The sequence below is a fragment of the Orycteropus afer genome, unplaced genomic scaffold, assembly GCF_000298275.1.
Source record: "Orycteropus afer afer isolate SDZICR_OR568_19922 unplaced genomic scaffold, OryAfe1.0 scaffold00225, whole genome shotgun sequence".
NCBI lineage: Eukaryota > Metazoa > Chordata > Mammalia > Tubulidentata > Orycteropodidae > Orycteropus > Orycteropus afer.
Genome location: NW_006921812.1, coordinates 3,196,968 through 3,269,056, shown reverse-complemented (window position 1 = coordinate 3,269,056; position 72,089 = coordinate 3,196,968).

Here is a 72,089-nt window from a genome sequence, read left to right as displayed (position 1 = left end):
GCTTGCTGAAAGATTAGATGACTTGAAGCACTTACTGATGAAGATTAAAGATTACAGTCTGCAGTATGGATTACTCCTCAACATAAAAAAAATGAAAATCCTCATAACTGGACCAATAAGCAGCATCATGCTAAATGGAGAAAAGATTGAAGTTGTCAAAGATTTCATATTGCTTGGTTCCACTATCAACACCTATGGAAGCAGCAGTCAAGAAATCAGATGACATTTTGCACTGGGCCAATCTGCTGCAAAAGACTTCTTTCAAGGGCTAAAGAGCAAAGATGTCTCTTTGAAGTCTAAGGTGCACCTAACCCAAGCCATAGTATTATCAGTAGCCTCATACACATGTGAAAACTGGACAATAAATAAGGAAGACCAAACAAGAGTTAATGATTTTGAGTTGTGATTTTGGCAAAGATTACGAAAAATACCATGGACTGCCAAAAGAATGAATAAATCTGTCCTGGAAGAAGTGTAAGTGTAGCTGGAGTCCTCCTTGGAAGTGAGAATGGCAAGACTTCATTGTTAGAAGGGACCATTACCTGGAGAAGGATCCTTGGTAAAGTAGAGGGTCACTGAAAAAGGGCAAGACCATCAACGAGATGGATTGACACAATGGCTGCAACAATGGGCTTGAGTATAGCAAAGATTGTCAGGATGGTGCATTATAGGGCAGTGTTTTGTTCTTTTGTGCAAAGGGTCACTATGAATCAGAACAGATTCAATGGCACCTAACGACATCAACATATAAATCCATGAGTCTACTTAGTCTACCTCTGACAACTAATTTACTTCTTGAAAGTTCTCTTGAGGGTAACAAAAGCTATGATAATTTGTGCAAGAGAAACATAGCATCTATTTTGCCATTTATACTTAAAATGTTACATGTAAGTAATGACAATATAACTTAAATTATAGTTTTAAATGAAACCATTTTACTAATTTTGACCCAAATCAGTTTGAAATATACTTCCCATCTCAATGACTACCTAAAATTAATATAATTTTACTTTTCCTTATAACGCTATCATTATACTAATGTGTAAGTGCCCTCTTTGCAAGTGTAGTGATTCCCTAAGTAGTATTGAAGTGTCTTCATGTCCTTTACATATATTACATAGATGTTGAATACTTACATTTGTTCTTTTCAATTTCTCCTTGTCCATCCTTAACAGATTTTCAATTAAGCCTTTAAAACTGTAGTAAATGAACTATCTATATCAATATACTTCTGTTTCTAGATATTGTTTCTAACTCATGGACAAAGAGCATACCACATGTATGAATTTCATGGAAGTTAAAAAAAAAAAAAACGAGTCATGTATAATTATGGATTCCTGTAAACCATATTAGATTTAGCACATGAATGATATTCTGATAACTATTCTGACTTTTGGAAGATTTTATGCTTTGTTTTTGTTTTGTGGGTCTATTATTGCATTTGTATTATATAATTACCACTGTAAATAAATGAGTTACTCTTTCAATGAATTGTATTAAACATGAATGCAAAGTCAGTGCAAGAAGTACAATTTTTCCCATGATCTATCTTCTCTAATATTTCTGATTATACAACTTCTAGCACCATACTGGAGCTCTGATAGCATAGTACCTAAGGCACTTGACTGCTAACCAGAAGGCTGGCAGTTCAATCCCACCAGCTACTCCTTGGAAGGAAGGTTTGGCAATCTACTTCTGTAATGATACTGCCTCGGAAACCCAAGGAGTGGTCGCTATAAATCGGGTCCGACTTGATGGCACATAACAACAAACAACAGCACCATATTTTTAGGCTAGACTCTTCATTATTATTATTAATAAATGAATAAATTAAGAGTAGTAGATATTTAGGAAAATAACTGAGTTACTTAGATAATAGTTTTTGGTTATATTGTTCCCACATGTTCTCAGAAATTGATACAAAGTGTTAGAAAAAAATTATATATAATACAAAGCTGAAAACATATAGCTAAAAGTTGACTCACATTTATTTTGAATATATTGTGTCATATATTAGTCATCATAGAAGGGGCCCTGATAGCCAGTAGATAAGCACTTGGCTACTAACTGAAAAGGTGGAGGTCTGTACTCACCAGTGGCCCTGTGAGAGAAAGGAACTGGTGATGTGTGCTATACAGGTTATAGCCTAAGACACCCTGTGAGACAGGTCTACTCTGTTGTATAAGGTTTCTAAGGGTCAGAATTGATTTTATGACACAAATCAACAATAACAGTTATCTTACTATGTATTTTCAGATTATATTTCTAATTTAATAGGATCTTAGTATGACCAACTGAACAAGTTCAGCCTTATCTGTTTGAAAAGATTGCACTAGTACTATAGTCACAATTATAGTCCACAGATATTTACTGAGCACTCACTATATGTATATATATATACTACTTCCGTAGTGATACTGCCTCGGAAACCCAAGGAGGGGTCGCTATGAGTCGGGGCTGACTTGACGGCACATAACAACAACAACAACAACACTATATGTATAACAAGGTGCTCGGCCTTGTGTATATAAATGAAACAGTGAATAGAATACTAACCCAGAAGTGCAGGCACATACATAATAAATGGTTTATTGATATTAAATCCTAATGCATGATAAAATGTTATCTCATATAACTTTCTATCTAGTGAGTAAATAATCTCTAAATATAATTAGTGAAGTATATAGAAGGCCATATATTGTTAAATGGCTCATTGAGAAGGTAACTTTTGATACCTAAAGGAAGTGTAAAACTGGAGAAGATATTTTCAGACTAAAAGTAATGGGAGGCCCATTCTGCTTTCTCACTTTTTCCTTCTAAACATGTGGATAAAATTTTTCCCTTAACTTAAAGATTTAGTTTCTGCTATTTTTATTTAAAATTATAAAGTTCTACAGGATTTCCAAGGTATTATTAGAAAATAGCCCTTATAAGGCAGCATATGAAAGGAAACTGGATTGGAATAAAAACAATGAGAGAAAGAGAGAGATCATAATGAACGTTTCCAAGGGTCAAAGAAACTGAGTTGGGAATCTTAGGAATCTTGCAGAACGCTACTATTGGGCAATTGCAGAATTTTAGAAATAGATCAGTATAGACTGCTGTGCTTTAGAGTAAGAAAATGGGATACAGTTTAAACTTGTCATAAATAAAGCTATTTTTTTTAAGATGAAAATCAACTTTTTAATTATCCAGTATTCCATGAAGTGTGGTCTAAAGAAGAATTGGGATGTTAGAGTGAAAAATCCTTAGGAAATTTGTGATAATATCACTTCCAGTGTGTAAGTGATTAAAAGAAAATGTAATGGATAAATTTCCTGAAACTATGTGGAGGAAGAGCAAGAAGTGTGTTTTTTTATATCTGGAAAAGCTATACATAAGTTAATGTGTAATAAATGGCCTAAGAAATACCAAATATTCATTTTAATAGTTAAATTAATTCATCAATTTGAATTAGAAAATTTGATAATATAAGGAACATTTGATGATTACTTTATGAGGGCAAAGTGGAAGAGCATACAAATGAGCATAAAATCTACAACTAAAAATTCTATAATGAGTTGATTTTTATAGATAGAAACAGGACTGGAAAATATTTTTAAATTTTTTTTTTTTCAAGAAACCTATTTCATAGTTCTTTAATTTGTTCATTCATCAATAAAAATGTACTGAAAGACTACTAAGTAGTAGATGCTGTTTCCATATTAGGGAATGAGATGTGTTTTGGTTACTTTGTACCACTCTAACAGAAGATACCACAAATGAGTGGCTTTAACAAACAGGAATTTATTCTTTTACAGTTGAGGAGGCTAGAAGTCTTAATTTAAAGTGCCAGGCTCTAGGGGCTGGCTAAAAGGCCCTTGACCTTGGGCTTCAGCTCTGCCTCTTGCTCCTGGCCCACTGAAGCTGGAGGCATCTCTTAACTCTGTTGGTTGGTTGCTGAGGCTAACATGCCTGTGGTCAACAAATATAATGTCACAGTCCTAGTATAACCAAACACAGCAGGCCACTAGTTCAAGTCCAGAGACGGTCCCCAGAGTGGCAGGAAACATGGCAGGCTGCTAAATGAAGACTTGGCTACATGCAGGGTCCAAGTGTGCCAAAAAGCTGCAGATCATTCCAAAAGCTTCTCCCTATACACTAGAAGCAGACCACATCTGTAAAGTGGCTACTCATCTACTTGTGGCATATTCTACCATGGAGTTGATTGCCAGTCTCATCATGGAGAATACAGCCAGCTGCCCAAACACTCAAAATCAGGCCCAGCCAAATTGACACATAACCTTAACTACCACAAGGTGAACAAGATAGATATGACTCATAGTCTCATGAAGCTTACATTCCACTGGGGAGAGAAGAAAAAAAAATCAATAAATAAGGTAACATTTTCTAAAAAATGAAAGAATAATGTGAGAGAAAGTGACATTTGAAGGTTGTTGCTATATGCTATTGACTTGATTCCAACTCATGGTGGAATTGCCCCATAAGGTTTTCTAGGCTATAATCTTTACAGGAACAGGTTTCCTGTTGGGATCTAACCGCAAATCTTTTGATTAGCAGCCTGTTGTTATGTGCCGTCGAGTAGGACCTGACTCATAGCAACCCCTCCTTGGGTTTCTGAGGCCATATCACTACGGAAGTAGATCACCCAATTGTTTCACCAGAGCTCCTTGACTTCAGGAGGGGAGTGACATTCTAACTTGGGTAGTTAATGAAGCTCTTTTTGAGGAGCCAGCATGTCAAGTTACCACTCCTTTGACTATACTGGCGAAAATTTCCAAGAAGAAAGGACAATGTCATATAAATTTAATGCATGTTATATGAGATCACCCATAGCGCAAGTTTGCATTTAATCTATTCACTATTTTCTGTAACTTTGATAGAGTTTAATATCATCAAGAATTCTGTCAACAGCATAACTTTCCAATAGTTTCTTCAACAATATAAACCTTTATCATTCCCCTTAAAAAAAAAATACACTCAGTATTCACTATGTAAGAATTTCTGTAAGAACATACAGTTACTTCTTTTATCTATCAATGTAGAGAGAAATTTCTGGAAGATGAAAGTACATTAAAATGGAAAACTGAATGCTAAAATTAGTGGTCAAATCTATAAGGAGAAATGAAACATTCCCTAGGCTGAAAATATCTCTTCCAAACCTTTAATTACTGTGGTGATTTAACCATATGTTCACAAATTATTTGATACTCCTTTCTCTAGGAAGTGGAGTGATTCCTCTCTCCTTTTGAGTGATAAGCTGAACTTTGTGACTCACTTATAATGATTTCTGGGATGGGAAAATTAGTAACTTTATAGTGGAAAAATCTGGCAGACACAAACTCAACCAAGTAATTCCAGTTAAAATCTCAAGGAATGTCATGTTAGTGTCTTGCACTCTCACATAGTAAGAAAGGAACTTCATCTCTATGATAATCTTTTCTAAAATCCATTAAGTCAGTCTAATCATGAGAAAAAAAATCAACAACAAAAAACAATTGAATGTATCCTGAATGATGGCAATCCCATGACAAACATCAGATAATTACCAAATAAGAGATATACTACAAAACATGTGACCAGTACTCTTCAAAAGCATCAAGAACAAGGAATCAGATAGAAAGAGACTAAGTAGCTATGACAATTAAATGCAGCATGGTATCTTAGATTGGATCCAAAACCCAACCAAACCAAACCCACTGCCATCTAGTCCATTCCAACTCATAGCTACTCTATGGGACACAGTAGAACTGCCCTATAGGGTTTACAAGGCTGTAAATCTTGATGGAAGCAGATGGCCTCATCTTTCTCCTGAAGATTGGCTGGTAGATTCAAACCAATGAACATTTGGTTGGCAGCTGAGTGCTTTAACCACTGCACCACCAAAACTCCTAAGATTGAATCCAAGAACACAAAAAGAGACATTGGTGGAAACATTGGTAAATTATGAATTAACTATATATTTATGTAATAATATTGTGTCTGTGTGAATTTTTTAGTTTTGATCAACATAGCATCTTTAGGGGAAGCAGGGTGAAGGTTATATGTACTATCTTTGCATTGCTCCTATAAATCTAAAATTATTTTAGACTAAAACATTTTTTAAATTAGAGATTAAAATTACCAATCTTTTTATTATTGAGTGCTTTAATAATTCTATGACTATAATTCTTGACAAAAACAAAAATATTTTCTCTGAGAAAACTCTCATTTTTAATCTCCAATGGAGAATTCTCTTTACCTTTGCAAGTGCTATGTTGCTATTTAGAGATGAAGTTGTTTTCTTTTTATTTTGGCATTTCATCTTTAGACTGTATCATTCATTCCCATGTAAAAAAAAAAAGAAAGAAAAAAGAAGTGAATACAATTCAATTGTGTAAAGTGTTACATAAAGAAAACTCTAAAATGTATTCTATGCATAATTGCAAATTACAGAAGATGCACCCTGGATCCTTCTTTCTAGATGATGTAAACAAAAATGGTACCTTCAAATTAATAGTTAGCTTTTCAGAGATTCCATCAATCATTCTGGGGAATGATTAAGGCACTAGAGATTAAAACTGGTCAAGTATGTTTATGCATATAAAATTTATTTATTGAACCATAAAATATATGTTATTATTTTGCATAAAATGTTCACTTCTAAAAAATAAATACTGTATGTGATCATTGAAACTAAGATAAAAATGGAATATGTTTGTGTAATACATTCTGTTGTTCTTGTAATTGCAGTCCTGAAATATTATACTATGGGGAAACATGATAGAATATGTTTTCCAAATTTATTTAAAGATTTTACTAAGGAAGAAAAAGGGACAACAAATATGTTCCTTTTCAACGTATTGTGTAACTGGGTCCTGGGAGAAGTCAGATGCATAGTACTTTCCATGCCTGAGAGTTTCTAACCTGCTGATGATTAGCCCAAAACCACCAGTGCCTTTCAGAAAGCTCTTTCTGCTGAGACAGCTGTTTGAACTAAAGGCTATTTTGTGTATGTTTAAATTTATAGCTAATAAACCAATCATTTAATAAATCTTACTTGTCTGTACAGTACATTATGAGAAGAACACTATTTACCTATTAGTATTAATACTATCATAAACATTGAAAAGTACAAAATGTGAGGACCAGTTTACAGATCATAGTTCCAAATCAGGAATGGGATATTTTTCTTATTAGTGTGAGAGTGTTGGTACAGTAAGAAAATAATGCAGCATGATTTAGTAATATTGACTAAGGAGGACCATACTTTTAGAAAAAAGGTAAAGGCATAATCAATTAAAACATTATTTTAGGGGGAAAAAAATAAAAATGCAAAGGCAAAAAGAAAAAAAAATAAAAGCAGAGATATATTTAGGTGTATGATGTGCTTGCTGGGGATAAAGTTAGTTCAGGGATGTAGCTCTAAGTGAACAGATAGCATTTACTTGGTGTTTTCAAAGATTTACTATTTATCTAGTAATTGGAACAGAGAGAAAAGGGTAAAATTCCATTTCGGACCAGTTGACCTTGAACGTTCCATCTCGGATCAGTTGCCCTTGAACAGTACTTCATCCCAGGTGAATTGACACAGAGATCTCGTCCATGCTACCAGAGCTCCTTTCCATGACCATAGAGACCATCAATCCATCATAGAAGAAGAAAACAAAGGGACATACGGCCCTGAAGCTTATATAGGCCAGTTGTTGTTGTTATGTGCCCTCCAGTCAGACTCGACTCATAGCGACCCCTCTTTGGGTTTCCGAGGCAGTGTCACTACGGAAGTAGATTGCCCAACCTTCCTTGCAAGGAGTGGCTGGTGGGTTTGAACCCCCAGCCTTCTGATTAGCAGTCAAGTGCCTTAGGCACTATGCTACCAGCGCTCCTACTATAATCCGGACACAGTGGAAATCGGAGGGAGTTTTGAGTTGAGGAAAAGGAGAAGATGAGAAAGAAAGAGGCTCATTAACTTGACAGAGTCTGCCTTCAAGGTGCTTGAAGGTGTCAAGGAATCAAAGGAAGAGTATTACTTCCCATTCTGAGATCTAACATGAGATATTGCTAGCAGGCAATTAAATAGTTAATCATATGCCTTACCGCTAAGGTTCTAGGAGAACTTGCAGGGGTCTGTTTTTCCTAGGGTGCATTCTTTCAGTACCATTTCAAAGTTAAGTGTCCTGCAGGCAATGGAGGGAGAAACTAACTGCTTTCTGACACCTCCTTGTGCAGTGTTCAAATAACAGGACACAGACAAAACAAATAAGTGATTAGAGTTAAGGAGTGAATTGAAAAAAGCATGTCACAAAAGCCAAGACACTAGAGTTGTTGAAGATATATGTGAGAGAGTCAAACATGGTTGAGAGTTGGACAAAAACAAGAAATGAGAAAGGTTAGACGGATATTTTAGTTGAGAAATTTTAAATAGTCTTTGATGTAGAAGTTTCAATAAATTTGTGAATATGCTTCCTAATGGTTTAAAAGTGGGTGGTTTACAAAGAAACGCAGGTATAGACATCTGTCTTAGTAAGTGGGACAATGCAGAAAAGGGCTGGTGTCCTAACACCAGCATTCCTGTACCTACTGATTACCTTTCATGGATGTGAATTTATCTAGTATTTTATTTTATTCTATTTGTTTTTGCAGTGAAAATATAACAGCTAATTTCTATTTTATTTCATTAATTATTTCTAAGCATTTGTTTAAGACAATTTGTTTGCAATTATGAAAATAATGTATTTTAAAAAGAGATACATGATACAAAAGTATAGTAGAACTTGCTTTAAAACATAAAATAGATAAAATTGCTTACAGGGACCCAAGGGGTTGTCATATCTAGAATATTGCTGGAATCAAATAGGGAGAACTTTTAATGCCATGCTATAGAAACTGAATTTTATTCTGTAGCAATGAAATAAACCTTATTTTTATGTTTGTAATGATTCCAGAGGATAGACTTGGTCAAAATGTATATCCTATACCTTAGTCCTGAATTACTACGAGTAGTGACTGTGCTCAGAACTTTGCTTTGCCTTAAATGTTAATTTGGGTTTAGTTTAGATTAAAGGAAAGCCATTGTTTTCCTGGGATGCCCAGTAATACTTTCTGACAGACTCGGTACTTTGACTTTGAAATAACCTTATAAAGTGCTTATGCAGTAAGCTTCCTATAAGATATGATAACCCTAGCTCCAAGTCAGATGACAGGGTATTATTTTCTACATTCCTGTGAGAATGTACTGGAGCAATCTTCTGTGTCCCAAGGTGAGAGCAATAGAACCCATAAGCGTTCTGAAGAAGATGCCCTATTTTTTATTTAGCTAGTATAATTTTCGAACTTATTCCCAGAAGTACTGTGATTAATGTTCTTGAAAGAAATCATCTATTGATACAAATAAAGAATATTTATTTTAAGATTAGCATCTAGCTGCTCCTCAGGAGAAAAAATAAAAATGTGGTGGTCTATTCAAAATATCTAGCATGTCTTTGTACTATCTAAAACTTAACTAAGAGCAACTTAAATTTACAGACAAAATACACTCTCTTGTCATGTAATATAAATTTATATTTATATTATAAATATAAATGAATTTATATTATAAACATAAATGAATATAAATACATTTAGTATCATGAAAGATAAATATGTATTCTCTTTTATTATATCTTAATAGGTGCATATATTTAAATTTAGTTGTTTGAGCTCTGGTGGCATAGTGCTTAAGGCATTTGACTGCTAACCAGAAGGTTGGTGGTTCAAATCCACCAGCCACTCCTCAGAAGGAAGGTTGGGCAATCTAGTTCCATAGTGATATCACCTAGGAAACCCAAAGAGGGGTTGCTATGAGTCAGATCTGACTCAACAGCTGTGAGAGTGGGATATTAGTAATATATAATAAAAATATTTACATACACCATGTCTACTCTGAACATCCTTCCCTAGTTATAATGCTGACATTTCCTTGAAAAAATGAAAAGAAAACACATTACCCTTCTTTCTGCATTATGGAACAAAAATATCCTCTACAATACAGCCTCTGAGGATTTGGTAAGAGGAGTTGAAGAGCTGTGAACTGCACTTAAGCATCTTTAAAATAAGTCGTTAATAAATGAGAGTCATTTTGCTTCTTCAGCTGCTCTTAAGGATAGCAGCCCACAAAAGGCAAACAATACAAGAATGAGTGAATGCTTAATAAATATTTGTTGAGTTGAATTGAATTGAGTAAGTAATTGATTATTCATCAACCACAAAAGATATTCTACAGCTTTTAGAGAAAAGGTACCATGGCAATTCCGCTTGATCTACACAATGCTCATCAGAGTGGCTGGCAGATGGAAGGTCCTCCTATGGTAAGGCAGCCTGTCTTGGCAGGGAATTTGAAAAACACTGGCATTTTACTAATATTCAGGGGTTATAGTTGCTGGAAACCCTGAAAGTAAATTACATACACACACACACATAGAGTTTCAAACTAGAACAAAATAAGACAATTCTTGATATATAATAGATCCTTAATGAATGTTGTTCTATTTTCTTCCCTTTCAGAGTGGGAAATGAGTCCGATTCCTCTGAAATTATAAAGTCTTGGGCATCTACAAAAGAGGTTATAATTACTATCCAGCACAATAGTAAAATGCTGCTCCTGATCACAGATTTGATTTTGAAACTAAAAACTAGAATGTCTCATAATCTAAAACCCAGGGACTAGTCAGCTGATAACATGGCACATGCAAATCATTTCACTGAAAATCTTTTCAAAAAAGAAAACTATTATTTTTTCCTCTATTAGAACAAAAAAACTATAGACACATTTTACCTTCTGCAAAATGTTTCATTTAAGTACTGTAATTCATTTCTGTATGTGGTAGAATGGCTTCCTACAAAGACACATAAGGCAGGGCTTCTCAACCACAGCACTGTGGAGAACTTGGGTTGGATAAGTCCTTATTTCAAGGGCTCTCCTGTGCATCCTAGCATTTTTTAGAAAAATCTTTGGCCTATACATACTAGATGCCAATATAAGCTCATCCGCAATTATGCCAATAAAATATGTTCCAGACATTGACAAATTCCCATTGGGGGAAAAATTGCTCAGGGTTGAGGAACACTAATTAGCTTAAGTGATAAATTACATGTGTCATAGGGCAGATCTGACTCAAGTGATCTTATATATTATTGAATGAAGTGTTGCCAAATCCTGAAATCCTGAATCACTTTCCTGATTGCTGCTATGTTTGTGTCCAATGTTTTGGCAACTGTGTCAATCTTTCTCACCAGTGGTCTCCTTTGTCTTTGCCAACTCTCTACTTTACCAATCCGGATGTATTCTGCCATGTCATTAAGACTGGCTCAACTTTGAGAAGGCAGCTCTTCCCAAGTCATATTTTGAGTGACTTCCAATCTTCTAGCATTATGTTACACAATATTCTTTTGTTATCTATAATGTTTTCTGTGGCTAATTTTCAGAAGTAAATAATCAGGCCTTTCTCATTAGTCTGTCTTAGTCTGGAAGTGCTGCTGAAATCTCTCCATCGCGAGTGTTTATGCTGGTATATGAAATACCAGTGGTTTAGCTTCCATCATCATAGCAACATGCAAGTGACCTCAGTACAGGAAACTCACAGACAGTAGACATGTATAATTCTACTTAATCATCTGTTTATATTATAGACCTAAAAGTGATAAAGTGATAGATGATTTCTCAGAGTATACTTAACGAATGTGAGCTTTGTTTGCTTTAATATACTTTAAGAATGTGTCCATTAGTTTTCTGTGAAAATAAATAAATAAATATATATATATATAAATATATATATATATATATATATATATATATATATATATATTTGTTGCTGTTGTTTGTAGGAGCAGATTGCCAGGCCTTTTCTCCCATGGAATGGCTAGTGGTTTGAACCACTGTCCTTTTGGTCAGCAGCTGAGCACTTAAAAATTGGACAAAAGTTCTCCAAAGCTACATAGCTAGAATCCAAAACTCAGTTCTTATGAAATGGGTAACACTTCTTTTTCAGTGCACTCCAATTGCATGGTTCAGGAAACTGGAGCAAATATTCTATTGCATCTATATTTTGCAGGTACCTAACCTAATTTTTAAACTGCTATTAAAGATGTTCCAACTGTTTGAAACTTTCTATTCATTGAGATTTTAAAACATTGCAATATTATCAAAATTAATATTATTATTTTTCAAAATATTTCTTATATTTTTCTTGGGAGTCTTTTAAATAATATTTTCTCAGATACAAAACTGAATGTCCTTTCACACATTTTCAGAAACCTCTGTACTAAAATTGTATTAACTCTGTGTGTTATTTGAAATATTGAATTATATTATTCATTGATGATTTTGTTTCTTTCTCATTTAATAACTGTTCAACTTGCTGATTTATAAACTTTCTTTTGCCTGGAAGAATCAAGGTAAATTACAATTGGCAGTAATATAAAGGAGTGTAAATTATTTTCTTTCATTAATAATATGACAAATTGAAGTATAATTGATGTTCATTGAAAACAAATGTGGATTTTTATAAGCACATAAATAGAAACTCAAGTCTAAAAAAAGTAGTTGTAAATATTTTAATGGAGTTTTTCCTTTCAAAAATTATACTCTTTCATCAAATTTCAGCAGACCTTAAGACTGTTTTAGAATATTTTATATAGTTAGATAAGGTAATGATCAGATTTCATTGAAATGATATGCACATTTTTTTTTCTTTTAACATTTTAACATATCTGAATTTGCAGAGCTTCTCAAATTCTCTGGTGAATCAGAGTTTAATTACTAGTATTTTTTTTTCCTTTCTTATTAAGTAAATACAATGATGCAACTTGTAATTGATGCTATCTTAGATTCAACAACTAACACAATTTGTAGAGACATATAAAAAAAAAAAAATCAATGCTTAAAGTTTTGGCCCTGGGAATATCAACTTAAGTATTGAATAATTCAGATAATAAAATTAATTGCTAATTATAATTTCCAGTGGATATGATTCATTTTCTGTGGCAGAAGCCTGTGAAAGACATGTATTTCTAAAATATTTGCAGCATAACTTTTCTAGGCTGTCATATTTTGACAAGTTATTTTTTCTTTGTTTCTGTTTTAGTGCTATGGGTACAAGTAAACCATTTTGAAAGATATCAGATGAACCGTTTCAAAAAATGCATATATAAATGACCATAAAAATTCTGTATTTCTGTCAGTTAAGTTTATCATTTTTAATAGTTCGTTCTCAGCAGAGGATATAGGCTTAAAAGTATTTATAAAACAGTTAGAACTTTAATTAAACATAGTTGTAATTTTTCTGTGTTTCTTCAGGATATTTTCCACCTCGTAATTGTTTTTTATCACATAGGCAAAGGTATTTATTATATTGATGAGTAGTTTGTATCGTCACATGTGTTACATTCCAGAATAGACAGAATCTGATAGGTGCAGGTATTTCTTTTTTTAACGTATTTGTATGCCCATAAAAAATCCTGCACATGTCAATCAGTATAACCTAGTTTGAACAGGAATATTATCTCAGGATTACAGTTGGTTATCTATGTTTTTCTAAGCATGAGAAACCCTTGATATTACATCTTTTAAGTAAGCATTTTAAAAATGAAGAGTAAATAGATAAGGTTTCTGAAGTCTGTATCTGTTGATGCAGAAAGCAAGCTATTAATATTACATATATTCAAACTAATCACAAGTTATGGAATTAATTGTAAGTCAAACCATGTAGAATGACATTTCATGCTTTTGATTTCTTGTGATTTGAGTGGGAGATGTTTTTCTCTGACAGATTACAAAGGGTTTGGAACAACTTTGTATTCCTCAAGTTTAAGTTACATTTTTTTTTTAAGGAACAAATGAAAGGAGACTGACTCATGAATAAATAATTTTTCCATACACAATAATTCCAGCTAATATGAAGCAGTAATTTGAAGAAATTATTTTGGTTATTGAGGCCCATATCAGTAACTCTTTTTGACATAAATTCCTATAATTATGCATTTCTATATAGGAGCTCAGGTAGCAGAGTGCCTAAGGTTCTTGACTGCTAACCAGGAGGCTGGCAGTTCCAACCCACCAGCCACTCCTCAGAAGGAAGTTTGGGCAATCTACTTCCGTAGTGATACCTCCTCAGAAACCCAAGGTGAGGTTGCTGCTATGAGTCAGGTCTGACTCGATGGCACATAATAACACATAATATGGAACATATTAAAAAACTTATATATTCTGAAACAAATACTGTACAAAACTTGTTAGGCATTAAGTTTACCTGTCTTCCAGATGCTTAGTATTTTAATAAAAGGTCTCTGATATGCATAGGAATAGAGAACTCATGATAAATGGCATAAATAACCATTCACATACATTGTGCAAAAGAAAAGAAAAAATTAAATAAGAATTTAAATTAAAAGCTTGTGCATATGGGAAGCATGAGTCTAATATTCATATCATCATTAGAAATGTATTTTGATGGTAAATGAAACATATTAAATCTCAATAATAATTAGTAATAATAATGACCAATAGTTATTGAGTACTAATGTGCCAAGCAAAGAGCTCTGGTGACATAGTGCCTTAGGCATTTGACTGCTAAACAGAAGGTTGGTGCTTCAAACTCACCAGGAGCTCCACAGAAGGAAAATGGGACAATCTACTTCTGTAAAGATTTACCACCTTGGAAACCCAATTAGGGTCATATGAGTCAAAATCGACTCGATGGCAGTGAGTTTGGTTTTTGGGTTTTTAATGTGACAAGCACCCATAGGTGCTACATATATGTTAATCTTTTTAAGATGAACTAAGTTGATGCTATATTTTGTTTTCTTTTATAAAGAGAAGATTGAGTTTTAATTTATTTGAGTAAAGTGCCCCATGACTCAAAACCCTCTAAGAATTACTTGAGAACAAACTTTTGTCTGCTATCAAAATATCTAGGGTGCATATGAGTTATTTTAGTGGCTATTGCTTGTTGCTATGTGCCACCGAATCGGACCCGACTCATAGTAACCCCTCCTTGAGTTTCCAAGGCAGTATCACTACGGAAATAGATTGCCCAACCTCCCTTCTGAGGAGTGGCTGGTGGGTTTGAACCACCAGCCTTCTGGCTAGCAGTCAAGTGCCTTAGGCATTACTCTACCGGAGAGAGCTCCCTGTTATTTTAGTAGTCCTCTTCAATTTATCTACTTTTTTTAAAAAAATATATTGCAGTACTCTTTTAAATTATATGTGCTTATAGGCACACTGTGTTTAATGAATTCCCATTTTAAAGGATATTCAGTGTACTTTAGTAAAGGCTCTCTTTCTCCTTAAGGAATGGACTAAAATATCTAATTTCATTGAATTCTTAGAGCGACACTGGGTAATATCTTTATTCTCCGTATTGCAATGTGGACACAACTATTAACCCCTGCTGTCCAATGACTAATTTTAATCAAATAGATAAATTTTGAATAATTTTCAAGACATTAAAACAGTAATGGAATTGTTCTAATGGCTAACATTCCTGTTTAGAGTTAAAATTTACATTTTGCTGATAATCCAGGTCAGTGGTTGGCAGACTTCAGCCACCAGGCCAAATGTGGCCCACTGACTATTTTTTTTACAGCTCACAAACAAAGAACATTTTTTATGTTTTTAACTGGCTAAAATAAATTTGAAAAAAAGAATAATATTATGTGATGTATAAAAATTATACACATTTTCAACATATAGAGTCCATTAATAAAGTTTTACTGGGTTACAGCCAAGCCTGTTTTGTATTGTCTGTGACTGCTTTCATTCTACAAGGTCAGAATTGAGTAATTGCCACAGAGAATATATGTATTTATTCTCAACAATAAGCTCATGGTATGTATGTGTATATATATATATATATATATATAAACCATAAGCTTATTGACAGATGCATAGACACCATGCTCAAATGGTTCCATAGTGCACTGACATATTTAGTGTTACCATTTCAAGGAAAGCCTCTATATTACTTATCTGTTGCTTTATAACAAGTTATCCAAATCTTTCCTACTTGAAACAATAGACATTTATTGTCTCATAATTTCTAAGGGCCAAGAAACTAGCCATACCTTGGTAGGTTCCTCAGGCTCAGAGTACAACACAAAGTTACAATCAAGTGTAGTCTGGGGCTGCAGTCATCTCCAGGTTCAACTGTAAGAAAATCCGTTTCCTGTCTCAATCACATGACTGTTGAGAAGTCTGGTTCTCATCGGCTGTTTTCTAGAGACAGCCATATGAGTTTCCATTGGGCAGACCACAACATACTAGTTTATCTCTCAGAAGAAATGAGAGACACAATGAAAAAGAATCAAGGAGGCTAAGGAAGACAGAAACCAAAGTCTTTTGTAATCTAATCTTGGAAATGACATCTCATTACCAGTTGCTGTGGAGTCAATTCTGACTCCTTACAACCTCATGAGCATCAAAGTAGACCTGTGCTCCATAGAGTTTTCAGTGGTTGATTTTTTGGAAGTAGATCACTAGGCCTTTCATGTGAACCATCAACCTTTCACTTAGTAGCTGAGCCCATTAACTGTTTGTATTTCCTAGGGACTCCTGACATCCAGTTGCTTTTGCCATTTTCTATCCTTTAGAAATGATTCCTTATGTCTTGGGAGGGGATAACTAAAGGCAACAATACGAGGAGGCAAAGATTATGGGGGTCATTTTTGGATCTGCCTACCTACCACAGCACTTCTTGTTCTCAACAGAATATGTCTGTTCTCTTCTAAGCCTAAAAAAAAAAAAATCCTTCTTTTCATTTTGTGGTTGTGTCATTTTCTCTGTGTTTAACAATCCTATGTTTTACTTAACATTTTACAAAATTTTATAACCAAATTATCTCGTTCATCTGAATGTGAGGTTTAGTAGGCACATTTGTTGAAATTGATGCTCTTTACCTCCTTAAAGTCTACTATTTTGAACACCATGTCTATAATGTTATAATTATTCCCCAAGCTCAAAATAAACTCCTACAGAGATTTAAAAGGAAGTTGATAAATTTGAGCAGGGCATTTTTACAGATGGTGGGGAACAAGAAGAGATAAGAAAATATTGAGCAAATTAAAGTCAACTCTGAACCACTGAATGTAACAAGGGAACGTGTCCTCCTAAGTGCTGCTGTCCTCAAGTTGTAGTATGTAGTGATTATAATTTCTTACCAACTTCCAAAAGTTTTAATTTCCCTTGATGAAGTAGGATTTATTGTTCTCATAAAGTTTTCTTAATAAATGCAATGAGATTGGTACCTGGACCAATTAATTAGTCAAGTACATATAAAATCCCTAGTGTTCATTTAAGCTGCTCTTTAAAAAAGAGTAAAAATACAGATGTGTAAAGATGTCATAATTTTGAATAACTATTTTTATTTCTAAAAAGGAAAATTTAGAGATGATCATTCTTTATAATCAGTATAGATGAATGATATTATATTGGAACACCATATATAAACCATTTGTCCTTAAAGAAAATGCAGGGCTAGGAAACATAATTATCTCTCTAAAATGCATAGCTATTTCACATCCTTCTATAGTTGCCTATGTAGTCTAATTCAAACTTTTGTTCCTTGTCACATTTCTCTTACCTATATTTATTAAGTAGATCATACCTTATTTTTATTGTCATCCACAATAAGCAACTCATTTTTATAATAACTATACTTTGCTTCATGAGCTCTGGTGGCATAGTGCCTAATGCATTTGACTGCTAACCAGAAGGCTGGCAGTTCAAACCCACAAGCCACTCCTGGGAAGGAAGACTGGGCAATCTACTTCAGTAGAGATACTGCCTTGGAAACCCAAGGAAGGGTCACTATGTGTCAAATCAACTCAACAGCCGTGAGATTTTTTTATACATTGGTTCTGGTAGCACACCAGTTAAGGCATTTGGTTGCTAACCAAAATGTTAGTGGTTCAAACACCAACACAGAAACAAACACCAAAATGCTATTGTGAAGATTTACAGCCTTGGAAACCCTGTGGGACAGTTCTACTCTGTCCTATAGGGTTGCTATGAGTCAGTTTTTGTACAGCCAAATAGTGGTGGAATGAATGAAAAGGTGAATAAATGAATATATATGAATATATGCTATGTGACCAATTGAAGTACAAGATATGACTGAGTTCAGAAAGCCTCAACTTAACAATAATCCAATTTCACCAACTACCAGTCATGAGTGACACTGTTTTATAAATTTCTGGAGGTGTTTATTTTGAAATACTTCAAAGCCTATGGTTTTTGGAGGCTGTCAAATGCAAGGTTACCAAATTCATCTTGGATAGGTGCTTCTTAATGGAGAGTAAGATGAAGCAGCTATTTTTCATTAACCACACATAGCTCAATCTAACTTTGTTGTCATAATGCTTCATAAATTCATTTGTCTAGATGAAATTTTACTTATAAAAATATATATTTATTGATAATTGATAATAAGCCATTAACAGTAAGAAAAAAAAATAGGTCATATTGCAGAGAAAGAAGGGCAGGGAATTAGATTACTGTTAGTGGAATCTGACTCATAGTAACCCCTCCTTGGGTTTCTGAGGCAGTATTACTATGGAAGTAGATTGCCCAACCTTCCTTCTGAGGATTGGCTGGTGGGTGTGAACCATGAGCCTTCTGGTTAGCAGTCAAATGCCTTAGACACTAAACCACCAGAGCTCACAAATCAACTTTTGTGTATACTAAATGGTAAAATTATGATGCACAAATTAAATTTTCAAGATCCCAAATAATTCTTTGCTGGACAAATTCTCACTCTTCTTCCTCAACATGTAAACAAAAGTCTTTTAGAATTCAATTGTTTGCAAAAAACAACATTCATGTTCAATCTTTGTTCAAGAGTAGATTCCAATGGGTCATGATGACATTAGAATAATAATAATAATAATTAAAAAAATATATCCTCAGAATTTTCCTCATTCTCTCTTTGGATTTCAAAAGAGTTTTTCTTAATCATCACAGAGTACATATTGAGCACATGGCATGTTCTAAAGACTTATCTATATGATTTGTGGATTACTAGAAAGTGGAGAAGTAGAATGGCATGCTAAAGTGGTTTTAGCATGACAATATATACCAAGAGTTTCAAAATAATGTTTTAGAAAGTGAAGAAGTAGAGATGAATATGGAATGGTAGAAGTTGGAAAGAATTTTAGAAGACATACAGACTATGGATTTTATCATACACTTAAATGACCAGACTGACAAGTAGAAAAAGGAAAGGAGGACAAAAAGTGTCCCAGGAGTAACTATAAGATTTAACTACAGTACATAGTTCATGTTGGAGAGTAGAGAGATTACACACAGTAATTTTTGAGGGCTTTAGAAACGCCTAATCTGACCTTGATGTCAAGGCAATAGAGAACCATTATCGGTCTTTCAAAGATGAAAACAGCATTTAAGTTTTTTGCTGGCAATATAATTAATAATGGATTAGAGGGAGCAGACTTAAGAGTTGGAAAAGCTAGCTAGAAGGGAGATGCTTCAGCAATTCATGGCTGAAGAAATAAGGACTTGAGGTTCTAGAAATAATGATAGTGTAAATAAAGAAATATGGTATAAGATATTTCCTAGAAACTTTTGATATGACAAAACAATTATCAAGATATAAGGTATAAATGGCAGAGATGAGACATATTTTCTATAGGATTCACAGGGTTTGCTAAATTGCTTTGTAGATTCCTTTTTTTTTTTTTTTTTAACTGAGTATCAAGAGAAAGGGTGCTATCAAAGATGGGACAGTTCATTTTCCTGATTTCAATGTGAGTTTGATGCTAATGATGCTACATTTTGAGCATCAGACCTGTCCAAAAAAATTATAAAAACTCCTCATGAGTAACTCATTGTTGTCACCTATAGATTTATAATTATTCTCCAAAATCTGCTTCTCTTTACATGATAGATTTCCCTATCCCAATCTCTCTGTTCCCACTTATACAATAATTTATAAATGGTTCCTATTGTTTCCATATATCTCTCTAATACTCCTAGGCTGGATCTCCATTCTTTATAACATAACCTTATACAATATCTCTCTGTCCTTATTCTCCAATTCCCCTCTCTTCCTACACTAATACAATCTTCCATTGCTATGACATATCCTTCTAAATCATAGATCTAATCATGTTGTAACTTTACAAAATATGATACTCCATTGTCTACAGACTAATTCCCAATTTTCTTGGGTGATACACACACTCTTCGATATTTCATTCAACAAAAGTATATACTGAAAACGTAAAATTTGCCAAGAACTTGCTAGATGATGAAGCCACAAAGAAAGCAAAGGTTGTCATGGTGTTTCCCTGTGGGACTTACAGAAATTGTATAATAGGGATTTGACTGAGCCTGAGAGCTCAGACAGGATCTCCTGAAAAAGTAGCCTGTGAAACCAAATTGGAAAATTCTATAAGTGAAAGGAGGTAAGAGTGGATTTTGACAAAGCAGTGTTTTAGGGAAAAGGAAGTGCATGTACACAGTACTGTTTTGAGAAAACATATGGTGGATAACATTTTTAATCAGCCTAGACCAGAGAGGGTACATGTAGAATGACAGAGCCTCAAGAGAAGGAATAGATCCCAGGATTTGGTAGACTTGTTCAGTAATTTTTAATTTATGCTAAAAGTGTTGGGAAACTAATGAGATGGCTTATGTAGGAGGGTGGCATGATTAGAGATACATTTAGAAAAGAACAAGGATGGTGGGCTGACAGGGAGCGATTAATGTGGGCAGAATAAATAGGCCAATGAAAGCTTGCTTGTACAGACAAGGTGGTGGTGGTGGTCTTGAATATTTAAGAAGAGGAGTTACTGTCAAATGACTAAAACTAAGTAAATGCCTGTATTTGATGATAGTGTGGGAAGAACATGGAATAAGAATAAAAAGTAAAATTAAAGATATGAAATAGGAGACTATAAGAATGAGTGGGAAGCTAAAAGGGCAGAGAGTCTGTGGCAAGAAGGAGTCTATTCTTGTTACAGGAACTTTAGAATTCTCACCCGTTATGTCTATCATGACAGTTACCTAGGAGACACATTTCTCAGAAGCTTTGTTATACAGTTCAAGAACTATGCAAACCTATTATTCCAGGAGACAGAATACTACATTTTCTCAAAGTTTATTCAGAGAGTTACCTGCATTGGAGTCACCAAACATAGATATAAATCTCTTGAGGACAGCACAGCCTCAGATTATGCAATTTTAACACATCCCACCCTTGGTGGAATCTAAAATTTGAGAAACAGTGCAAAAGACAGTAAAGCATGGATGTAGTACCAAAGGTATTCTAAAGGTTGCACATACATTAAAAAGCATTCTCAAAACATATTGGAATACAACATGTTGTATTAGAAAAGCTTTTCTTTTTCAGACAAATTTATTATTCAAATTCTACTTATATCACTAGGTTAGGTGATATTGTTTAAATATTTAATGCTTGTGGATTCCAGTTCATGATATTTATGTATTGCATCCTTCAATTCTCCCATTAGTCAAAATCATGTCCCCTAACCTTCTGGATGTTTCAATATTTACACTATCATTATTTCTAGAACCTATGAACAGCTTCATAAGGAGCCAGAGTCTCCATGAGTCCCAACACATCAAACCTTAGCACTTTGAATCCTTTGTGGCTCCCACCTAAGCTCTACCCTCACATGTAGCAGGCTAGTACAACCAGTGGAGTTAGCTGAAGCAACATATGTGCTAGCATTCTGTGCTGGGCTCAGAATCTAGCAAGTGTTTAAACATCAAGAGGAAAGGAATACCTTTCCCCTATTCTATTGTAATCATTTTAAGTTTTGCTAATGGTTAATTAACATCCAGAAATTATTTGACATTTCATAGTAGAAAAAGATCATCAATTTTTGATAAACCATAGAAACAACCACACACACACACACACACACACACACACATTTTCTAAATAATTTCAAAAAACTCAGTAGAAATTTCTATAAGGGTATTTCTGGAGCCCTGGTTGCACAGTGGTTAAGCACTTGGCTGCTAACCAAAAGGTTGTCTGTTTGAACCCACCTAGCAGCTCCTCAGGAGACAAGACCTGGTGATCTCCTCCTGTAAAGATTATAGCCTAGAAAACCCTGTGGTGCTGTTCAACTCTGTCACATGGGGTCACTTGATGGCACCTATCAACAACAACAAAAACATATCTATGAAAACATTGGTTCTTTGGTGGTAGAATCCTCATCTTCCATTCAGGAGACCCAGGTTCAAATCCAGCAAATGCAACTCTTGCAAAGCCACCACCCATGTGTCAGTGGAGGCTTATGTATTGCTATGATGCTGAAAAGGTTTCAGCAAACCTTTCAGACAAACACAGACTAAGAAGGAAGTTCTGGCTATTAGTTGTAACTACCACACATTTGTCACTTTGCTGCACTGTGGAAGCTTGTATGTTTCTATGAGGCTGGAAGCTATGTCACTGATATTTCAAACACCAGCAAGGTCACCCATGCTGGACAGGTTTCAGTAGAACTCCCAGATTAAGACTGGCGGGGCAGAAGGACAAGGCAATTCCAATTCTGAAAAAAATTAAAAAAAAAAAAAAAAGGCCACTGATAAGTTTATGAATAGAGTTAAAATACTGGCTGATTAATTACTGGAAAACTTTATGAATAGCAGTGAAACACTGTCTGATATATTACCCAAAGATGAGCCATTCAGGTTGGAGGGCACTCAAATATGACTGGGGAAGAGTTGCCTCCTCAAAGTAAAGTCAATTGTATTGTTGTGGGGAGGTGTTTGAAACTTTCATTTGCTGATGGGGCACAACTCAAACTGGAGACAACAACTGTAAACATTCATTAATATTAGAACATGGATTGTACAAAGTATGAATCTAGAAAAATTGGAGTTGTCAAAAATGAAATGAAACATATAAACTAGGCATTCATGAGCTGAAATGGACTGGTATCAGCCTTTTGGAATCAAGCAGTCTTATGATGAACAATACTGGGACTGACAAATTGAAGAGGAATGGTGTTCAATGCATTGCTGAAAATAACATTCCAAAGTCTATCCTGAATGGTACTGCCAATGATGGGATTATATCCATATGCCTACAAGGAAGACCAGTTCATCATAATTTCATTCAAATTTACTCACCAACCACTAAGTCCAAAGGTGAAGAAATTGAAGATTTTGAACAACTTCTGCAGTCTGAAATTGACCAAACCTACAATCAAAATGTAATGATAATTACTGGTAATTAGAATGTGAAAGGCAGAAACAAAGAAAAATCATCTGTAGTTGGAAAATGTGGCCCTGGTAATAGAAATGACACTGGAGATCACATGATAGAATTTTGTACGAACAATAAGTTACTCATTGCAAATACCCTTTCTCAACAACATTAATGGTGACTCCACACATGGCTAGGAGCTCTGGTGGTGTAGTGCCTAAGGCATATGACTGCTAACCAGAAGGCTGGTGGTTCATACACACGAGTCACTCTGTGGAAGGAAGACTGAGCAATCTACTTCTGTAAAGATTTACCACCTCAGAAACCCAATGGAGGTCGGTATGAGTTGGAATTGACTCGATGACAGTGAGTTTTTTTGTTTTGTTTTGTTTTGTTTTATACACATCAGTCTCACCAGGAATCAAATTGACTCCATCTGTAGAAAAAGATGAACAACAAGAAAAAGAGCTGATTGTAGAACAAACCATCAATTGCTCATATGCAAGTCCAAGTTGAAGCTAAAGACAAAAAAAGTCCATGAGAGCCAAAATATGACCTTGATTATGTCCCATTTGAATTTCAAGACCATTTGAAGACTAGATTTGATACATTGAACACCAGTGACTGAAGACCAGATGACTTGTAGGATGACATCCAAAACAATACACAAAGAAAGTAAAAGGTCATTAAAAAGACAGAAAATGAAACAAAGACAAAAATGGATGTCAGCAGAGACTCAAATTACACTTGAATGGAGAGTAGCTAAAGAGAACTTTTTTAAAAAATGATGAAATAAAAGAGCTGAAGAGAAGATTTCCAGAAGACAGAGTATTTTTATGAAAGCTACAAAGACCTGGAATTAGAAAAACAAAATGGAAGAATACACTCACCATTTCTCAAGCTGAAATAACTGAAGAAAATAGTGAAACCTTGAATCACAATATTGACAGATTCTATGGGCAAAGTATTGAATGATGCAGGAAGCATCAAAAGAAGATGGAAGGAATACCAAAAATAATTTGTTGATGTTCAGTCATTTCAGGAGGTAGCATATGATTAAGAACCAATGGTACTGAAAGAAGAAGTCCAAATTGCACTGTAGGAATTGGCAAAAAACAAAGCTTTAGGAATTGACAGAATACTCATTGAGATGTTTCAGCAAATAGATGCAGTGCTGGAGGGGCTTACTTGTTTATGCCAAGACATTTGGAAGACAGATACCTGGCTATCTGACAGCCAGAGATTGATATTTGTGCCCATTCCAAAAAAGAGTTAACAAACAAAATGTGTAAATTATTGAACACTGTTGTTAATATCACATGCAAGTAACATTTTGCTGAAGATAATTCAAAAATGGTTGAAACTCACTGGCATCGAGTCAGATCTGACTCATAGCGACCCCTCCTTGGGTTTCCCATGTGATATCTCTATGGAAGTAGATTGGCCAATCTTCCTTCTGAGGAGTGGCTGGTGGGTTTGAACTGCCATCCTTCTGATTAGCAGTCAAATGCCTTAGCCACTATGATACCAGTGCTCCTAAAAATGGTTGAAGCAGTATCTTAATAGGAACTTCTAGAAATTCAGGCTGGATTCCGAAGAGGACTTGGAATAAAGTATATCATTGCTGATGTCAGATAGCTCTTGACTCAGTGCAAAGGCATTCAGCTTTGTGGATCATAACAAATCATGGATAACATTAGAAAGAATGAGAATTCCAGAATACTTGATTGTACTTATGAAGAACCTGCAGTATAGACCAAAAAGCAGTCATTGGAACAGAACAAGGGATACTGAATGGTTAAAAATCAGGAAAGTTGTGTCAGCGTTGTATCTTTTCACCATACTTATTCAATAAATATGCTAAGCAAATAATCTGAAAGGCTCAACTATATGAAGATGAATGCGGCATTAGGATTAGAAGAAGACTCGGTAACAACCTGTGCTATGCAAATGACACAACCTTCCTTGCTGAAAGTGATGCCTTAAAGCACTTACTGAGGCAGATCAAAGATCACAGCCTTCAGTACAATTTACACTTCAACATAAAGAACACAAATATCCTCAAAACTGGACCAATAAGCAACATCACAATAAATGGAGCAAAGTTTGAGGTTGTCAGATTTCATTTTACTTGGATCCACAATCAACACCCATGGAAACAGCAGTGAAGAAATGTGATGTCATATTGCACTGGGTGTATCTGTTGCAAAGGGCCTCTTTAAAGTGTTAAAGAACAAAGATGTCACTGTGAAGACTGAGGTGCACCTACCCCAAGCCATGGTATTTTCAATCGCCTCATATGCATGTGAAAGCTAGCCAATGAATAAGGAAGACTGAAAAAGAATTGAATTTATGCCTTTGAATTGTGTTGGTGAAGAACATGGAAAACACCACGGACTGGCAGAATGAATGAATCTTTCTTGGGAGAAGTACAGACAGAATTCTCTTAGAAATAAGAATGACCAGACTTTATCTCACCTACTTATGTCATGTTGGCAGAAGGAACCAGTCTCTGGAGAAGGATATAATGCTTGGTAAAGTAGATGATCAATAAAAAAGGGGAAGACCCTGAACAAGATGTATGGACACAGTGGCTGCAATTATGGGCTCAAGCATAGCAAGGATTGTAAGGGTGGCACAGGACCTTGAAGGGTTTCTTTCTGTTGTTCATAGGGTCACGATGAGTCACAGCTGACTTGATGGCCCCTAACAATAACAGCAACAATAATATCTAGTTTCAAAAAATGAGCCTTTGAAAACCCTATAGGACATAGTTGTATTCTCTATGGTGTTGTCATGAGTTGAAGTTGACTCAATGGCAACTGTTTTTTAGTTATTATAAGAATTCAACTTGGGTGTATAGTAAAATAGGTGATAAGTTTGCATATATTTCTAAGAAATCTTTGTGGCAAGTGTATATTTACCTAAAACTCTGAGGTTTATAACCAGTCTGTTGGTTTGTGTGCTGGCAATCACAAATTTAGATTTTTAAAAAATATTAAATGAAAATTTAACTATTGTTTTCACTACCTATAATACTGAGCTATTTAATAATTGACAAAAATATAATTTACAGATATTGAAAGCAGTAGCTATTTTAAACAAGGGTGTTGTCCTATTTGGAGTATGCTGCAGAGCCAAACTATCTTTTATTTTCAAAATTAATAAAATGGTTTCACATATCTTGAATACTATTCTTCTTTAGATAAAACTTCAACTAAAACTGACAATTATGCATAGGGCAAATCTTTATGCAGGGTTAGAGTATCCCCAAAAGCCAGTTTAGTTATGATTAGTGATTTACAATTCTTGAAAATTCAAATTGGTAAATGTGCTACAGGTTCTTAATTGCCAAACTATTATACCCTCAGTGTGCTTTATGACAGCTTGCCTTCATTTTAAACATGTTGTTATTGAACATGATTTAAAATGAGTGCCAAATGTGTGAGGTGTTTTCATGCATTGACAGTTATGGGCAATCACTCAGTAAAAAATTTTCTTCTTCTTTAAGAAAAATGAAAATAAACTATAGTTTTTTGGTAGCTCACTCAACATATTTAGATTTTAAGAAGTCAGTGACTACTAGTTTCTTGGATATCTTTCATAATTGTATGCCATGAATTACAACTCAAATTGTAATGAAATAAATATATTGTAAAATTCATGAGATGGTTACATGTTTTAAATTATAATTTATCAGAAGAGTAGTTCAGTTTTAAAAATATTTGGAAAAATGGAGAGGATGCAGATAAGTTGTAAAGAGCTTACAGTTTTAAATTAATTAATCTATATATCCTGAAAAAGATAAGCTAAAGTAGTTATTGATTTCTGGTTTGAAGTACATGAAAGCTTGTTTCCAAAATTGCTGATGATGGACAAGAGAAAATAGGAAAAGATAATGTGTGGAAATAACACTATTTTTAGAAGACCTTGACACCTATTAATTATCAACTGGGAAAAGTCATTTAAACATCTCTAAGTTTTTGTTCTTTAATCTGTATGTTGCAGTTAAAAATATCTGTCCTAATTACATCACAAAGTGTTATGAGAATCAAATGGCTCTATATTTTCTGGTTAATTGTGGAGATCATATGGGTAAGGACCATCTTACTTTTATCACCTGAAAGTATGTAGTTCAGTTTTTGTTAATAAATGAATGACTCAAAATATAAATATGACAGTAAAGTATAAACAATAAAGCATTCTTTTGTAAGTTTTAGTAAAGAATGGAATTTTATTTGAATTAGGGAAAATCATATTTATGTTTTAGGATCATCATTGCCAATTGTCACTAACAGAAACTCTACTAATCATATGGAAACAATTTTTTTCTGTTTCTTCTTTTTTTTTTAATCTGAAAGAAGGAAGAATCCAAGGTATTGAGTGACTATCTTATAAATCCAGCATATAGGTATTGAGTTATTAAACAAAATAGACATAGATATATATATCTAGTTAGACATGAAGAAACAAAAAATACTACATAAATAGTTTCAAAGTCATAGTTGTGATCAATGTGGTATGTTATGGAAGCTTTAAAGCGTAATGAAACCTCACAACCTAGAAAGTGGAAGTTACCATTTATTGCATACATGCGCCACTCTGTTTGACAGGGTTGCAATAATAAGCAAGATAAAAGACTCTCTGAGATAAATTATATGTGTATATTGTGTGTTGTAAAGACGAGAAAATAGACAGTTAGGTATCTTGTCTAAAACCATGCAGATATTGAAATTCAATATGTCTCTAATAAGTTTTTATCAAACTACAGAATCTCAGGGCACCATTCTTCAGAAGATAGTTCTCACTTCAAAAAGCAGCTACAGTTCAACCATCTTCAGGTTTGAAAATTTGCTAGGACTACACACATAACTCAGGAAAGCACTATACTTGTAATTACAGTTTTATTAATCTGAAAGAATACAAATTAGAACAAACCAAAAGGAAAACACTCATAGGACAAAATCTGGAGGCTTCTAAAGGTGAAGATTCTATCATCCTTAGGAATGAACTACCTTCCTGCCATGGATGTGTAAGAATACTCAAAAAAGAAGTGCCAACCAGAGAAGTTCACCCCAGCTTTAGTGTATAGTTTATTTATTGGAGTTTCATTATATAGACATGGTTGATTGAATTTTTACCCATGTGGTGCACTTAATCTCTAGATTCCCCCCCTCCCCAGAAGATAAGCTAATATCCTATAACTCAAAGTCCCAACCCTTTAATCATATAAAAACCAAAAAACTAAGCCAACTGCCATCGAGTCAGATTCGACCCACCATGGGTTTCTGAGGTGGTATCACTACAGAAGTAGATTGCCAAACCTTCCTTCTGAGGAGTGGCTGGTGGGTTTGAACTGCCAGCCTTCTGGTTAGCAGTCAAATGCCTTGGCACTATACCACCAAGGTCTTTTTCGGTATGGCCAGGCTCAATCTTGAATCATCTCATTAGCATAAAGTTTCTGGCGTCACCAGGAATAACAAAGACACCTGGTAAATCCCTCGGGTTTAGACTTCCAATACCTGGGCAAAGGTCAGGCCTCTCTTTTCCTAAGGCTAAATTCCTTATCAATTACTGTCCAATGTAAGTCAAACACGTCATTACAAGAGAATGATCTACTTATGGTGATATTTGGGTCAAATATCATAATGTCTATTTGTTATCATGGTGCTACCTTATTTTCTTTTGTATTTCTTCATTATATTGCCTCCTAGGAGTACATGTAATGTGCTACAAGTGATTACAAGTGTAATCTCCTCAAGTAATTGTAGACACAGTCTAAAGGGCCTGTTGCTGCTCATCATCTTTGTGAAGTCTTTTTGTCTTCAGGGTAGGTAGGATTGCTGAGCACAATTGTTTTACTGTAAATTCTTAGCACTTCTTACATCTGTAAGAATATAAACATGTTTTGGCTTATCCCATTTAAAGTTAACCTCACACAGCTAATAATGTGATTTTTTAAATTCTAGTGCTATTTTATGTTTGTCCTCCCTATTACTTAATACAATGCCTTGGAGATTGTATATTGAATTATCATATATTAAAATAAACCACAGCATTTTGTCTGTCACTGAAATTATAATTCTATAATTATCATTCTCTGCCAGTTTTTTGAGATGCAGTGGCACTTCTACTTACACACTTGTTTACTTTCATTTTTTTATTACTTACTTTTTTTTACTTGCATACTTTTTTAAAAAAAAATTATTTATTCACAGTTGTAAGCTAATTGGTGGTACAAGTATTTTAGCAATATGAGAATGTCCTTGGGTATATATAGGCTCTTGGGTGAATATACCATGTCTTCTAGTTATGCGTAGTTATTGCTAATGGTTATATACCTTCTTTCTTTTCCAATTCACAACTTAATTTGCTTTTCTTATGTGCCTACAATAATTTTAGTAGCATGCTTTTTTTCGGCATTGCAACAATATCCCTCAAAAAATATCATACCTTATTTATCCATAAATCACACTAGCATTATCTCTTGGCAAACTTTATATGAGAAGCCACAAGAAAATCATTTTTCACAGGTGATTTAAAAAAAATAATTTATTGAGTTATTATTTATTCTTAATAATTTAACTGGTTATTTTGTCAAATGTATATGTATATACATTTTTTTTTAACTTCCTGGCTATGTATTTTTTTCTCAGCAATTAGTGTTACAGATTATGCATTTCTATGTTAAATAACTTAGAATACCAAATTAAGGTAGAACACCTTACTTTAAATGTATTGATTCACTTATTTCTCTTCACTGCAGTGAGATAAACTTTCTTATTTCTTCACGTGTGAATTAAGTGTTGTCTTCATTATTCTTTAATTGCTATGTGGTTAATTTTCCTTCATGGCAGGAAGCCCAACTACTTATAGATTTAATTTCTATTATATTTTCCATCATTTGATCTTATTGATCCATCACAGTACATTGTCCTTTTATACCTCATGTGGCTTGTATTTACTTCTGCAAAACTACATTTGTTTCTCATCATGACACTTTAGAGTACATGAAATTAATATAATTTACAAGAAGCAATTGGCAAGAATAACTACTTGTATTTGTGTTATATCTGAGCTATTATTTCTGTGAATTTCTCATAATGTAGGAGGGAGAGGGGGCCAAAAATATCTTCTGAATTAATTATGTGTGCCTGTGTGTGTGTAAGAGAGACAGAAAGAAAGAGAAAGATAAGCAGGGATGCTGAAAGAAGGGCAATAGAGACTGATAGAGAAACTTATTTCATTAGATATTTGAAGAGTTTGATGTATATCAGACCTAAAAAGTGCACAAACTTTTAGAAATAAATATTATTTTTTCATCCTTGTATATCCCTCAAAATCTGTTGTTGTCATTGTTCTTATGTGCTGTTGAGTCAGACCCGACTCACAGTGACCCCTCCTTGGGTTTCCGAGGCAGTATCACTACAGAAGTAGATTACCCCATCTTCCTTCTGAGGAGTGGCTGGTGGGTTTGAACTGTCAGCCTTTTAGTTAGCAGTCAAATGGCTTAGGCACTATGCTACCAGAGCTCCCCCCCTCACAGTCCAGCATTGTTCTTTCTCATCCCAAATATTTCTGGAATACAGATGAATTAAATTTGCAAAATTTTAGTATGTGACCAATGGATTGTAAGAGATACATATTTCTGCCCATTCCAAGGAAATGTGATCCCAAAGAATGTGGAAATTATCAAACAATATCATAGATATCACATGCAAGTAAAATTTTGCTGAAGATATTTCAAAAACTGTTGCAGCAGTACATCGACTGGGAACTGCCAAAAATTGAAGCCAGATTCACAAAAGATCATGGAACAAGAGATATCATAAATGATGTCAGATGGATCTTGGCTGAGATCAAAGAGTGCCAGAAAGATGTTTACCTGTGTTTTATTGACTATGCAAAGACATTTGACCCTGTGGGTCATAACAGATTATGGATATCATTGCAAAGAATGAGAATACTGGAATACTTAATGATGCTCATAGGAAACTTGTACATAGACCAGAAGGCAATTATTGGAACAAAAAATGTGGAAACTACAAGTTTAAAATCAGGAAATGTGTCAGTCATGGTTGTAGCTTTTCAGTTACTTTTTCAATATGCATGCTGAGCAAATAATCTGAGAAAACTGACTATGTGAAGAAGAATGTGGCATCAGGATTGGAGGAAGACTCTTAAACAACCTGTGATATGCAGATGACATAACCTTGCTTACTGAGAGTAAAGATGACTGGAAGCACTGGCTGATGAACATCAAAGGCTACAGCCTTCAGAATGGATTGTACCTCAACATAAAGAAAACAAAAGTCCCTGTAACTAGATGGAAAGAAAAATAAAAAAGATAGAAGTTGTCAAAGATTTCATTTTACTTTGATCCACAATCAATGGCCATGAATGCAGCAATGACATACTGAAATCAGATGACATACTGCATTGGCCAAATCTGCAAAAGAAATTCTTAAAGTGTTATAAAACAAAAATGTCAATTGAAGACTAAGGTGAGCTGGATTTAAGCAAGGGTGTTTTAAATCATCTCATATGCATGTGAAAGCTGGACAGTGAATAAAGGAGACCGATGAAGAATTGATACTATTGATTATGGTGTTTTTGGAAAATATTGAATATACCATAGAGTGCCAGAATGAACAAATCTGTCTTTGAAGAAATACGGGCAAATGCTTCTTAGAAGTGAGGATGACCATATTTCATCTCACATACATTGGGCATGTTATCAAGAGGAATCAGTTCTTGGAGAAGAGCACCATGTTTGGTAAAGTAGAGGGTCAGCAAAAAAAATAATCCCCCCAATTAGATGAATTGACACAGTAGTTGCAACAATGGGCTCAAATATATCAATGATTAATGGGACGGCGCAGGATGGAAGTGTTTTTATTTATTTATTTATTTTTCTGTTGTACATAATGTCACAATGAGTTGGCACTGACTCAGTGACATCTATCAACAACAACAACATTATATGTGATGAAGGAATTGAGCAATAATTTGTTTTCTGATTAACAGAATGACCAGAAATTTAATGGTTTGAGCTGGCAAAATAAGAAGGTGCATAGGCTTTCTAACAACAAGTTTATCAAGAGGGGAAACATATGGAAAGCCAAATAATTGTAATTACTCTTGAAGATTTCAAGACAGAGATATATAAATTTTATAAAAAAGAAAAAGATATCCAACTCTGGATGAATCAGTGTAATTTCACATAATTGACCCTTGTGGCTATTTTTGAAAATGAGTGTTTTTATAACCTTTGATCTATCAAACTCATAGCTATTTTATGCAGATAAAATTGAAAAGATATGTGTCAGTGCTTAGTAAACTCTAAAGAAACTCATGCAAGTAACTGATGTAATTAGAAATATTCATTTTTTAATGTGTTTGAATGTTCTTTTTAGGATTAATTGAGATTAGTGTAAAGAGCAATATGGAGTTTTCTCTGCTTTGAAGATGAATTAAGTTATATGGCCTTGGACAGATGTATTAGTTATTTTGTTCTGCTATAACAAAAATACCACAAGCAGATGGCTTTAATGAATATAAATTTATTGTCTCACAGTTTAGGAGGCTACAATTCTCAATTCAGGGCACCAACGGTAGGGGTAAGGCTTTTTCTCTATATTGACTCTCGGGTGCTTGTTTCTTTACCTTCTGTTTCCTGGTCCTTGGAGATCTGTATGCCTGGCATCTATCTTTCCCTCTCTTGGTTTGGTCAATCTGCTCCTTTTATAATTTGTACGAGATTGACTCAATATGCACCATACACTAATCCTGGCTCATTAACATAACACAGACATCCCTTTCTCTACTGAAATTATAAATTCAGGCATAGAGGTTAGGATTTACAACACATATTCTGAGGGTACATAATAACATAACATAACAGCAACTCTCTATCTTCTTCCAAACTGAGAATTCTCATCTGTAAAATAAAAGTTAATAACACCTACCTTGCAGATCTGTTGAGAAAAGTGTATAGACTATGGATGTGAAAGAGACTACACTGTTATTTGCTGCAATAACTGCAACAAATAACGGGAGCTCTGGTAGCATAGTGGCTAAGGCACTTGACTGCTAACCAGAAGGCTGGCAGTACAAATCCACCAGTCACTCCTCAGAAGGAAGATGGGGCAATCTACTTCCGTAGTGATACTGCCTCGGAAGCCCAAGGAGGGGTCGCTGTGAGTTGGGGCTGACTCCACGGCACACAACAACAACAACAACTTAAACAGTTAATTTCCTTTGACTCCTCCTTAGTCATTAAGTAACTTTGCTTGTAAAAACATTTTCAATTATTCAGTGAAAATTTTTGAGCTACCATTATTTACCAGATATTGGTAACTTGGAACAGAGAGGTAAAGGGTAGTTGGAGCGCCCTGTCTTGTGGGGAGATGACAAATGTGAATGCAGTGAACAAATTGCTAAGAATAAGGATAGGATGGACACTTCACATATACTGTGTGTAGGGCTAGAGTGATCATGAAAGGATTTCTAGAAGGTATCAGTCAAGAGATAATCACCTATCACTATGCTACGCAATGGAGGCCTGATCGCACAGTGATTAAGTGCTCAGCTGCAGAGGTTTGAATCCACCAGCTGCTCCTTCGGTGAAAGATGTGGAAGTCTGCTTTTGTAAGGATTTATAGCCTTGGAAACCCTATGGGACAGTTCTATCCTGTCCTATACAGTCAAAACTAGTTAGAATTGGCTTTTTACATAGGGTTTATGCTTCATAATGAGAAAGTAGTGACACTGAGCAGAGCCAAAGTAAAAATCCAAATGAGGGGATGGTGAAAGGTGAAATCTAGAGAACTGACAAGGCCAAATAGTGTTCTGAATAAAACAGCAAACTGCAAACTCCCAAGTTAGATTTTACAAAGTCATGTTTCACAGGAAATGTAGACTCTGTAAAGAATCCAGAACATTTAATACACAAATTCTATGTGACATTTCTACTAGCTGCAATTCCTATCGCAACTCTATTATAGACGAATATCTTCTCTCATTGTATTTACACATATTTTAAATCTAAATATATTGAAGATATTTTATATTATTAGCAATTTTTTTATTAGTTTAGTAAAAAATGTTGTAATATTGCCTACATTAAAAAAATAGGACTTTCTTATCAATATCCTGTGACAAGGACATACTTTTATTTAGATTAAACATTATAATGGTCTCATTCTTTTAATATTATTGAGGATTTTAAATTAATTTTGAGTGAGTGCATCTATACATTACTTAAAAAAACTTACATATTTTTCTCTTATACTTCCTTCATACTACAAACTTTAAACTATTGGCATTAATTATTTTATTAGCTGCACCCAAGTACAGTTGGTTGGCTATTAAAACTTAGACAGCAGCTCTGTGGGAGAAAGACCTGGTGATTTGCTTTTGTAAATCTTATAGCCAGGAAAACCCTATGGGACAGTTCTACCCCATCACAGTGGGTCACTATGAGTTGAAATCAGTTGGACACCATTTAACAACCATATCATTTTGGCCATATTTATTAATCCAAATACTTTGGTTTTTTAAAGAAATACCATTCTTCTTACTTAATATCAAGTTGTCAATAAAACTCTCTTTTACAAGTAATTAAAAACACGTATCTTATTTTTATTTGATAGCTGGTGTGATGGATGATGAGTGAAAAGACAACTCTTATAAAACTAGAAATACCTGTAGGAAGTTTCACTGTTTTTATTGATATTTGGTAATGAAATTCTTAATTACTTTGGTTTCTTTCCCATGAAAGGTGATGGTTTCACTATAGCTGAAATCAATAAAAACTGTTTCTTGTATGACTATGTTCAGTTTTCACTTAAAAAAAATAAAACTATGCTTTATAAAATTGAGACCTATTAAGTAAGTCTTTTGACATTCAGTGTAAAAAGAATATCTAAGTATTTTAAGGAAATTAGTTTTAATTAATTAATTATACTTTATTTTATAAACAATTTTTATTTGATACAATTGTTAAATTGTGTGGAAATAAATTAAATCCATTTTCCATTATTTAGCAATTAATATTATGTGCCTTCCCACTCTACCTTTCATAGTGTATACTCCAGTAATATGAAGCTGCTGTGGTCAATTTGCTTTCCATAATTTTTCAGTGGCCTATTTAGTCTTTAAGGATGGAGCTTTGGTAGCACAATGCCTATGGTATCTGACTGCTAACCAAAAGGTTGGTGGCTCAAACCCACCAGCCACTCCACAGAAGCAAGATGAGGCAATGCACACCCGTAAAGATATACCTCCTCGGAAACCCGGTGGGGGTACTATGAATTGGAATAGATGGCAATGCGTTTGGTTTGGTTTTATTTAGTCTTTAAAACTTAGCTTCACCTTTACCTCTTCTCTGTACAACCACAGAGGAGTAATCTCTTCTACTCTCTTATTGTTCACGCTATGTTACTTCAAAAATGTCATGCATTATGCTCTAGTGTAATATTTCTTTTCACTCACTGCCATTGAGTCAGATCTGACTCATAGCAATCCCTCCTTGGGTTTTCCAGGTGGTAGCTCTACAGTAGTTTGCCCGATCTTTCTTTCGAGAGGAGTGGCTGGTGGGTTTGAACTGCCAGCCTTCTGGTTAGCAGTCAAATACCTTAGGCACTATGCTACCAGAGCTCCTAGCTCCCTGCTAAACTAAAATATCTTTCTAAATTTTTTTATTCCTCACACCATTTAGCATAATACTCAAAAAAAATATTCCTGGCACAAAATAGAACTGATACAGATAATTTAATACAGTGTTTAAGCAACAATGCTCCACATTGTGCTGGAAGTTTTGATCGAACTTAAGTTTATGAAATTTCATTCTTGATATTTTGAGAAGATCAACAATATACATGAGGAATTATGGAACAATTTCAATTAAAACTTTTCCTTTGGCAAAAGACAGTTTTAAGAACTATTAAATTCAGAAATAGAATAAGATTAAAGCAAGCAGAAAATGACTTGTGAAAATGAAATGAAAAGAAAAGTTTTAAAAGGCTGTTATGCAATCAGTAATTATTTTTATTACTGAGTAAATGAGTAGTGTTTCCAGAAAATATAAACATATCCAGAATATATACATATTTTATTTTAACTGTACTTCATGAAATTGTTTAAAATATACCTTTACCTTTTGAAGGACGATTTCTATCTAGTTTCATAAATAAACATTACTACAGATATGTAAAAGAGCTCTGGTAGCATCGTGCCTAAGGCACTTGACTGCTAACCAGAAGGCTGGCGGTTCAAACCCACCAGCCACTCCTCAGAAGGAAGGTTGGGCAATCTACTTCCATGGTGATACCACCTTGGAAACCCAAGGAGGGGTCACTATGGGTAGGTACGACTGAAGGGCACATAACAACAACAACAAATATGTGATGTAATGCTATTTGTGTTAGTTTTTTTTCCCAAGAAGTTATATCTATATCTGTGTCGAAATTTACATTAAAATCGTCCATATATATGTGTGTGTATATATATATATATATGTATATATATATATTTGTATATATATATATATAGGAGCTCTGGTAGCATAGTGGCTAAGGCACTTGACTGCTCACCAGAAGGCTGGCGGTTCAAACCCACCAGCCACTCCTCGGAAGGAAGGTTGGGCAATCCTACTTCCGTAGTGATACTGCCTCGGAAACCCAAGGAGGGGTCGCTATGAGTCGGGGCCGACTCGACGGCAAACAACAACAACAACAACAACAATATATATATATGTGTATATATATATATATACAAACTCACGGCCATCAAGTCGATTCTGACTCATAGCGACTCCCTTTGGTTTTTCGAGGTAGTAAATGTTTACGGAAGTAGGTTGCCCAGTCGGCCTTCCCTGGAGTGGCTGGTGGGTTTGAAATTCCAACCTTCTGGTTAGCAGTCAAATGCCTTAGGCACTAAGCTACCAGAGATCCTTTTTAGATATGAAGGTATTAATTTATGTAAAAGAAAGTAGATGTTAAAATCACAATATATCATCATTTTAGAAGTAGAAACCAAATTATAATTTGGAAAGAAAATTAAAAAAATAAAAAAGAAGTATCTTTTGGATATTAAAAAAATAAATAAAAACTCACTGCCATCAAGCTGGATCGGACTCATAGCGACTCCTTCTTGGGTTTCTGAGGTGGTATGACTGTGGAAGTAGATTGTCCAATCTTCCCAGGAGTGGCTGGTTAGTTTGGACTGCCAGCCTTCTGATTAGCAGTCAAATGCCTTAGGGACTACACCACCAGAGCTCCTTGGATATAATAATAAACAGAATAAATATGGGTTACATATATTTAAAAAACGCAAGGAGGGGTCGCTATGAGTCGTGGCCGACTTGATGGCACATAACAAGAACACAATATAAATGTAATCCCAGAAAATAATATAAAAAGATTTTTCTATTTTCCTGTTCCAATATATTTGTAATGTCCTTGAAATTGAAAAGAAAAAGAAGCAAGGATGGATAACACACTATGTAAGTATTAGATTTTTAGCTCACATTGTCATCACCTTCTTATTCTTGAGCCTGAGATGTGTTCTTTACATCTCTAGACAAGTCTTTATTTTTTTTTTTTTTTTTTTTTTTTAATCTAAAAAGGATATTTGAATCTAGAGGGGAGATATTTTAGTTTAGCAGGGAGCTAGAGAATGAAAAGAAGAAATCTCCATGAGCTCTAACAAAATAAAGCAGCATCAACAACAACCAACAAAACAAAACAAAACGAAAACAACACTTCATGAAGATCAGAAAACAGGCAAATAAAAATATCCCTGGATTGTCTACATTTGTAACAGTGAAGGAACTTCTGGGCTTCCAGTCAGGTAATCTGAATTCCAATTCTAGCACTGGATTTGTTTTGTCAGTGATTCATATTTGTTTTGCTGTTATTGATGATATTGAAATTTTCTTGGCCTCAATTTGTCAAATGTCAAAACAGGTACTGTTTTTGATTAATTAAGTCAAAGGTTTTGTTATAAGTGAAAGAATAACTTGTCAAATCCTACTATTAAGTCACAGTAGAAGAATTTTAATTATTTTATAAACTGATTTATGTGACTTTTGTCAGCTGTCATGGTAAATTAGTGAAGATTTTTCTCAAAACGTTAAGCTTTCTTTATTGTCCTTTGTCTAGTTATACTCAATTTCATTGAATTTCATCTTATAAGTTAGCTTTTTTAATATGTAAAAATACATTTTTAAATTGTGTACAGTTGTGAAGATGGACACTAATGATGATTGTAAATATTATTAAATTGATAAGAAAAGGACCTTATATTAGAAATATTTTTAATGGACTACAAAATCATTGTATGTTAATGGTTTAGAATATACAGTTTTGGTATCATTGGAATGATATTTAAGACCCCTCTGAAGAAATAAAAATGAAATAAGAAGGGACTACTGAACAGACTGATCAAAATGAGTACATCTGCAGAAAGAGATGATGAAGTAGCTCAATATAATCAATACAAAGAAGGTTAGGAGGTAACTGTGGAACAGACCATCAACTGGTCATATGCAAGTTCAAATTGAAGCTGAAGAAAATTAAAACAAGTCCATGAGAGCCAAAATAGGACCTCGATTATATCCCACCTGAATTTAGAGACCACCTGAAGAACAGGTTTGTGGTAGTTAAGGCTGTTGTCAACTTGGCTGGGCCTGGTTGAGTGGGGCAGCTGGATGTGGTTATTCCCCATGGTAAGACTGGAAATCAATTCCATGGTGGAATCTCCTGGAGCAGCTGAGTAGCTGCTTTAGGGATGTGGTCTGCTTCCCATGTATAAGGAGAAGATTTGAGAATGGTCTACAGCTTTGTGGCACTCTTGGACCTTTCATGTAGCTGAGTTTTCATTCAGCAGCCTGCCAAGCTCTGTCAGTCTTGGCACTTTTAATGGACTTGAATCAATGGTCTGCCATATCGTTTGGTAATATTGGGACTATGCTTTTTCACTTATCAACCTTGGATTTGTCAGCCTCAGCAGCCACCAGCTGCCTTAAGTGAAGAGATGCCTCCAGCTTCTGTGGGCTGGGAGTAAGAGGCAGAGGTGATGCTCAAGGTCAAGGAGCTTTTACTCAGCCCCTAGAACTTGGCACTTTGAACTCAGACGTTTAGCTTCCCAAACTGTAAGAGAATAAAACTCCTGTTTCTTCAAGCTATCCCATTTGTGGTACATTCGTGTCAGAATGGCACTAGGTGACTGAAACACAAAGTATCTGAGATGGATGTTTACCTGTGTTTTATTGACTATGCAAAGGCATTCAATTGTGTGGATCATAATAAAATGTGGATAACATTACAAGGAATGGGAATTCCAGAACACTTGATTATCTTCATGAAGAACCTGTACATAGACTAAGAGGCTGTTCTTTGGACACAACGAATGGATATTGAACGTTTTGAAATCAGGAAAGGTGTGCAGGGTTGTATCCTTTCACCATAATTACTCAATCTGTATGCTGGGCAATAATTCGAAAAACTGGACTATTTGAAGAAGAATGCAGCATCGGGATTGGAGGAAGACTAATTAACCACCTGTGATATGCAGATGACACAATCTTCCTCGCTGAAATTAAAGATGACTTGAAGCACATACTGATGAAGATCAAGAACTAAAGCCTTCAGTATGGATTAAACCTCAACATAAAACAAGAGTTCTCACAACAGGACCAGTAGTAAGCATCTTCATGAAATGTTGAGATAAAAACTGAAGTTATCAGGGATTTCATTTTCCTTGTACCCACAATCAAAGCCCATGGAAGCAGCAGTCATATCAGTTGACTTTTGTGCTGGGCAAACCTGCTGCAAAAGATCTCTTTAAAGTGTCAAAGAGCACAGGTTCCACTTGAAAGACTAAGATGAACTTAACTGAAATCATGGTATTTTCAATTGCCTCATATGCATTTGAAATCTGAACAATGAATAAGGAAGTTGATGCCTTTGAGTTGTGGTGCTGGTGAAGAAGGAGCTCTGGTAGTGTAGTGCCTAAGGCAGTTGACTGCTAACCAGAAGGCTGGCAGTTCAAACCCACTAGCCACTCCTCGGAAGGAAGATGGGGCAATCTGCTTCCATAGTTATACTGCCTCTGAAACCCAAGGAGGGGTCGCTATGAGTCGGGTCTGACTCAACGGCATATAACAACAACAACAACAAGCTGGTGAAGAATATTTAAAATACAATGGACTACCAGAAGAGTGAAATCTATCTTGGAAGTGAAGGTGGAATTCTCTTTGGAAATGAGAACTGTTGGATTTCATCTCACCAAATTTCATCATGTTGTCAGAAGGGACCAGTCCCTGGAGAATGATATCATGCTTGGTAAAGTAGAGGGTAGATGAAAACAGGGAAGACACTCAATGAGATGAATTGACACAGTGGCTGTGACCATGGGCTCAAGCTTAGCAAGGATTGTGAGGAAGGTGCAGGATAGGGAAGTGTTTTGTTTTCTTGTACATGGGGTCATTGTGAGTGGAAGTCCACTCACTGGCACCTAACAACAACAACAGCTGAACAGACTGAATACTCCAGGAATAAAAAATTACACACACACTTAATCATCTTACTATTAAATGATAGCAGGCCTTTTCAGTATTTAAAGGTTATTGAACTTGTGTTGAAAATATTTGCATGAAATGAAATATGTTTTACAATAAATATATAACCTGACATCAGAAGGATTAAGGTTGGTTTTCATTTCTTTTCTAAAAGATAACACTTTTCCCCCTGAATGATATTAAAGCAAACTGCTCCAAAATTCTCAGGATATAAATGAATGGGTCATCTGTAGTTATGTGCTTCATTCTCTGAATATTTATTTTCACTTTCTAGAAGTATTTCCTCTTTGTGCTTTTGGCAACTGACATTTCCTTTTATGAGAAATATGGTTTTTTCAAGTAAAATTTATATTTTGGGTATAAATGTGAGAGCTCACAGATTTCTTTTTGTGTACTTCTGTTTTATTTTATATCAGCTGCTGTGATACAATCTTTTTTTTTCCAAGAAAAGCTCAAACTTTGCAACTATTGTCTTAGCAGCTATCATTTCTATTGAATGCAAAATTATAAAGTATACTCGAACATTCTTGACTAATCAATGTATATTATCTTTTGGCTTGATGGGAAGACTGAAAAAGTATAATGAAAATGATTTTTAAATGGTGAGAAAGAAATGAAGACAGTTCAGTTAAGGGCATGAATTATAGGAAAAGTCTCCTCTAAATGAGAAAAATAACCAATTGGCATCATTTTAATTTAACTAATTCAATTTGACAAACATTTGGATTAGCAAAGTAATAAACTTACTATTACAGGTTAATAAATTATATCTGTTGGAGGGAATTTTTTCCTCTTCCTCTTTTATTTTTTTTTCAGATTAGGCTAGAAGAAAACCATCTCCTTTGTTCTGTGTGCTCCTGGCATTGTTTTTATTACTATTATTCTTGTTTTATTTAATTTTTTTTTTCAGTTTTTATTTACTTTATTATAGTTAGATGAACAAACAGTAACCCTAGTAAGCTGTTTGTTTTATCCTTGCCTCCCTGACAATACCCCACATATAATGCCTTGTATATAGTTCAACCCTAACACTGTCTGATAACTCAAATATCATCCAAAGACAACCGATATTAGCATCTCAAAAAAGAGCAATTTCCTTGCATTTTTCACATTATTGATACTGTAGTTTGGAGGCTTCCTTCTGTATATAACCTAAATTTTCCAGGCTCTAGGTCAATTCACATATCTTATAAAACCTAAATTTAATTTTAAGAGTTGAGGAATACTTTGTTATAACACCCCTTTATATGATGTTATTAGAAATGATTTAATAATAGTTCAATAATAAGACTGTAACAAAGGGATAGAAATACTGGAAGGTGTATGACTTAGTTAGATAAGACTTGCCATAAGGAAAACTGGAGCAACTTTACTATACACACAGATGAATAGGAAACCAGCAGCGAATTGAAAAATGCGAAGTTTTGTTCACAAGGTGACCTGGGGAGAAGGCAGTGAGTGGGGGTGAGGATTTTGCCAGTTCAATAATAAATAGGTATACATAAATAATTAGTTTGTGACAATTTTAATGACAACCCAGTCATGGGAAAAGATAAATCTACATATTGAAAGAAAGCAGTTAAAATGTTGACTTGCAGGATGACAGAGGTAAAAAGGATACATTTAAGTGGAGATAGGCAGCTTGTCTAAATATGGCTAATATTAAATACAGGTGATTATAGCATTTGAAATTGAAATTAAAAATAATCTCTGATTCACTTATTTCAAAATTGCCAAGGCCTCTCAGCTGCATATTTCACCAGGTGTTGGTGCAGTTGGAACAACAAGCATATCCAATGATTTAAAAATAACATTCACGGGTGTCACCTGATGTCACTCCAGATATGAAATGCTGTTCCCAATCAGAGAGAACACTTTTGGGTATTCATCCTAACACTTCCCAAACCTGTGCTACATATTTAAATCATGAATTTTAAAATAATCTTTCAGATCTTGAACATATTAAGTAGATTAAGCTTTCTGAAAGTTGTAAACACAGAAACACTCGTTTGGGAAGTCTTACTATGTAGGGAGCTGCTTTTTTCATGATCAGTTTTAAAGAATACGATGATGCTTTTGATTTTTTTTTTCCTCCAAACTACTACAAACTGAGTCAGATATTAGTGTAGCATTCATGGCTCCTTGTTGTTCAAGAAGATATTTAAGGCCTACAATGTCAAGCCATTTTAGTGCACAACCTCCTAAATATATTGTTTCAGATTTGGAAAGGGAAGGAAACATTTATCAAGGCAGTCAGCCAAGCAATGTGCTAAATGCTTTGTGTGCATTTAATTTTCCCAATAAAAATCCTATGAAGAAGATATTTTATCTATTTTACTGATAAAGGAACTGCAGTTGAGTTATTTCCCAAGATCAGAAAGAATCTCAGGAAAAAATTCAGAATCGGTCCTTAGAATTCTCTATAAAGTTCAAGCATTTCTGTTTTTGTTGTTGTTATATGCCGTTGAGTCGGACCCGACTCATAGCAACCCCTCCTTGGGTTTCCAAGGCAGTATTACTACAGAAGTAGATTGCCCCATTTTCCTTCTGAGGAGTGGCTGGTGGATTTGAACCACCAGCCTTCTGGTTAGCAGTCAAGTGCCTTAGGCACTATGCTACCAGAACTCCCCAAGGATTTCTATTTACTTCTAAATATCTCTGTAAAGGTTGGCTCTCGGATTTATGTGGGAAAATGTAATTACATAATTTTTTAAAAATGCTATAAAGCTAGAAAATATAATAACATGTTTTTTAAAAGTACATTGACAACCTTGTGTTGTTGTTGTTATGTGCAGTCAAGTCAGACCTGACTCATAGTGACTCCTCCTTGGGTTTCTGAGGCAGTATCACTACAGAAATAGATTGCCTAACCTTCCTTCTGAGTTGACAACCATTTGATTTTGAAAATAAAACTTCCAGAATCACAAATGCATTCATTTTTTATTGTCTACCACACAGAAAAGAAAGTTTATGGTATTAATTGCAAGAAAAATCTAGAAAACTATGGAAACCTATTTACACTTATATTCATTAAATGTGAGAGAGACTTTGTTATGAATCTGAAACTGAAATGTTCTTTTTTCATTTCTATTTAGACACTTAAACTTTTAAGGAAACCATACAATTGTGTAAATTGTGCATCACCCCTTGGGTTATGCCTTAGAACAGGGGCTATAACCTGTTACGAACAATAGCTTGGTGATGAAGCTACCTAATTTATGTCAAGTGGAATCCTTCAAGCTATTCCTCATAAAAAATATAAAGTATATGTATTGGTTAACTTCAATATTTTGGAAGCACTAGCAGAATTTGGAGAGGAATTTAAACATCTGCATCTAGGTTCAAAAATACCTTTTTATATTATTGTTTTAGTCAGAAGATATTCCTTCCAATTACAAAGACTATAATTATAAATTATTTTGGGAACATAACCTATTCATATTTTTAAAGCAATTTATATCAACACTGTATTTCCAAAAGAGAATTTAAGGCACTCAACTTTAATTTGAGAACTACCTTTATAGGAATTAATTGATAATTACTGATTATGTTCTTTACTCAAAATTCAGAAAACACAGATATGATGCACCAAAAGCCCAAATTATTTGATAGAATAAATTTAGTATTTCAGACTGACAAATATGACAGAATATCAGTTAACTGCCACAAGTATTAGGCATATGTAATATTGCTCTGTTGTCTTAGTTAATATCTTGATCACAAAAGCATTTAAAAGCAAGTTTAAGAATTTGATCTTCCAAAAAAATTGAGTATAAAATCCAAAACTAAACCCACTGCCATCTAGTTGATTCTGACTCATAGAGACCAATAAGCATGAGTTGAACTGCCCCATAGAACTTCCAAGGGTATAAAACTTTACAGAAGTGGACTGCTTCATCTTTCTCCCATGGTGTGGCTGGTGAATTCAAACAATTGACTTTCGGTTAGAAGCTGAATGCTTTAACCACTGCACCACCAGAGAGAGAGCAAATATTTTTTCTTCCCCTCCCTTATCCAATCACTTATAAAATATGAAATATAAATCTGCTAGAATATTTTTGGTTGTACTCATGTTAGTTGTACATTGTTAGGTGCAAGTATGTCCTTATTATTGTCCTTCTTTAGAGATTGTTTATGGCTTCAGAAAATGTGTACAGGTGCCAAGTTGACAAGCAGTGGATGGTGATGATTAAGGTTATGTGTTAACTTGCTAGGCCAAGATTCACTGAATTGTGTGAGTATCCTCCATTTGTGATATTATCCTCCATTTTATGTTTTGTAAATTCTGCTATATGTTAATAAGGCAGGATTAGGGTAGGGTGTATTTTGAGGCACACCCTTACAAGAGTTAAATTCTTACTCAAATCACACCATTGTTCAAGTCACACTTTTCTCAAGTATCTGGTAAAAGAGGAGTTTCCCTAAGGTGTGACTCTAACAAAACTTTCTCTTGTGCTGGATCCTGAATCAAGTTCATCATAATCTGACCTCCAGTACTTGGGAGTTGAGCTAACAGCCTGTTGTCTGACCTGCCAATTCTGACATCCCCCAGCTTCTTCAACCTGTGAGTCAGTAGCTTCCCTACTGACCTGTTGATTTGGGAACTCTCTAGCTACCACAGCCCCTTGAGCCAATAGCCTGTCATCTAATCTGTGGATTAGTGGTTGGTCATCCCCTGCACCAGTAGGAGTGAGAGAAATCCTCCAGTTGATATCTGACCCATAGATTTTGGACTTGTCAGTCCCTATAACTGCATAAGCCATTTCCTTGAATTAAATCTCTCTCTCTCTCTCTCTCTCTATATATATACATACACATGCTTCACTAGTTTTGCTTCTCTAATGAATCCAGCCTAAGACATTGGTGCTCTCTCTCTCTTTTTTTTTTTTTTTTCTATTTAGAGAACTTTGTTGTATATCAGGAGTTTTACATTCATTTTTATTATTGTATAACCATAGATCAAATATTTTTAAGTGTTTCCATTAAAACAAGTTTTATTTTAAAAAGAAAATACCTTTCTTCTCATGTCTTTTGTCATTTGATATTCACAATTAACTTTTATTTGTAACTTAATAAATGGTTTATTCAATAAAGCCACAGATTATGTAATTAGGCTTGTATTATTTTCAAAAATTGGTAATTTGTTTATAATTATATTTAGATAATTTGAAACATAATTTTCATAGAATTATATGGTCACAATGATTTTCAATATGTATGAAATATAATTGAAGAAAAAAAGCATAATTTATTTGCCACCATGAGATACAGAAATAATACATTTTAAAGTTTTTCACTCAATAGAGTGTAAGGATAAGAAGACTATTTTTCTCTAGCCAGTGGTGATGGTCACATTTAAATGACTAATGTTATCTGTGTTGTTCAATTATCAATAGTTTATCTTTTCACAATTCACATCCTCTTTTCCAATAATATTTTCTCAAATTTACAGCTAATGCCTATTTTATTATTTTTTTTTTTTTTAAAGAAAAACTAACCTGGATGATTTGATGATAAAAGTAGAGGCTGATTATTAAATAGAAATTGTATAGCTTCATGTAGGTGAGATGCAGTTGGAGTGAATCATGATCCAGGTTTTCCCAAATATACCATTGTTGTTGTTATGTGCTATCAAGTCCAACCGACTCATAGCAACCCCTTCTTGGGTTTCTGAGGCCGTATCACTACGGAAGCAGATTGCCCCATCTTCCTTCCGAGGAGTGGCTGCTGGATTTGAACTGCCAGCTTTCTGGTTAGCAGTCAAGTGCCTTAGGCACTATGCTACCAGAACTCCCAAATATACCATTAGAACAATAATTAAGAGAGGAAGAAGACAGAGGTAGGCCCCACCACATGAGGGAGTCATTTTGACAACTTTGTTTTAAGTTGGTCTTGATGAAAATCAAATCCTTTTTTTTTCTTTTAGTTTTCATTATTATTGTCTTTTATTGTCAATATCTCTATAAATCTGATCTTTATTTGTCTTTGGCTGTTAGAAACTTCTCACGTAAACTTGCAGATATATTTTATTGTTGTTGTTGTTATGTGCCATTGAGTTGGACCCGACTCATAGTGACCCTTCCTTGGGTTTCCAAGGCAGTATCACTACAGAAGTAGATTGCCCAACCTTCCTTCCCCGGAGTGGCTGGTGGGTTTGAACCACCAACCTTCTGGTTAGTAGTCAAGTACCCTAGGCACTATGCTACCGGCACTCCTTATATTTTAATATATACATACATTTTTAAAAATCATGAAAATTTACTCTAATGGTGAAGGTGAGTTGGACAATATTGGCATTATGTCAATTGCCATAATTAGTCCACTTGTGGAAGGTTCTGAATCATCTGGATTATGTCAGGGAATGGGAATTATAAAATTAGTTAGAGTTTTCTGTATGTTTATTTTCTTTTTTCTTCATATATAATAACTCACTGCTTCCTGAATCTGCTTATCAGTTTTAGCAAAATAATCAGCATTTAGGTCCAACTAACTCTGGTAGCATAGTGGCTAAGGCACTTGACTGCTAACCAGAAGGCTGGCGGTTCAAACCCACCAGCCACTCCCCGGAAGGAAGGTTGGGCAATCCTACTTCCGTAGTGATACTGCCTCGGAAACCCAAGGAGGGGTCGCTATGAGTCAGGGCTGACTCCACGGCACATAACAACAACAACAACAACTACAGCTAATCCTTTTACTGTAAAATGTTTTGACAACTTCTCTCCTTCCTCTTGCTTATTATTTCTTTCTTTTTCAGCATTTCTTTTCTCTTTGAAGTCTTTTAAGTCCTAATCTGTCAATTCTCCTTCTTTTTGATCTATGAACTATTCCACATTGGTTCATCAAGTTCAAGTTTTAAATTCAGCATTCTTGCCATATGGACAATATTTCTACTGAGCTCTTTCCTCATGTTATCCTGATCAAATGCTTGGGGCATGTTCACATAACTCAGCATTTTTTTTTTCCAAATCCTCTGCATGCATTTTCTTATAACTTCTTCCTAGGAAGATGTACAAAAAAGACCGCGGTCATAAATTTGGTTCTCATGGTAACGCAAATACATCATAAGGTTGAGATTACCTGTATTGCGCCAAACTCTCCAATTGTTTAAATGGAAATGAAACATCTCTAGAGTGTATGGCAAGAGACCAAACTATATTGATGCAAGATTTCTGATTCAGCTGACTCCTATTCCTAGGAATGCATTCCCAATGCAAAGAGTATAAACCTGAGTTTAAATTATGGCATCAAAGTACAACCTCTGAATGTTCCAGGCAGGCCTTCTAGATTACAAAGAGCAATGTACTGATATCATAGATGAAGTAACCAAGGACACAGATGTAAAGTGTATATAATAAACAGGAAAATGTTATACAAAAATTGTGTGTGTGTATTCAGTAATGACTGTTTTCAAAATCACAAGTATTCTGAATTATTATTGTAGTTTAGGACTATAATCTAGTTGCTATGAGTAACTGTCCATGCTGATTTTCCTAATTAAAACTTACAAAAAATAAAAACAAATCTATTTTTACATATAAAAGCAATGATTTACTTGAACATTATGGAGATGATTGTGTAAATGTGAGATTGTTTTATAGAGATATGAAAGATTTAGTTCAACACCAATTTGAAAGAGAAGAGTATAGTATGCTATTATATGTCAAGGTGATGGTATAGTGTTACAGTGTATGAAGGAATAGGAATATATAACATTTTAAGTATAAAATAATGCATATATATATAAAGTAGAGAAAATGTTTTCTAAGTTGAAAGTTTTTTTTCCCGTAAAATATATTGGATTGAGGAACTCAACCACTACAAAAGTAATACTCTAAGAAATAAACTCCTAAAATACAATGACCTTGTTGTAACCTAAAATTTTCGCTTCAAAAATGTTCAATTCAAACCAGAATTGAACTTGCTATGTCACAGTACTATCAATAGTAATTTGAGGTAACTGTCACTTTAAACGTAGCCATCAACTCTGTCTAAATATACATTATTTTTATATAAAAACCCTGGTATCGTCTTTCAACATATATTTCAAAGTGGGCTAATACAGTGAATAAGCCTTAAAAGCAACTACATTTCCCTGTTATGCTACTGTGAAAGAAAATTGTAGTCATTAGCCAAAAAAGTGAATAAAATTGGTTATATGCTACATAGTAACCTTGATATTGATTTTAAAAAATATTATTATAACCTGTATGATACTAAAACAACTACACTTTCACAACTTCACCTATATAAAGAGACCATATTCCATTTGAAAAACTTGTCAGTTAAAGAAAGAGCATATTTGCCAAGAATGTTTTAGTAGCTGGGATTATAATGAACGTATAGACATAATATTATGGTAATACAACTACATACAATCTGAGGCACCTAAATTATTTAAATTTAGCTTAAGCCTCATGAAGTTTTTCATAAATAGATATGCATATGAAATAGTATTATCAGTTTGCAATATCAAGAGTTACTAGAGAGACCTAAGAAATTAGCTATTGCATTTAAAAAAAAAATTGTTTAGCAGATCTATAATGTAGATTGCTATTTTCCACACTTCTAAAACACATTGGAAATCCATAGGTTTTTCAACATTTTTTTTTTTTTTTTTTTTTAAGATGTTGCCTCTGAGCCTCAGGCAATCTCTAGGTCTGTTTTGGTTCTGAGATTTCAACTGAGAAAAGTGTCAATTAGTTCCAATTTTGATGATGATATTCATGATGTGGACTCTAATGTAACATAATTTTTTTGGGAAATTTGGTGACATGTTTCCTCAGGATATAGACAAAGACCAATGTATTCAGCATTCTATAACAGTCTAAATGTGACACACTCTGTCAGCACCAACACATTTAAATAGAAAGCAAAAAACTCAGTCCCTTTTTATGTTTGTGTCTGTAATGTCAAACATATAAGTCCATTTAGATGTCTGATGAGCTGAATATTTAGGGTGTGTGTTTGTAATCAGTTAGTGGCTATATTAAGTGATAATTTTAAGTAATAATCATATCAAATTGAATGATCTTCAGGTAAAATCATATCTGAAATATTGTGTTCACTCATTGGACCTATCTTTTAAGGGAGCCATTGATAAAGTTGGACATACTCATAAGGCAATAACCAAGAAGATGAGAGGACTTAAAATAAATAACATGATAGAAGATATGTCCACAGTTACTGAGAATTTCCACTTTACAAAGAGAATGGCTAGTTAGGAAAAATATTGTGGTTGTAAAATATTGAGCACTTTGTCCTGTGGATCATACTTAATCTGAATCTATAAAGCACAAAAGAAAATTATGATCAGTGGGTAAATTGATAAGGAAATACAATATGAGATAGATTTCCCTGAATAGTACAGCTATCGGAAATTAGAATGCCTTGTCCTTGTATAATGTCTTCAAAGAGTGGATAATGACAACCGGCCTGTGAGATTGGAGGATAATTTATGCATATAGTAAATAGGTGGATGGGAAAACGTCTTCAATGATTCTGGTTATTCATGTGATTCTGTGATTCTGATAATTCTGTGAATTTAAGAACTTAGGAATTTCTCGTTATGAACTCTTTGCAAATGTTTATACACATGGAAGAAATATATTAAGTTGAACTATATGAAATTGCCAGATATGTAGTTCAAAAAATATTAAGTAGCAGTAATTTTATCTAATTCAGCCTACAACTATGTATTTTTTAGACTACTTTCTGAAACAAGATAGAAACGAGAAGCCAAAAGTACGCTACTATTAATCTCCATTTTTTAAGGATTTGCTCTCTTAGTACAGTTGGGAGCAATTTCAGAAGGTGATTGTGTTTCTTTAGTAGATCAGTGGCCACAAAAATTTAAATTATATAAAGTTATAGTTTGTTGCCAATTTTCCAAACCTTGTAAAACCAATTTTTTTGAAGTTATCTAATATAAAAACAAATGATAACCAAAACAATAGACAAGAAAATAAGATGAGCTACTAGGTGCAAAAACTCTTTGAAAAATAAACATTATGCTGCATCTTTTTTGATTATTGGTTTTTACAAACAGGGTGTGACAAATGATTTTATAAAGAAATTATGATATAAATTATTACAAAGAAAGAAAAGTGAAGCCAATAATGGAAATAAAATGGGAGAGAAAAAAAAAAGTAATGGTACATTTTACATTGTAAAATCAAAACTAAACTCACTACCATCAAGTCAATTCCAACTCATAGTGACCCCTTTGGGTTTCCTGAGACTGTATATCTTTACGGAAGTAGATTGCCCCATCTTCCTTCCGAGGAGTGGCTAGGGAGTTTGAACCGCAGCCTTCTAGTTAGCAGTCACATGCCTTAGGCATTGTGCTACCAAAGCTCCTTGGTAACTTGCAAAAACAGATGTAAATAGGAGTCAGGAAAGCTGCACTCAATCCCAACTGTCACTAATACTTTAGTGACCCTGTGTGAGCCATGAAATCTCTCATAGCCTGAATTAACCCACCAGTAGCATGAGTGAGTTAAATTAATTGATCTTTAGATAGCTTTCAAAATCAAAAATTCTATTACACTTTGAAAATATTCAGGAAACAAAAATACAGAAGACTAGTAAGTGCAGTCTAGGAGGAAAGTTTAACAGAGGAATTAATGTTTTTTCCTGATTAAGTTAAAGGTATAAGGATTTGCTAAAAAATTTAGTTCATGGAAAGAAATATTATACATTATTTATTTATTTATTGGTCTTCATTTTGTATTTTGATTACCATAGACATCATAGAATCCCAGTTTAGTCACTTTGTTTGGTTTGGTACTGTAGCACTCATGAGAGTGCGCCTTTCAGATCTCTGACTGAAGGAAACTAACTGAACTCTAGCCCCCAGCTACTGTGCTGTAAAATCCATCACTGTAGAGAATGTTGAGGCTGTACTTTCCATTGGCTGCTACCAGCCAATGATTGAATAAAGCTGGGATATATGATTCCTCTGATGATGATTTAGGGTTGCAGAATTCCTGATGGTCTTGCTAAATTTTGTTCAGAAATTCACTGCATTCTGAGATGCCTCCACTCAACTCAAACTTCCCTCTTTCCCTCTCTCTTTAACTCAGTTAGACCAGCATCATAATCTGACAGTCCCAGTCTCCTTGCTTCCCTTCTTTTTTAAGGTTGCAGTATTTCCTGTAGTAAATTTTGTACATTTGTAATCCTTTCTTGGCATCTGCTTTTTTCTTTACATTTCATTCAGTTTATTCATCTATAAACTATAATCTGTATCAGCTTATTTGGTTCTTATGAAGACTAAATGATAACATCTAAAAATTTTAGTATAGTGATACTATAATGCTAGTATATATGATACTCTAGTCAAGCTAGAGAACTCATTCACTGCACACTGCTATAGTTAAAGCTGTGTGTCACCTTGGCTGGGCCTGATTTTGAAGGGCTGCACAGCTGGATGTAGTCATTCCCCATGATGAGACTGGTAATCAACTCCATGGTGGACTCTACTATAAGCAGCTGAGTATCTGACTTAGGGCTGTGTTCTGCTTCCAGTTTATAAGGAGAAGCATTGAGAAAGGCCTCTAGCTTTTAGCACATCTGAATCTTGCATTTAAGCAAGACTTCATCTCAGTGGCCTGCCATGTTATCTGCCAATCTTGGAATTGTTGATGGGCTTGAATTTGTGGCCTGACATGTTGTTTGATAACTTTGAGAATGCCTTGAGTTTCCCAATGTCAGCAGCCCATAACTGAGTTAAGAGATGCATCTAGGTTCAGTGGGCCTGGAGCAAGAGGCAGAGCTGAAGTCCAAGGGTGAGAGGCTTTTACCAGCCCCTATAGCCAGCACTTTGAGTTCAGACTTCTAGCCTCCTAAAATGTAAGAGGATAAACTTCTGTTTGTTAAAGCCACCCATTTGTGGTATTTTCTGTTAGAGCAGCACTAGGGAACCAAAACACAATTTGGTATCAAAAGAGTAGAGTGCTGCTCTGACAGATTCCTAAAATGTGGAAACAGAAGTGGAGTAATGCATCCTTGACTTGAGAGTCCTGTACAGAGACCCCAACAGAGAGTTGGCAGTAACAGAGCTGAGAGACCAGGATGAGATAGCAACAGGCTTACCAGCCCACAGAGAAGAAAGCTGGATGTTTTTGAGTCGGTGGCTTCCAGGCAGAGTGGATTGCCTTAAAGCATTCATTGGTAGAAGATTCTGGCATGAGATGGAGTAGCAGGTTGGCTTGCCCACGGAGCAAGAAAGATTCCTGGCAGAGTGAGTACCTTCAAGGCATTGATCAGCAGAAGTTGAGAGATGAAGGAAATGAGAAGCAGAGCTGCCCCTACCTGAAAGGGTAGGACCATGGCCTCTGGGGATGGAATCACTACAGCCCCCTAGGTTTCAAAGAGTCAGACCTTCAGGAACTTGGTTCTGGAGTGCGGGGCTGCAGCTCCTGTGGGTCAGTGGGATGGAGCAATAGCTACTACCCAAAAATGAAGGGACAGGGCTGCCATGCCCAAGAGATAGAGGAACAGGCCCTGTCCAGGCAAGGGTGTAAGGCTGCCAGTCACATGGACTAGGAGACTTGGGCCACACAATGAAGGAAATCTGTGCAGGAGCCAGGATAACAAGGGGTGAAATTATGATAGTTAAGATTGTGTGTCAACTTGGCTGGGCCTAGTTTTAATGACAGGCAGCTAGATGTAATTATTCCCCATGATGAGACTGGTAAACAATTCCACAGTGGAATCTGCAGTGATCGGCTGAGTAGCTGTCTTAGGGATGTGGTCTGCTTCCAGTGTATAAGGAGAAGCATTGAGAAAGCCTCTGGCTTTTTGCACATCTGGTTCCTGCATTTGGCCAAATCTTCATCTCAATGGCCTGCCATGTTATCTGCCAATCTTGGTACTGTTAATGGACTTTAGTTGGCCTGCAATGTTGTTTGATAATCTTGGGACTATGCCTTTTTACTTGTCGACTTTAGGATTGCCAGTCTCAGCAGTCAACAGCTGTTTTGAGTTAAGAGACACCTCCAGCTTCATTGGGCCTGGAGCAAGAGGCAGAGTGAAGTCCAAGGTTGAGGGGCTTTCACCCAGCCCCTATAGCCGGCATTTTGAGCTCAGACTTCTAGCCTCCTAAACTGTAAGAGAATAAATCCCTGTTTGTTAGAGCCATATATTTGTGGCATTTTTGTTAGAGTGGCATAAGAGAACCAAAATGCAGGGTTTATTTGTTTTCCTCACTGTTGCTCAAATTATGCCTCTACCTAAATTGTCTTCTGAAGCTATACATGAATAATTCTTATATCTCTTATTAGAACCATCTGATAGGTCAGCTCTTCCATAAAACTTTCTAATAGATGCATTTGTTCACCCTCTGGACTATTATTTCATTTAAGATATTTTTTTTCTTAAATGGTGTTTATTTCCTTATTTCTCTTACGTGCCATAGGGACTGTAAGTTAAGGGTTTTTATGCACCTATATTTATGTGCCTGGAAATCTGGCTCCTAGGACACTTAATAAGGTTGGTTATTATTATTATTATTATATTTATTAATGGAGTAAAAAAAAGTTTGTTTTCGGTAGTCAAGTAGAAAATGGCAGTTGGAAAAGTTTGGCTTTTTTTCCTGGTACAAAAAAATCTCTTTGGATGTTGTAAGCAGGAATTGGCAAAACTGTATATATGTTTTACATTGATTACCCTGAACACTCTGTAGAAAAGATAATGAGGTTGGGATATAGCGTCTGTTCTGAAGTTGAATGTTGTATTTATTATATCTGAGATGCACAGTTGTCCCCTACCTACTGCCACTATAACTTCCTAATCATTCATACTGTTTCCTTAGTACCAGTCTTCCATTTTCTTGTAGAATTAATAACTAATCTATAAGCCAATCTGAGTTATTAAACTCATGAGAAAGATATTTAGGTCTCAGGAAATGCTCGTTCTTATACTTAACCCAGATCACTAACTCTTAGGCAGAGAAATCAATGCAGACTGAGAGTAGAAGAGATTAGTCAATAGAAATCTAGGGGGGTATATTTTTTTTCCCTTGTGCCCAGGCATGGCCAAATATAAATGGCATATTTAACAAACCTACAGGATTTATTTCCAGTAAGGAGCAGATTATAAAGTAGTCTGATGCACAGTGCATGGTGGCAGGCTGCAGAGCTTCAGGTATTTTGTTTTAAATAGTGTAACTTTGTTATTTGGACTCATGTGTGTACTTAGACTATCAAACATGAAGAAATGAGAATAGAAAACATATTCTAAAGCTAAGCCTAAATGACACTGTCTCAGATTATCTATGGCTCTTATCCTCTCCATTAGTGCAAGTAATCGAGTGTTTGAATTTGAAAGTGCAAGTTTATCTCATTGTTCCATTATAGGTAATAAAAGTGACCTATGTGAGGATATTAGATTAGCGATTTTACTTTGTATTCACCTTATGCTTAGAAGGTGTGAAATTGTTAACTCATTCAAATTAAGTCATTATCCAGTTATGTAACAAATAGACTTGTGCTTATAAAGCTTAACTAAGCAGGTGCAGAAAGAAAGGAACAGCTCCATCAAATGCTTCAGGAGACCCTTTCTACTGCTGTTTATTTTTACATCTCATTAACAAGGATATTAACTATCACATACTGCTCATATAGGGGAAATTGGGAGAAATTAAGTATACTGCATAATCCTCTTAAAAGATTTCAAGCCAAGGAAATAGGATTTTGTTTTGAGGGTTTTGTTTGTTTGTTTGTTTTGTTTTGTTTTGTTTCTTTTGTTTTTTGCTTAGTAAACTGTAGCCTGGTGTCTTATTGAACATGCTGTCACCTACAGGTAGATGGATGAGGAACACTGGGGAAAATTCTCCATTCATTGAACTGATCTAATTTTCTTTCTCAAAGAATATATATTTAATGTATTTTATTTATTTTTCTTTATTTGAAAAAAGAGCATTGTTATGTTTCTCTCCAAAGGTAATAATGATTAAAGGATTTGTTCTTTAAACTGGAGAATAGCAACATACCAGTTTCTCAATTCTACCCTTCCAGATTCCCTCCCCCTTTTTTTCATGGTGTTTTGTTGTATTTCAAGGCTTTATTTTGTTTTATATCGGTAATTCTCTCTAAGCACAAAATGCTCTATTATTGTTCAACACACCCTAAAGTCACTAACCAATACATGCTACTCAGAATTCTTTTAAAACTCCAGAATGAGGCACATGGGGAGAACAGGATCTTAAATAGCTCAAAGACATTTCTACAAAATATCCATACATAGATTCTTCTCGAAGATTGGGTACCTAGTGAAAATTTCCATACCTCTTAAAGTATTTCCATACCTCCTTCTTCTAAGGAGCTCTGGTAATAGTGCCTAAGACATTTGATTGCTAACCGGAAGGGTAGTGGTTCAAACCTACCAGCTACTTACTTCATGGAAGGAAGACTAGGCAATCTACTTCCATAGAAATACCACCTCAGAAACACAAAAGGGATTGCTATGAGTCAGAATTGAATTGATGGCAATGAATTTGGTTTTTGGTTTTAAGTTTCTTCTGGGCTTGTATTTATCTATAATCTTTTTTTTTTTTTTTTTTTTTTACAGTCTTTTGTAATTTATAGTTTAAAAATTGTATACTAAGTTAATACAAGTACGTGGATAAAGACTATTTTTCTATTCAATGGACAACTGTTCCATTGTTTTATGCATATTAGAAAGACAATGCAGGTGAGATTTGGTGACTTTTATTGAAATTCATAGTGCTTTTTTATTTTTATTTTACTAATAATGGTATTGATGGGCTCAGGTATAGCAGGGATTGTGAGGCTGATGCAGGACTAGGCAATGTTTCGTTCTGTTCTACATGGGATTGCTATGAGTCGGAGACAAATGGATGGTACTTAACAACAACAATAATGGTATTTTTTTTTTTTAAGTAGAAATTATATTATTAGTTGTTTACAAGATTTCTTTCTGAAAGATATTGCAGCTTTCATCATTATTTCCGATCTGTTTCACAAAATATATTATTTGATTAGATCATGTGACTAGATTATCAGTAATAAAGCCTCTAAATAATCCAATTTTACAAATAAAGTACCTAGGTCATGCAGAAATTAGCAAATTTCCCAAGATTCCACAGATGATAAATGGTACAGCAGGATTTGAACTTTTTTTCTGCTCTAGGGCCCAGATACTGTACTGAGTATTTAACCACACTACTTAAAGTTATACCCTACCATACATTATATTCATCTCCCTTTCCTTTCTGTGCAAATACACACTTATGATGGTGAGAGAAAATGCTTACATATGGAAATTTTAACTGAGTAGCATAATATATTGTTGTTAGGTGCCTTCAAGTTGCTTGTGACTTACAGAGATCCCATAGGACAGAGTAGAACTGTCCCATAGTGTTTCCCAGGCTCTGGTGGTACAAAGGTTAAACACTCAGCTCGAACCAAAAAGTGACCAGTTGGAACTTACCCAGCAGCTTGGCAGGAGAAAAAGTCTGGAGATTTTCTCTTGTAAAGACTTTGGCCTAGGAAATCCTATAGGGCTATTCCTCTCAGTCATAGGGTCGCTATGAGTTGGAATTGACTTAATGGAACTTACAAAAATAACAATCTTTAAGAAAGTAGATTGCCAGCTTTCTCCCCGCAAAGAAATGGAGGTGGGTTCCAAGTGCCTACTTTTCTGTTAATAGCTCTTAACCATTTAGCATTCTTAACCATTGCAGTACCAGGACTCCTTTATATAAATTTGAAGTCAGAAAAATTTTAAGTTTGAATTCCAAAATGTGCCTCCAACTAGGTGCATTTATATTAACCTCTCATCTCTTTAAACTCCAACTCCTCTTGCTATACAAAGGAAATAATTATTATCCCAATTTCACTAGAAAGAGCTCTGGTGGTGCAGTGCCTAAGGTAATTGGCTGTTAACCAGAAAGTCAGCATTTCAAACCACCAGCTGCTCCCCAGAAGGAAGATGGGGCAATCTGCCTCCATAAAGATTTATCACCCTGGAATATCAGTGGGCATCAGTATGAATCGGAATCAACTTTATAGCAGTTTTTTTTTTTTTTTTTTTTTTTAATTTCACTAAAGGTTTTAGAGAATTAAATGAGATCATATATAGGTTAGATATTCTGTAAACTGTGAAACTGTAAAAATATAAATTCTCTCTGTATGAATGTATAAGGTTATATGCTTATTTGTTACCTCTTTGAGGGTTATAATCTGCTCTCTATCAAGGTTATAATCTTGTCCATATGTTGTAATCATCCCACCAAAACCAAACTCACTGCCATTGGGTGGAATCCAACTCACTACCCATACTTGGGTTTCCGAGGCAGTATCACTACGGAAGTAGATCACCTAACCTTCCTTCTGATGAGTGGTTGGAGGGTTTGAACCACCAGCTTTCTAGTTAGCAGTCAAACAGCTTAGGCACTACGCTACCAGAGCTCCTGATCATCCCACAATGCCATGAAAACAATAGATATATAGTAAATATTGGTCAGTTGTGATGATTCCTATTACCTATACTTTCATTATATGATACAGAACTTTCCCTGGGAGAAGCAATTTCAGTTTTGTACCACTTGCACTGTAGTAAATTGCCTGGTATGGCTTTTCTAGCCATAAGTCTTTGTAAACTCCGTTGTGGAATTTGCTGTGAGCAACTGAGGAGCTCCTGATTGTAAATATTATCCACCTGGGGTATTTCTGTTGGGAGTGGCACTGGAGCAATATTCTGGGAGGTTCCTGCTCTCTCTCTCAGGTGCTTAGAATTCTGATGTTATGATTTGTTGGTTTGGCCACTCTGCCGGACTCAAAAGGAGGCTTCCTAGAGGCAGAACTCTCTCTGACTTCTGGCTGAGGAAGGCGGGCTACTGGGAAAGAGACACAAGACACATGAAAACTCTATGGATCCATTCTGCTCTGCACACTAAGGTCACCATGAGTCTGAACTGACTTGATAGCAACTAACAACTATAATTAAACCATATTTGATAAGGACTATTACGGCAGTTAGGAGCTCTGGTAGCATAGTGCCTAAGGCATTGACTGCTAACCAGGAGGCTGGTGGTTCAAACCCACCAGCCACTCCTCGGAAGGAAGGTTGGGCAATCCTACTTCCGTAGTGATAACTGCCTCGGAAACCCAAGGAGGGGTCGCTAGGAGTCGGGGCCGACTCGATGGCAAATAACAACAACAAATAACATTACGGCAGTTATTAAGGAGCTTTGGTGTGTAGTGGTCAAAACATTCAACTGCTAACCAAAAGGTCTGCAGTTTAAAGCCACAATGCTTGCAGGAGAAAGACGACAAAATTTGCTTCCACAAAGATTTACAGCCTCAGAAGCTCTATGGCGCAGTTCTACTCTGTTTTATAGGGTGACAATGAGTCAAAATCAACTTGATCGCAGTGGGTTTTTGGTTTTATTCTGGTACTTTTGAAGATTAGGCAACTGAGTCTTAGATTAACTAAGTAATTTGCCCAAGTTCACACAAATGTCAAAGGTCAGAGGTTGATACTCAACTACAGGCCAGCCAAAATCTAGAGTAAAAGCTCTTAAATACTAGATTAGATGGAATGAAGTAGATGAAGAATTGTTGGAAAGGTGATATTAACTCTTAATGATTACTGAAAATATCAGGTTTGAAATAGCTTACATATATTATAAACATATAAATAATAATCCTTTTCAGTGATTTGTGGGCATGTAATGATTTATAACAACAACCACAATAAAAATATATCAAAATTTAAGTATTTGGTATAATCCTAATTTTAGAGATAAGGGTATGGTGATAAGGGTATCTTTGTTGATCTCTCAAAAGATTGTGTTTCTTAAATAAATCAATAAAATTGGTATCAAAACACTAATTTTATACTTTAATATGTCTTGCTTTTTATAGTAAACCCACAGTTTAAGAGTAGAGTTTGGAGGCAAGGTTTATATCACTTGGTTTTGAAAATCCCAGTCTAATGATGAGTTATTGTTTGGAAAGTATGCAATTAATTATCATTCTTCTTCTTTTAAAATATCTTTTTTGGATTTTCTATTTGATAGTATTCTTTTGGGAAACAGTTTGGTTTCATAAGCCAACCCCATTCTTTGCTACTATTTCTGCTTAGTTTCTTGATTTAAAAAAATAAGAATAATAAAAATAATATCTGTTTATTGTGGGAATGAAATGACACGGCTTATGAAAATATGACTTGGTAATCATAGGTTCAAGGCATTTAGATAGTTTTATTAAAAAAAAAAATTACAGTGTACCTTTTATTGGCAATAAAATAATCTACTTTTATAGTGTCTTAATTTCCAGAAGAAAGTATGCTGTATATCTCCAGAATTTGCCTTAAACACTTCTTAGCAGTTTTTGGCAAAATTGTCATTCTACAAAGGAAAGGAATCTCATTGTTAATGAACTATATTAAACTAATAATTCCTATAAGTTATATTTTACTCCTTTTGTCAAATTTTGTATTTTTTTTTGTGCCTAAACCATTTTCATCACTCTAAGCTTGTTTACAGCAAGACAAAATGTTATAGAAAGTATTTGGGAGAGAAAACAGTGTGGTCTCAGACCAGTGAAGGGTAGCAACTTTTGCTGGTTCAGCTCCCAGAGGTTAGAAAAGTGAAGTTATAGCTTCTCTGGGGATAATCTGTCTTTCCTCTGAGTTCTTTGAATGTAGGGAAGGGGCCAAAGGGAAAAGTCAACTAACCAGATCAACATCTTAGATGACAGTGAACAAATGCTAGACCAGAACATTCGTTTAAATGAAGCAATTTCATAAAACATTTTCTAGGGCAATGCACTTGGAACATTAAAATATTTTGCCCAGGCAGCTAAGTTGATTTCTTTTCCAGCCAGAGATTCTTTTTTTTTTTTTTTTATCCCAAGAATACTGACATAGAAAATGAGAGCTATCCTTAAACCTTAGAGAAGTAAAATCAAATTTACTTTGCAGAAATGTGTTAAAAATATACAAATCAAAGTACTTGAAATATAAAGTTGTTATAACATTAACCGTTTTCTTTCTTTTCTCTCTCTTTTCCTTATAGGTGAGTAATTGAAGATAGAAATAAGAATTCCTGGTTATGAAGTAGTATTATGCTTTTTTATTGATGCCCTGTGTGGTAAGTAAAGAAACAAGCTTGGCTTAAGTGCTAACTTAAATGCTGATTTGTGCACTTTATAAACTTGTTACTTTTGGTACTCTATGACTGCGAGGCACAAGCAAATATTTAAAATCTATTCCAAGTTAGACACATGAGTATTAAAAGAAGAATATTTTTTCTGTTTATTAATTTTTGTTTTTGGATCATTCATTAATAGCATATTTAAAAAAAAAAAAACCTGGAGCATTTTTTATTTGAAAGTCAGTTAATTACTTTGATATAGCTGTTGTCAGTGTATGTTATTTTAAAAGGGAGATTGTTGGAAGACATGAATAGAGGTATGATTTTGACTGTTTCAATCAAATTATTAATAATGAAAGTTATATAAAATTACAAAAACATTACATTAAAATAAAGACATAAAGACTACATAATTGATTTGAGGAAAGCTTTTAGGATTTAGCCGTTGCCTTGATAATATGATAGTCCTGATTTTTAAAACTAATATAATATTAATATAGACCAAATGAAACACACTTAACTGTAGGTTAATGTTTTAAGAGCAATATTTTAATAGAAAACTAATCAGCCACTCTATTCCTAAAATTCTATTAGAAAAACTTTTATAATTATTTTACTAAACAGTCTTTTGTAGAAGTAGTAAAAGAATTTTTTAGGACCCTCCCCCTTTTTTAACAACTCTGATATGGTGTAAGATATTAAAAGCAATTTAAATAACAGACTCTCCAAAAATCATTACAAAAGAGAGTACAGCTCTTAAAGTGAAATCCAAATGTCAAGAAAGTCATCCATATTGAATATTAATTTTATTCATGGAGGTTATCAGTACACAGTGAAATTTATGAGCTGGAAATCTGTTTCAAAGATTAAAGTATTAATTACCTTAAGATTTGCTTTTGGGATTAATAAATGAAATTATTTAAAGAATATATTTCATAGCAAGTATCTTCATAGTTTCAATGAGATTTCTCACATAATCATATGATGGCTTTTTGTAAATAATTTTTCTTCTTTCTTTGTCCATATCTAGTTTATTATTATTATTAAATTTTAATATTGGTTTTGCAAGGAAATTTAAGAGTAGAATGGTGATAAATATTTAAAATAAGAATTTGAGTAATTTTATGATGTTGATCTTTTTTTGAATATGTTATATACACAGAATTGGAGAGAAGGAAAACAAATATTTCTCCTTAGATGTATATTTGCTAAATATGTGATTTTTTTGACATAATAAATTGTTTGTAATATGAAAATAAATGTTATTTCTTGAAAAGATCCATTTCTGCTAGAACTATGTATTTTTGTTTGCTTTTTAGTCCTTAAAATTTATTTAGAAAGGCTTTAAAAATTACATTGAGAAAAAGTATGTTAAGGCTGACAAACCATGATTTCTAGAATAATGGTATTACTTAAATATTTAATTAGACTGTTTTCAATACCGTATTTAGCAATCTTATGCAATTATGTTAATGATTCCTATTTTGGAAGTGATTTACATTGCCCAAGGAATGGACTGGGTGTAGATCTGAATAGTGAACCCATTTCTGAATTTGATATAGCTACCTCAGTGGGGAAACATAACCAGATTATTTCCTCTGAGACCAAGGTGTTTGCCTAACCCAAAGGTTGGTGGTTCAAACCCACCAGCCACTCTGTGTAAGAAAGATGAGGCAGTCTGCTTCTGTGAAGATTTATAGCCTTGAACACTCAATGGGGGTTGCTATGAGTCAGAATGGAATTGATGCCAGTGAATTTGATTTTCATTTTGGTTTAGAGTTAGTATACATGGTGAAGACAGCAAGAGTTTTTCTGAGTAACATATACACCTGTATTTTGTAATATGCCATCATAATGTTGTCAGCTATAATGAAATATCAAAATTACATGAGATATCAATTATAAGTACATTGGAAAATAAACTTTATTGGAATTAAGCTTCTTTTATTGAGAGTGAATTCCTGTGCATTTGTATTTTTAATAATAAATATAATAGCTCTAACCTACTCTTGGGATTGACAAAAAAGCAGCAATAAAATTTCATTTAGCACCATAAACCTGCATATGACCTCTGTACAGTATAAGCAAAAGTTTAGTACTGAAAAAAAAAGAATTTGGAAGAGCAGTGTCGTCCAGATAATGATAAGACGTTAATTGTAGGGAAAATACTTTCTAAGGCTCTGATTGCAGGGAGCATTCTGACGCTTATGAAACTAAATATTCTGGAAAAAAGAATTGCAATTAGGCCTGTTCTTTCAAGTGAAAATTTGGAGGTGAAGTGTAGTAATCAGAAAAATTTAGATTCCTAAAATTTTGACACAAATAGTTTAGAACCATAAGTAAACAAAATCCCACTGCTGTAAAATTAATTCTGACTTATAGTGGCCCTATAGGACAGAGTAGAACTGTACCATAAGGTTTCCAAGACTGTAAATCTTTATGAAAGCAGAGTGCCACATCCTTTTCTGTGGAGGAGATGGTGGGTTCAAACCGCTGACCTTTCAGGCAGCAGCCGAGCGCTTTAACCATAAGTAAAAAGTACAGTTGGCTTATGAGGTAGATTCTTGAGATAACCTCAACCAGCTGAATGTTCTTTATTGTTCAAAGGCAGAATGAGAAAAAAAAAACCCATGATCAGCTAGACTGTTCAAATGATCAACAAAACATAATTAAATAATTTGAGTTAATCATGATCACTAGATAGTATCACTAAATTTAGTAAGGGTGTGTTTGTTCTTGGTGGAAATAAGTGGTCATAAAGCTTATTTTCTTTTATCTTTGTTTTAAAATGTGAAATAAAACATAAAATCATCACCTGTTTCAGGTGTATTGTTTGACTCATGACAACTTTTAAACTTTGAAGAATTTTATTCTATGAAAGAATAGAGGAATTCACTTTATCCAGAGTAATTTAGAGAAAATCTCTTTAAAAATGTGTATTCATAATCCAATATCTCTCACTAAATGTTATATTTGAATGTCTTCTGAAAGATAATTGAACTAATAATAATAGATCAGCTACATTTCCAGGGTAACAACTTAGTCAAAGCAACTTATTTCTTATATGGCAAGAAATCGGAAGTTAGACTTTAATATTTTTGTATAAAATTTGTTTTCACAAGAACCTTATATGAAATTATTCAAAATTCTCTCATAAAGTTATAGTAACTTTTGAGGTGATATAAGTTTTTTCTAGATAGACTATATAAGTATTTATATAAAGATACATGATGGGAAATCGAATAAATAATATTTAACTTTTCTTTATTTCTGTTAAGTTCAATATGTTTATTTTTGTTGTTGAAGCTCATTGTTTTATTTTTAACATAGGGTTTAACTTGTTACCATTATGTTTTTGGATGGGTGAAAAGGGCAACGTCACTTAGTAAATAATGGATTATATTCTGAAAAGGTAACTTGTATTGTTTAAAGGTCCTCTAGTGGTGTAGTGGTTAAGGCACTCAGCTGCTAACCAAAAGTTGAGTGGTTTTAACCCACCAAATGCTGTGCAGGAGAAAAATAAGGGAATCTGCTTCTGTAAAGATTTACAGTCTTGCAAACTCTATGGTATAATTCTGCTCAATCTTAAAGGGTCACTATGTGTCAAAATGGACTCAGTAGCAGTGAGTTTGGTTTTCGGTGTGGTATTGTGTAAGAAAATCATGAAATCGTATTTTTAGCTTATTGAAAAAAATAGGTCTTTACTTGCTCAAGTGTATTGATCATGTTCTAAGATTAGCAAGATATCTTTATACCTTTAATAAATCCAACAATTGAATACATTATCTGATTTTGAAATAATTGATTTTGAAAGATTTAAAGCTGAGTAGGGATTGTTTCTCTGATGATTTATTTATTTATTTTCATTTCAAAAGATGACTGAGTTTTTACTTTATCTCACCTTCATAGATTCATTTATAATCTTTTTTAAAAACCATGAAGTCAGAGCCTAAAGGAAATTGTATGACAACCCCAGTTTTACTTTCAAATTCATGCTACTTCTTGATACAAAAAATATTTTTTCATTACCCAAGGGAATTATTTTACTAAACACTGTTAAACTTTCATGTGATTAGCTCATTCAGTGTGTATTAGTTATAAATTTTATCATTTACAATTCCTGCAAAAGGCCTGAAATTACTGCATGGAAAGAACTTTTTTTTTTTTTTGTCAGAACAGTGCCATAGACAACGTTCAAAAATGAGATTTCAGATAGATAAAAATTATGCATCTACTGGTTTACTAAACCATCAACCAAAGAAATAAGATTAAATCACATTAACTCTCAGAAGTTCACATCAAAAATGCACTCTTTGAGGAAAAAAAAAGTAGGCATACAGCATCCCCCAATTTCACAAATAAGTGAAATACGAGATCTTAAAATCGGAGACACTTGGTTTATGTAAATAGAGCAGTTTGAAAGAGGAGACTTAACTCCATTTTAAAATCTTGACATGAGTCTAAAACTCATGTTAAATTTTAAAGCTGCCTTTTCCAACAGCAGTATCTTCTAACCTTGATGCTGACCTAACCTTAATGCTCACCCTCATACCCTGGAGGAGACATTCCTTTGTTTGAGGTCTGTCAGGTGTAGGATATAACAATCTACTATGGTGTCAAACTGATGCAAGATGTTACAGCTTGTACCTGAGGAGTCTTGATGCAAAGCATTCTCTATAAATCTTTACAATGGAACCCCAGAAACAGATATGATTGGGAAATCGATTTTTTATAGCAGGTTACCCAAAAAACCTGCTCTGTCATTGATCTGTCACCATCCTGTTATAAACTGAGGGGCATGTATCCTTGCAATTATCTACTCTTAAACAATCATGTACTCCCACATATATGTTATCTATCTACCTCTGCTTAATCCCCACTTTCAGATATTCCACCTTTGACTCTTCTGATTATCTTTCAGCCAGTTATGATTTTGTAACTTCTAGTCCTGGTCCACTGTACAAAAATGTTTTCATCCTCATTGTCTGGTGGAATGGCCATCTTCACTCTGTGAATTTGGATGTCTTCCTGGTGTAAACCGGCTCTATCCCTCAATAACCCCTCATTTGCTTTTCCTGAAGCCAACTCTATGATGTGGCTCTACAATAGCATGCAATTAAAGCGAGATTTTGATTTTTAAAAAGTACAGTGGATCGGATTAAACATAAAACTTCCTCTTAGGATTTTTTTTTTTAACAAAACATGTAATCCAAAGGTATTTTCAAAGGTATTGTGTCTGTATGATTATAAATTATTGTAAATATCTGTGAATGATTTGTTTAAGGAGTAATATTTTCTAGTGTTCTGTACGTATTCAATCAAAAACACTAGGCAGGACGCATATTTTAGTCAGATATATTTGGCGATTACAAAATTTCTTAAATTCTCATCTGGAAAGTAAGATATTATGACTTTAGTGCCCAACTGATTAGAGGGTCATTTCCAAAGAGCTATCACTCGTATATTAATATTGTCAATGGTACGTCTTGATTACTAAAAGGCATTAATTACTTGCATAAAAGTAATAATACTTTGCATCTGCGAAGTACTTAATGCTCTTCAAAGTGATTTTGCATGCATTATCTCATTTGGTCTTGAAAGCGGAAGCCTGTTCATTAAGTTGTCCAGATGGAGTGGGGGAATCAGAGTGTTCAGCCATAACTAATGTCCGTTCAAACCAAGGTGAATGTATAACTGGTAGGAACCTGCCTATAATAAAAGAAGAAAAAACAACAACTCCAGGTATATTAGAATCAAGATTTCCAGGAATTGGTGCATTGTCCTTTCCATGTCTTTTTCATCATTGTCTTCCCCGGGTCAGTTGCTATCGGGGGGAAAAATATTCCAAGAGATCAGATACAATCTTCCTCATTGTCGTTATTGTTTAAATAGTTAGTAGGCAAAAGCTGAAATAGAAAATATTATGAAACTGATTATATAATCCTAAATATACTGTGCATCCTCCCCACCCAATTATATTACAGAAAATCAGACTATAATAATTGAATATTTTCAAAGATCATAAGCTATATTTTACCATATCCTCAAACTACTGAGTATCAGTGAGAGCCTTTTACATTAAGAAATATTCCCTTAACTTAAATATGGATTTCATTTTGAATATGTGTAAAGCCATTTTATCTATGAAAATGTTGTTCACATGCCAATTATGCTGACTACTTTTTCAGTCTCTAGTTTATAACAAATCATGTGGCAAAAATCTCAAAACATGCAAGTGCTGTGTACTTGACTGAAGGATAATGTCTCTCTTGGGTCCTTTTGAATAAGGAGAGTTAAAACCTCAGCCAAAAACCTTGCACAGTAAAAGGCTTTAAAATAAGCATCGATTGAACTTCCTCAGGCGCAACTTGCTCAAACCAAAGACTCAAATCATTTTATTTATATATCTTTGTGGGTTCAGATTAAATAGCATTAGGAAAAAAATGTAGTTAAAGTTTTATCTCAGTTATTTATTGACCTTACAATAAAGAAAACTATCATGAAAGCATAGTTTCAGCAGCACTGCTTTAGGTTTTGTTTATAATAGTTCATTTAATATTTCTCATTAGCTGTTTCTCATGTTCTAAGTTTAATTTACAGCAATAAGTTAAGTAGAAATCTTCAGATAAATTTTAATTCCTATACACTGCAAGCTGTCATGACTAAGTGGATCCTTTTATAGAACCCTGGGGATGTCAGAGGTTTCTGAGGTCGTTGGTTTCATTATACCTACTTGTTGAATAAGTCTACCATCCTACTCTCATCACCATCCTGCCACCAAGCATTAATTTGATATAATTTGGAAAGCTATAAAGGATATATTAATAGGCTTTCCTCACATTTTATAAAATCTAGCTGAGTGTCAGAATTTGGGTGATAACTAATAATTGTGGATAGTTTGATTATTTTATTCCACAGAGAAAATGCGTTGTCTCAATGTGTGTTATTTTCTCTATTTTACAAAAGAAAAAAAAAAAACAATACCTGGAAAATAACATTACTCTCAAGTCATAACGTAGCTACTTTCACAAGATCTTTCCCAATCAGGAGTTTTGCCAGGAAAGTAAGATAATCTATTACATAACCAGGGGAATCTAGGAAATAAAGATGGCATTGCCATGTGAACCACCATGGGGAAAAAAATCCCAATCTGCATTTTTTTAAGTATAGACATGCATTAAAACTAAGGTAATTACAGTTTTGAGTACTAGATCAATGAAAGTCAAAGCTTAACCTTTCCTCTTCACTCTTCACAGTTCCACACACATGGACCTCCGTAGAGTCTTCCTTGGAACTGATCATGTGATGAACACTTTAGGTTAAATGATTTTTTAAAAAATTTCCTAGTTATTTCTTCTACTTCTACCTTCCTTCTTCAACTTGGATGGCATATAAATCACTGGGTATGAAGATATCTATATATAAATATGGAGTTCCTGGGTGGTGCAAATAATTAAAATGCTCAGTTGCTAATCAAAAGATTAGGGATTTGAATTCATCTATATGAGTCACAGAAAAAAAAAAAAAATGGCTGGTGATCTGTGATCATAAAACTAGCCATTGAAAACCCTATGGAACACAATTTTACTCAGACACACATGAAGTCTCCATGAATCTGGATTGACTGGACAGTCACTGGCTTTATTTGTAAAATTATGAGTTATCATATATTAAGGAGTTGAGTCCATAACACCAACACAACCCTGAGACAAGGAGTGTGCTGCCTTCTTACACTGCATCATATCCAACCTCCTAATTCATTATAACTAACAACTGCAAAATGATCCCAAATTCCAGCATTTAAATGGGCATTTGGTATTATCATTCAGTAATAAAATCAGCACCACTGACAGATTTTTCATCCGCATACACATATTTAGCATGTGTCTGTGTGTGTGTTTGAGAGAGAAAAAAATAAGATGACTGACTGCTAAAGCTCTTTAGATTTTATGGATATCTTGTATTATCCAAGTATTGATTAGTTGCAGTCACTTTTAATGGTATATTGATGTTTAATAAGATCTGACTTTTTATTACCTGACATTGAACTTGATTTTTAAAGGTTAAGGTATTACAAATGATATGAGAGGTCCATTATTGTAAGTGATATTGTACATGATATCAAATATGAAATCAATGGCACCTGTAAAAGTAGGATTAATTTAGTTATAGTGTCATAAGCATTATGACATAGTGAAGAGATGTAAAAAATAATGAATTATGTTAAGTGTAGTTCAGGACAAAGAAAAATATTGGAACAAATAGTGCTATGTTAGTTTTTGTAAGATATTTAATATAAAATCAAGAAGTAAGGATACCTAATTGCTCAAGGTATGAAACAAGGTATACAAATTTATTTTTATTTTTATTTTTCAGTGAAAGTAGTATAAAGGTGGCTTGAACAATTTGAATAACAATAAGAAGAATGTAACTATAATTTACAGAGTACTTTAATAGTATTAGAGTTTATTCTTACACTCAACAAATACTTAGAAATGTAAAACGTTTCCAAAGTATGTCTCCTTTTCTAAAAATGAAATTATGCAAAATATTATTCAAGTACTTGACTTAATGGCATTTTTCTTGAATTTATTATAAATTAGATCAGTAATTTCATCCTTCCAATACAACTTAAATATTTAGTAAACGATCATTGGCTCTGAATTGTCTGTGAATTGTATTTGGTTTCGTTCTTCAGTCTCCTTTGGACAGTGTCAGGTTTCTGACAGTGTTTGTTGATGCTGATTTTAGCCACTTTGTTTTCTTCCATTATCAAGGTGCGTAATTAAAAATGAATGGAAATATATTCCTAATTAATTTCAATTCAATAAATTCTTTCCATGCAATTATTATAGTATAAAACCGTGGGGGATTTAATGGAGATGTAAAACTGATATAAGATTCTTGAATATACATGAATATTGTAATATTGGTTTTGTTCATTAAAATTATTAATTCTACCAAAATGCATATCCATGCAGCATTACCAAAAGTGCATACTTTTACTCCAACATATTAAAAAAATCATCACTCAGATATGCTATCATAATTTTGCAACTATGTACTTTTTTTGTGGATTATTCTATTGGATTTTTCTCAGAAAATTCTAAACTGTCATAAATTATTTAAAATAGTTTAACATGAATTATAATTATTTGATTAAACTTTAGCAAATGAAAATAATGTTCTTACATTTTATACAATACAATAGCTTTCAGAATTTAGTATCATGTGCCCTATAAGCTCCTATACCATTTGCATTAATATTAATTTAACAAATATTCGTTGCTTGTTTGTTCATTAACTGAGCATGTCAGTATTCACTGTCCTCAAAAAGGGTTCAGAGAGAGGCAGACAAAAATTTAAATCAAAAATAAGTAAATAATATAATAGAAGTACTATACAGAGTAAAATCATTTATAGTCTATAATTTGATGATGAAAAAAAATGTTTCATGGAAACATGGTCCATTGGGCTAGCTGAAATCATCTGCTATCATTTTTCAGAGTATTTACTAAATTCAGCTTTCTCAGCATGAGTGTATTCAGTCATAGAGAAGGCTGAATTTAATCTTGTGAAAGTAAGACAAATTTATTTTTGAATAGGAGCTATTGTAGAATTAATAAACTATATTAAATAGGTCCTCATTTGTAGGGTAATTATAGTTTCAAGAGAAATATTTTTTATCGTGTTCATTCAATACTTGTTCCTACTTCATATCATTGAATATTCCTTGCTATACTAAAGTACCCTGGTGGTGAATTGGTTAAGTTCTTGACTACTAACAGAAAGGTCAATGGTTTGAACCCACCAGCTGCTAGGCAGAGAAAGATGTGGCAATCTGCTTCTGTGAAAATTACAACTTTGGAAACCCTATGGCACAGTTCTATTCTATTGTTGTTGTTGTTGTTATGTGCCGTTGAGTCGGCACCGACTCATAGCGACCCCTCCTTGGGTTTCCAAGGAAGTATCACTACGGAAGTAGGATTGCCCAACCTTCCTTCCGAGGAGTGGCTGGTGGGTTTGAACCGCCAGCCGTCTGGTTAGCAGGCAAATATCTTAGCCACTATGCTACCAGAGCTCCTGTTCTATTCTATAGGGTCTCCCTATTTATGAGACAAAATAAAAAGTTGCTACCAAATTATCTTCTCTACATGATTGTAATTTATTATTTTAATTTGCAGTTTATTTCATGTATTAAATCAAGTGTTCTTAAGCTTCTAACTACTGGTCATCTGCAAGTCTCTTCTGAGTAGTGGGCTGCTAACTGAAATGTCAGTCATCCAAACCCACCAGCAGCTCCTTGAGAAAGATGTGACAGTCTGCTTCTGTAAAGATTTCACCTTTGAAAACCCTGTGGGGGCAGTTCCACTCTGTCCTGTAGGGTTGCTATGACTCAAAATGAACTCAACGGCAATGGGTTTGGTTTGATCTGCCGCAAAGTACATCTATTGTCCTGGTTTATGATTTGATTATTTTGCAAAACTATAGCAATTTTTAAAATTTTGGTAGTTTTAATAGGCTGTGATTTGAGATACTTAATATTAAGTGGGTTAATAACAATGCTAAAAATATTACTAGCTAGTCCTGTCCTCAATACTCGTCAATTTTTTCTCATTCTCCCTCAATAGTCGTCTAGTTTTAATGTTTTTTTCTGCAAAGCAGTTCTTATTTAAAAAATCTTGGTGCTGGGGGATGCGGTGGAAACAGATTCTAAATTTTAAAATACAATTGTAGGGCATTTGGTGACTTTATAACTAGTTAAGTTATGGTTAATTTATTATTTATATTATTATCAAACATTGTCTTAAATCAATATTTGTTCAAATTGCCAGACTACTCCCTTGGTTCATTAGGAAATGAAACAATGTGACTCATTTGAAACCAAAATAATTATTGTCAGTCTACGGTCATATAGGATTACATATAATAAGACCACATCATAATTTTTTAAAATTACTTTAAATTTATTATTTGAAATACATTTTTTCTAATCTCATTTCCTCAGTCCCTCCTGAAGAGTATGCAGTGATATATTTTTTATTTAAATGGACTAAATAGGCATTCTTGATTAATATATTAAGTTATTAGATCTAATTATCATTCATGCTATTTACCAACAGAAGAGTAGAGATAACTTAAAAAGAGCACTATAAATGATTCTCATTAAATTTCA